Source organism: Pseudorasbora parva, chromosome 5, assembly GCF_024679245.1.
Source record: "Pseudorasbora parva isolate DD20220531a chromosome 5, ASM2467924v1, whole genome shotgun sequence".
NCBI lineage: Eukaryota > Metazoa > Chordata > Actinopteri > Cypriniformes > Gobionidae > Pseudorasbora > Pseudorasbora parva.
In genome coordinates, this window is record NC_090176.1 from 9,293,624 (window position 1) to 9,365,712 (window position 72,089).

At 38.9% G+C, this 72,089-nt stretch overlaps 1 protein-coding gene and 1 long non-coding RNA gene across 3 annotated transcripts in view; both read left to right on the forward strand.

Annotated features, from left to right (window-relative positions):
* Positions 1-7,793: 7,793 nt before the first annotated feature.
* Positions 7,794-42,560, forward strand: hat1 (histone acetyltransferase 1). Of its 2 annotated transcripts, none has more exons than XM_067443192.1 (11): positions 7,794-7,881; positions 8,772-8,843; positions 9,439-9,514; positions 9,675-9,795; positions 17,588-17,767; positions 19,579-19,700; positions 21,701-21,805; positions 22,744-22,850; positions 27,922-28,073; positions 30,867-30,983; positions 42,046-42,560. In XM_067443192.1, the coding sequence occupies exons 1-11, from the start codon at positions 7,875-7,877 to the stop codon at positions 42,211-42,213; spliced, it is 1,227 nt and encodes a 408-aa protein (XP_067299293.1). In that variant the 5' UTR covers positions 7,794-7,874; the 3' UTR covers positions 42,214-42,560. The 2 variants fall into 2 exon arrangements, with proteins under 2 accessions (XP_067299293.1, XP_067299292.1); XM_067443191.1 differs by lacking the exon at positions 7,794-7,881 and adding an exon at positions 8,034-8,183.
* A 5,692-nt stretch (positions 42,561-48,252) lies between these two features.
* The window catches only part of LOC137075036 (uncharacterized), a 29,643-nt gene continuing 5,806 nt past the window's right edge, over positions 48,253-72,089 (forward strand). Inside the window, exons 1-2 of the long non-coding RNA XR_010904978.1 lie at positions 48,253-48,379; positions 50,157-50,335. This is a non-coding gene — a long non-coding RNA (uncharacterized lncRNA). The remainder of the gene's footprint in view (positions 48,380-50,156; positions 50,336-72,089) is intronic.

Genomic DNA, 72,089 nt, shown 5'->3' on the forward strand with positions numbered 1-72,089 from the left:
ATTTAGTGCGCTTCATGTCAAACTTTCTCGCTTGTTGTGACACCTAACCTCTGCAACTCCCACCCATGTGTCTTGGGGTCCTAAGGTTGTACACTTCGTAGTCCAGTCCTTCTGAGTCTTGTAGGCTAGAGCCCTTCTCAGCATTAAAACACGAATAAGACTGAGCATGGCTACGACACATGTTTGTACCCCAGAATTCATTGCGCATTGTTGTATTATTATGTGCTTTATAAATAAATTGGAATTGGATTAGACATTTAAATCTAAATATTGGGTTATACTTACTTGAATAATCTAATGTACAAACCCGATTCCAAAAAAGTTGGGACACTGTACAAATTGCCAATTTGTCACTTGCCTGTCCTGTCTTGTGTGCACATGTGGGTTTTGTTAGCTTCTGTGGCCATGTGCTTCTGTCATTGTTCTTTCCTCCCCCCTTGTTATCTCATTATTGGTTTCATTTGCCCCACCTGTGTTCCCCAATTCCCTGCTTTCTTTGTCCCCTTTTATACGCCTCTTGTGTCTGTTAAGCCTAGTTCACACTGCCCGATTTTTGCCCCGATTTTGAGTCGCCGACAGGTTTTGTGAAATCGCCGACAAATGCCCGAGATCACAGGCAAATCGGTGCTCGTGCACACGAGTGACAATCACACAGTGTGAATGATCAAAGACGCGATCAGAGAGAATCGCAGACGAGTCGCCGACGCCGGTGAGATATTTGGCATGCTAAATATCTGGACCTGTCGGCGATTCAAACTCCTGCTGTGTGAACTGCGTTCTGACTGAAAATTACACCGACAGCCAATGAGAGTGAGATACGGGGCAGCAGGAGGTTCAGGGAGGAGTTATAGAGCAGAATATCTGTATTTTAATAGATATATTTACAATTCTATCAAACAGAAACAAAGGCCAAACATCCACATCCAGCCACAGCAGCAGCACATTACAAAATTGTTTATTTACCTCAAACTGTCTTTGCAGAACACAATCCTGGCTCCCTCTGTCTCTCCAACAATTTCTTCCGCCATAATCTTTTTTTTTTCTTTTTCTCCACAAATCAGCACACATACAATTTGAAGCAAACTTTGTGCAGTTTATCATTTTTAATAACAATTCCAAGTCTCGCGTGAGAACTCCGGTCTGCCGCACGTGTGATCTCGCGTTGTTTACTTGTCACATCGCACGTGTGTTTGGGAAACGTGCGCACCTGAGAGAGAGAGTTGTCTGCGATTATTCCTCTTGTTCAGTCATGCAGTGTGAACTCCTCTGTCGTCAAACCATCGTACATTGTGAACACAGCAGTGACTGAATGATACCCCAGATAGTCATGCAGTGTGAAAAGAGCAGTGACCCGACGAGTTTGAAAATCGTGCAGTCTGAACTAGGCTTTAGTCTTTGTCAGATTGTTCTCATGCCTATGTCTCCAGTTTCCCCGTGGTTCAGGTTAGAATGTTTTTGAGTTTGTTAAATCTGATCTCTGATTAGATGTGTTTTCCCCTCTGGTGGGTTTTTGTTTTGTATTAATGTCATTTTGTAAATAAATCACCGTCTGGCTTGTCTCTCTTAAATAGAGAGAGCTCTGGTGATAACTAAAGACATATTTAATTACCAGTAGTGATTTCTCACTAGAAATGATATCAGAAGTGGAATATGTTGGTAAAAATGTACATTTATACAAAAACCGACCCACAGACGCAACTTCTGGACGCCATCTTTTTTCCCCAGCTCAACTGTCACTGAATGGAAAGCACAGGATTGTGGGATATCAAAGGCAGCGAAGGTTACATGTATCCTGCCTTCAAAAATCGATCAGATGAAGGTCTCTCAGGAGACAGGAAGTGAAGCAAACATTAGATTCGGACGTGGCTCGATGCCTTCCTGCCTTAAAATGTGTCCACAAAAGGCAGCATTTTGCAGGTTTCGGACGCAGCGGTTGCCTTTAGCTTTTGGCTTGCTCAGTTGGGGACACTTAAATTTCAACTATATTACTGATCTGCCCACATTTACACTATATGATAATTTAAATTAGCTGGATAACATCACCATTTTCAACAGAGCAGATTTACAGCCGAATCAAATTCTGTTGCTAGGGTAATCCTCTTTGAAAGTTGTCATGGAGGTTTCAGAAATGATCACAATTCACATCTCACTGCCTGTTTCTCCTAATATCAGGAGCAGAGGGCTTTTCCCTGAGATCCGCCTCACAGATCACAAATCAGTCAACATGTTTTACTCCTCTATGGTTCAGACAGCCCTGTAACTTACCAGAGGTCATGAACGTGCCTTCAGTAAACCACTAATCCAGTACTGTCAGGGAATCAGTCAGGATATTACAGACACAAGCAGTTTGAGTAGATTGTCCGGCAGAGCTCAGAATCACCATGGCAGGGATAATGACACGGAATTTCCCAGGGTCAGTCGGCAGAGCTATTCCATCCTCCACTCTGTAAAGGTCATGTTTTTTATTGAGCTTTCACACCATCTTGCCCGTTTGGGGGAAATTTTCTCTGTGTATCTAATCTATGAGTCAACTGATATAATGGCCCACTTCATAAAGGCCCAATTTAGTGTTTGACAACATATTACATCTTTCCTGATCTCTCTCTCTCTCTCTCTCTCTCTCTCTCTCTCTCTCTCTCTCTCTCTCTCTCTCTCTCTCTCTCTCTCTCTCTCTCTCAGAGGTATTTTATGATCTTTAAGATAGTCTAGGATAAATTTGTTCAGATTATAGACTAACCCAGTTATAAATCGTAGGCTATTTGAGCTTGTTTCATATAAATGCCTAATGGTGACTGCTACTAATCTAAAATATATGTAACGTTTTTCTTTAGTGTTTACTTGTGTTTAGTGTTTTCTTTAGTGTTTACTTACTCTAATTTAATCCTCAAAAACACTCAGATTTGTTTAAATTAGCACTAATCTGACATCAATGCTATAGGCTACTGCAATTTCTTTTCAAGAAATGCTTTATTGGGGTGAACATATTCCGAGTTAAATTAACCCTGCCATAAAGAAACTGTTATAGGTTCTTTATTTTATATATGTTACTTAATGGACTGTTAACATTTCTTGTTAAAGTCCCAAAGAAGTACCTTAAAATCCGCAGCATTATTAAAGGGGTGTTAAAACACGATTTTACACGATTTTCTAACTTTAGCTAGTGTGTAATGCTGTTTGACCATAAACAACATCTGCAAAATTAAAACGTTCAAAGTTTAAAGCAAAGGGAGATATTTGCTTTTAAAGAAATCAATTTCTAAGGACTACAGCAAACGGCTAGCCTAGAAATCTAGACACACCCTAGCGGCAGCAAATCTAATCTGCCCACGAGTGTCGTCTAGCAACTCTCAATACCCTTCTGAGCTGTAATCGCCAAACTCTTGACGGGCAAATCACATCGTGTATAGAGTCAGGGGGCGGGGCCATAATGACGACGGCCGAGTTGCGTTTGCGTGCTTCTAGTAAACATAAAAACTGGTGAACGGTGGTCTTTCGAATCAGCTTTGACCCCGACTCTGGAAGACTTGGAGTTAAGCTTTTCTCTGAGAAAGGAACAAAGAACGGCACTGAAGTCATTCTTAAAAGAGAAGATGTGTTCGGAGTTTAGCTGACCGGATACGGCGAATGTTTAATCTATCAACGAGCTCCGTTTCACCTTCGTTGTTCTGATTGGTTGTAGCGCTATCCTATCGCGTGCAGAGGGAGTTTGAAAGACAACCGTTTATCCCGCCCCTCAGATTGAGCTGTCAATGTTGAGTTTCCAGACCAAACATCTTGATGTGGGTCTGGCTTGTCAGGCTAGTAAACGGCTGGTTGGGAATACAGACTTTTCCTCCAGGGGTGGTGACATCACAAGCCCCAATATTTACATAAACCCCTCCTCCAAGAATATTAAATAAGGGGGTCAGGCCATTTTTTATTGCTGTGGAGAAGAGTAAGCTGGAATGCCGTTGGTCGTGCAATGCCGACAAAACGCTGTTATTTTCATCCGGATTGCAGGTCCACTTTGTTCAGCCTTCCTAGGGTCGGGGAGTAAGGGATTAATGGTTAAAATTTATTTTTAACTCGGCCTCTCATAATTATTACCCAAATCTTGTTCTCTGTGCTGCACATTTTATGGAGGAAAGCTCACAATCGTCACGTGTTCAATGCAGGATTCACACAATGGTTTGTTTCTGAAAGATAAAGCAGTTTCAACCTTAAAAACTAAGCTGTTTACGGGCCACAACCTGTAAGTATGATTTATTTTGTCTATGTGTTTTCCTGTAATAGTTCGTATTGTTAATTGTACGTTGTAGCAAATGACAACGCTGTTTGGCTCTGCAAACCAGTTTTTTAAAAGCTTATTCATACTTAACATTATCCAAAAAATGCCTACTTTTTTAAAATCTCCCAAAAAGCGCCCAAGTCCCGCCCTCGAAAGTTCCTGAACTTTGAAAAAGTACTACCTTGCGAGCAGGGCCGTTTGGAAGGGGAAATATTTAGCCGGAACTTCATTTATACCCTGGTTCCTGCGGTCTAAACACACGAAGTACCACCCAAAGTTCCTGGTTCCTGGGTAAAGTTCCTGTGGTGGAAACGGGGCTTATGTCAAGTCAAGCCAAGTCAACTTTATTATTATAGCGCTTTTACAATGACGATTGTTTCAAAGCAGCTTCACATATTGCAACAAAATGTGATTCGGCCGTACTTTCATTTTATTTTGATATTTAGTTGAAAACTAAGATCGAAATTTTAGTGTCCCCAACTGAGCAAGCCAAGCCAAAGGCGACAGTGGCAAGGAACCAAAACTCCACCAGGGCATGAAGGAGAAAAATAAACCTTGGGAGACACCAGACTCAGTCTGGGTGCCAGTTCTCATCTGGCCTATTAACAAACAGTGTATGATTATTATTCTGGAAACCGTACAGGTCAGAAATCACATTAGATCAGAATATTTGAAAGTTTGAGGTATCAAGCATGAGATGGGTTTACACTACGTGCCACTCACCATGTAGAAAATTGTAAATGTGTGAACAAGTGAGTGATTTCAGCCGCAGCTTCACCGTCTGTTTATAATGTAGGGGGCGGGGCTCCAGATTCTAGAGAGCATTTGATTGGACCCGAAATCTGATGAGACAAGCTGAAGCGCAGAGGGATGTCATCAAAATCACTGATCCATTTTTATGGAAGTGAGAGACTGAAGGTTTTGAACGCTTATATCTTCTAAATGTGAATTTTAGCATTTTTTGAGCACACTAGCTTAACAGTAACCATATTCATGCTAAAAGCCAAAAAACTATTTTTGATTTCATGGGGACCTTAAGATTAATTTGCATAATTGTATTATAGTCTTTTTAAAGCTAAAAAAATATAAAATGGAGGAAGAGTAATTTAGTCAGAATCATAAAGAAACAACATGTAATGTTGCTTATTTAAAACAAAGGAGTCGCTTGATTTCGCTGAGCTTTTATTATGCCGCAGGCGACTGTTTCCTCTTCTTCCGCTCGTGTATGTGGTGCCGTGTTCCAGGCAACCCATAACCCCTGTTTTTCCGACCTTCTAAAGTGCACTGGAACGGCAGTCAAACCCGTGACTTCCCACCTGTGAACTCGGACTAGATCGATGTACTCCCAATTACGTGCTCTGACATCATAGCCCGCGAAACAACAACGACAGACCCTACGGATGCTGTGTTTATGGAAGTTGTACATTAAAAACCAAATAATTTAATAAAATAAGGTATTGCTCTAATGTTATTTATCCACAAATGTTATGCATTATCAGCAGCTTTAATAGCATTAGCTAGTTTACAGTCCATTGGGTGCAAGAATAAATTAATACCAAATACATTTCCAAATATACAAATAATGTAAAATAAAAGGCTTAACAGCTTCTCTTGCCTTATGCACCGTTTTTCTCCTCAGTTTCCCTCAAATAAGCAAGAAGTAAGCACCTTTGGTGATTAAAATTATTGTAAATGAGCATAAGCCCAGAACAGTCCACAATTCCTCACGCTCAGGGCAGTTTGACATGACTTTGCCTGGAACGCTACAAAGTAGTAAATCGTGATTTGAAGTTGTAACTTACGGGCTCAAAACATGGCTGGAACGCAGCGCTGCTTTATCATATTAGAAACATTTAAGTGTGTTGAACGTTATATTATAATGCTACTCTATGCATTTGCTCAGCGGCTGCTATGAGATGCTTGTTCACACTGCAGTGAGATCTCAGATCGATATTAGGCATGGTAAACATGGTACTCGCGGTAAATCAAGAAAACCTGATTTAAACAAATAAGACTAACCGTGTTGAGCTTTACAACAATAATTTGTTTTCTGTCCATGAACGTATTCAAACAGTTACTCGCCTGTCTTATAAAACACATAATATATTAAAGTGTCTTTGGAAATCGAAACTTAAAGGGGGGGTGAAACACTCAGTTTCAGTCAATCTCATGTCAATCTTGAGTACCTATAGAGTAGTATTGCATCCTTCATATCTCCGAAAAGTCTTTAGTTTTATTATATTTATAAAAGAAGTATAGGCTGTACCGAGTCTTTTCGGAAAAAACTGAGCGCCTGGAGGCGTATCGTGTGGGCGGAGCTAAAGAATGACGAGCGTGCAAAGCGGTGACGTCCTCAAGCGTGGAGAAACCCATGTATGCTATCGACCCATCTATGCTATCGATCAGATTCAGCTAATACGTGCTCCAGAATCAGGCTGAAATAAATTGAACAGGAGAAACAGCAACATCAGGACGTCCGTCTCTGTGGTATGGACTGTATTTAGTGACCTGTCAACATTTGTGTGTCTTTACTCGCAGTTTATGAGGACATGATTCGGTTTATGGACTATTGTATGTGACTAAACCTTAGCAGTAGACTTGACAAAAATGTAAAATGTGTACCTTGAATACAATGTAAGTCGCTTTGGATAAAAGCGTCTGCCAAATGCATAAATGTCAAATGTCAATGTCAGTAGCAAGCAAAACGGTTTTGCACATCAGACTAGTGTAACGTTATACAGAGAACAACAATAGAGTAACGTTAACCTTTAGCGCATTTGAATGACGAAGCACACGATCGTGTCGTTTACAGATGTTTACTCACGCGACGAGCCAACAGCACAGACATTTGAAGCAGTTTTACTCACCGGCTGCTTCCAAAGCAGGACCGAACCTTTATCGCTGGGACCACTCTGTCAAAAACACACTTCTTTGGTATGATTTGGTGATGTCCTGTAACAGCAGTGACCGTGAAAATCAGTGATGTTGTGAAGCTTCCCGTCATTTCTGCGTTCAAATCGGTTCAAATGCAGCGCTGCCTTCCCAGAATGCTGTGCTGAAGCGTTGAAGTCACTTGATGTCACCCATAGTAATAAAGTGGAGCGCGGAGCGCGACATAAGTGTTCATGGACGACTGGATCTGCAGCTGAGAGTGTTTATTGGCGTGCATTTCCTCAACTCTCTCTAGTCATGCGCGTGCGCACCCCTTTTTTTTTATTGAACCAAATGACTTTAAATGGCTATAAAACTGGTTACAACATACATTTTAAGATGTTACCTGCATTAATGAAATTGACTGCTACAGGAAGATATTTTATTAGCGCATTTAACACGCAGTTTTATTTTCTAGTCTACAAACATTTTTAAAAAACAATGAACCTGTGGCTGATATATTACCAAGGTAACGTTCAGATCCAAATAAGAACTGTTGTAACCCCTGCTCGCCCTGTCATGCGGTGCTGTTGGAGCCAATTCTGATGATTCTGGTCCTGCTGCGATGAGAAAAACAACGCGTGCGGTTCTCCAATGGCTTTAGCGAGCGGAAGCACGTGGGTAAACAGGAAGTAGTTTTGGCATTTGGCGGGTTGAACGGAGAAGACGCGCAAAAATGGCGGGTGAGTGTGAAAACCTTCTATTATATCGTCCGTGTTTTATTCCTGCTGCTGTCAAGATGCGTGCATGTTTGTGTGATGTTACAGCTCGAGCGGTGCGGTGTGCTGACATTTGCGAGAGCAGATAGAGTAAAGAAACAGAGCTTTAGCTGAGGCTAAATGCTAATCATCACTCAGAACAACAGCACGTTTGTTTATCGTCATCTTCGTTTTTAAATGTCCGATAAACTAACAAACACACGAACTCGCGGATCACGGAGATTAAGATGTGCTCATTAGGATGAACAGATGTAAATTAGCTCAATGTATGTAGTGCCTATGCTATGTGAGCTGTCAGTTAAGTGCATTAGATATGTCTGGATATCTAACGTAAGCTTATGTTATATTTCTTACAGAGAGACAGAAAGACTCGTGTTGAAAGAGATGTATTCATGACTGATAGTTATATAACGTTTCATGCATACTAACGTTATTGGGTCTAAAAAAACGAGTAACGTTAATACTTATATTTAGCATTTTAGGATTTATTTTTTACTTTCATCATTACCAATTATATTATCAGTATAACAAGGCAATAGTTTAAATCATTTAAGTACAAAACTTGATATTGTTCCCCAGCATGATTTAAGATGTTCCAAAGCAATGGAAGAAAGTCTGATTGTCTGGACAAAGAATCTCACATGCTTAATTTGCCAGATTTGTTATATATTTGATTAGTGAATTTTTACATATTTTATTTATCTTTGAGGGTTTAGTTGTCCAACAGCAGCCACATTATTGTATCATATTGCATTGAATTAATTATTTTATGAAATTGAGTTGTTTAGCTGATTACAGAAATGATACTTTAAGCATTATATTGTGATTAATATGTTCCCTGTCTTTTCCTACAGCTGTGAATGAAATGGAGAAGAAACTCGCGGAATATAAATGCGACACTAATGAAGCTATATGTCTGAAATTAGGTAAAGCATTGATCGTCACTATAAAATAAATAACTGAATCTGTTGTTATCGGATCATGTTTTGTGTTCAACATACTTTTGTCTTGCAGTATTATAGAAGTCACAATGAATTTGAAATGTTAAAAATGGAAGCATCTGAAGCATCTTTACTTTTCTGCTTCGGATTTGTTTGGATGATGATCAACAGCTTTTTTAAAGGGACAGTCGTTTACTCACCCTCGAGTTGTTCCAAACCTGTATGAGTTTCTTTCTTCTGCTGAAGATTTTTAGGAGATTATGGTAAACTGATCAGTTTGTGGACCTTATTGATTTCCATAGTTGGAAAATGCTATGGAAGTCAATGGGGACCATCCACTGTTTGGTTACTGACATTCTTCCAAATATCTTTTTTTGTGTTTAATAGAAGAAAGAGACTCAGAGACGGGTTTAGAACAACTCAAGGCCAAGTAAATGATGCCAGATATTTTCCTATGTGAATGTACTGTCCCTTTAAGCACTATTTGAACAAACTTTTATTTGATTTGACTCCATCCTGATATAATGATCATTTTCCATTAAATTCCCAATTGATAAAGTCCGTCTTTTGTGTGATGTAGTGCGGTTCCCAGAGGATGTAGATGATGAAAGCACAACATTTCACCCTGAATTCAGCCATCAGCTGTATGGAGACGAGTATGTATCACCTTCCATTGCATATCATACACTATAATACTTTATTTTTTATTTTTTTATATTTAGTTACTTATATGTAATCTGTGTGTGTGTGTGTGTGTGTTTTCCTGGAACCATTATTCCTGCCTGTTACTCAAATGTTTGCTTTGTTTTTGCACAGTGAAGTGGCGTTTGGTTACAAAGGTCTTCAGATCCAGCTGTACTACAGTGCAGGAAACCTAAACACCCTGTTCAAAGTCAAGTACACTTCCAGGGTCACAGAAAAGTTTGACTGTGTGGAGGTACAGCTTCTCATACCACTCGTTCATTTTATGTTGTATATGTTCATCTCACTCATTGTTAACATGCATACAATCCAATGAAAATGCATCATGTTCTGAACAAAACATTGAGACAGGTGGTATTTTTTCACCTTTGGAGACTTTTCCACCTCGCTTTTAAATCACTTATGCCTGTTTGGCCGTGCACAGTTTTACTTTTGAATTAACAGAAATTCTCTAATTCTATTAGAGATTGACCGATATGGGTTTTTCTATAGCGATGTTTAGAGGTCAGGGTCAACCGAAATGCTGATATGTGCTGCCGGTTTTAAGGGCTGATGTCTTGAAGTTTTCCCCTTCATTTGCATGTTAAAATGTCTCCCTAATAATAATTAGTGGATGCACTACATTTCTAAACTTGACATTTTTATTGAAAACATAATTTATTGATTATAATTTTTTGAACGTTGACGAATCTTAATTTTGGGCAATGCACGCCAGAATAATTAATGATAAACATGGCCATAAATGCCATTCTATTCAATGCATCTATACACTATATCTAATTTGTACAGTAATGTGTTTTTGGAACGCTATGTAAAGTAAAAAAGAAGATAAGATTAGAATAGGTGTGTCCCAAAAGCATAGTATGTTGAAAAGAGTGCCAAAAGTTCCCAGATGGTCTATTTCCAATAGATTTTCAAAGTGTCACAGTGACTGTTAATAGCCAATATTGCCCACAACCCAATGTGCTTTAGAGGAGGATTTGGTTCACAACTACAAACACCAATAAAAAAAAGTGTTAAACTACAAACATGGCGAAAGACATAAAAATGTATTTAATGTTCCATGTTATATTTAATCTTCAACAACAATGTGGACTTTTAAGATCCATTTGGCCATTAGCTTTTAAATGCTTTATGCATTAATATGAGGAGTCTCGACTGGCAGATCAAGCGCAAGACTTGAAAGATAACTCAATATTTGCGTGCTGTGAGAAGTGTGTGCGCTTTGGGACGAGTGCACAGAGACAGATCTTCTCACAGCGTGTGCGAGTTCTCATTCGCGTCTTCTGGCTCTACACCAGGGTGATGACGGCGAAAATGACGGCAGCACTCGCATGCACTGAACAAAAATTTTACTAAGAGAGACTGTTTTGCTCACGTTTTTCTTTTATTATCGCTGTTGTAATGTATCACTGAGGAGACAGCACGGGTGAAACAGCACTGTTATTTCGGACATTAGAAATTCATAATATACTATATAAATTACTTTTATCATTTAAAAAAAAAATTATTTGAAGGACTTCACCATGACACCCCTGTTCTCGTCAGACGGCGCACCGGCTAAGAAAAACTGACATAGAGGGATGACTTAAGCTTCAGTCTGTTCTTCACAAGCTTCACTTGAACAGTGGACTGTCCCCATTCCACAACAATATTTGAAAGCCTTATTTTTTCTGCTTTCTGTGAATTAAATGTCAAGATTCCCGAAGTTGATTATTCAGGCATTTCAGGGTTCTTTTTAACCGGTGAAGTTAAAGAATGTTCCAGTCATTCATGATTTACTGGATGAGGTTTAAGAAAAAGTAGATTTTTTTTTATTTTTTTTTTGTAATATAAATATTTCAGTCTAGTAATAACACTTTTAAAAAGCTACTGCCTCATATATCCAGGTTCTTCTTGACAGTTAAAGAAAAAAGTTAAATGAGTGAATTTAAATAAAAAAACACTCTTAACGGCTGATATTACTCACAACCCATTGCGAGTTGGATGAGGATTCGTTTACAACTACAAACTTGGGAAAAGTGTTAAACTACAAACATGACGGATGTGCGAGTCCGACGGTTAAATAGAGAGGTTTAGATAAAGGGGTTTGAGTGATCAATTATTAGTATTTAACCGGACAAAAATGTATTTATTCATTGTTGTCCACATTATATTTCAGCATTGTGAACTTTTGTAATGGCACGTTTGGCCATTAACTTTTAAATGCATCATTATAACTGCAAACACATGAGGAGAGTCTCTGCATTAAAGACCCACACATGGCAGATCAACAAGCGGCTACATTTCTGACGGGATGCTCGTAACTAAGTGAAAGAGTCCGTTATAGATGATGAAGTAGTATGTCCCAAAGCTTGCATACTCCTCTGCTATACACTCAAAAGTATGTACTTTTTCTTCACAAAAAGAGTACATGCTTTTATGACAGTTTAAGTCCTAAATTGGGACGCAGCACCGGTGTCTGTATTCTACCTCTGAACACACACTCACTAAAGACCTATTCACACACCATCCCAGACTTTCATTTCAGCTAATAAAGCACTTTACACCGAGGAAATTTGTTTAACCGACACACTAACCTAGTTTGTCTACAATAATTGAACAAACTTGGGCATGTGATTGATTCAGGCAGTTGAGGTTGGATAACATCAGACCTGGGCTGTTTTTCAGAATTAGACCTTAGTGCGTGTTTAGTGCCATTTCTGAATATCTTTCACCTTTACGTGTTGTATGTAATTATAGTTGCTAAACATACTTAAGATGTTTATTGTGTAAGGATAGTGGACTTTATTATCTCTTTTCATTCACAGGACTCCACCGTTGCTCATATTGGGTTCCTTTTTTCATCTTTATTCCTCATAGATGATGTCTTTGATTAGAAGGGTTTTTTTTTCAGTGTAATTTGATTCAATGCCGTTGTTGAACCCCATCGTATAAAGAAGACGTATTCTCAAAACGAACCTCGAGTCTCTGAAGAGTCTTGGATCCTCAAGCGCCATTAGTTAATACAGGAACGCCACAATGCCACGCTTTTATTCGTGCGATTGAGCAATTTGCCCGAGAAACTATTTTTACAATTTTCGGTCTGCTCTGTTTTTGTCGTCCTCTCTTCGCTCCCATAATGCAGCTGGACAATAGTGAGTGTTACTGAGCTGCAGGTGCACCGATCCCCTTCTGATATTAGCTGATGTCTGAATGAGCAGGAATTAGCGGCGTGTTGCATTAGCCTTTTGTCGTGTGTTTTGTGGCCGTTGTGAATGAAGAGTCCCGCGACACAAGCGCAGCCCATCACGCGGCCAAAGGGCCCTGCTTAGCAACTTAATACAAAGTGTTCTCATGTCAGGCCCGCTGGAAATGGATACAATGCAAACATGGGTGCACATTCTGCTGGGTAAAAAAATCTCAGAGAGGGTGGAGGAAGGGGGCGATGCTATTGTCCGGCCCGGAGCCTGTGAATAGAGGGGGCAAACTCGTTTGATTGAGTTCGCTCACCAGCCTCAGAACACAGGAACCTATTATACATATCCAGGCTTTTTTTTTTTTGTTAAGTCGAGATCAATTCATTAAATTTTATTGCCCGGTGAGAAGCTGGGACACATTACGGTGGGGGGAACTTCATCTGATATTCATGGTTTAAGATAAGTAGTAAATGTATTCAATTAAGTGGTCTTTCAGAGGAGGCACAAGAAGAAGGGGGGCTGGAAACTCCTCAGCTGACATTGCTAATTGCCTAATGGGTCTCCTTTTTGTGCCACAAAAATATGTATTTTTTTTCCTTTAATTCCTTTTTGCGGTGTGCCAATCACAGCTGAAGTATAGCTTAATGACAGAACAATAGGGAATTACTCTGTTAGGGCTCTTTTGTGATTATATGTAAGGCCGAGCGCCGGGGGAATAGACGCACAACTCATAAATGTGCCACTTCAGTTTATATGATTAAATTCAGCTGCTCTCACTGTATACTAGACACAGCTGAGTTAACCGCTCTCGCTCTGTGGGAGTTTAAAACGTGCTTTAGATTAAGATGAACGTGCGTTACCTCTATAGAGATGCGCATATTCATTCTGGTGTGCTCTGTGCTGATCTTTGCCTTTAAGGGGATAGTTCATCCCGAATATTATCATCATTCACAAACCCTCAAGTTTTTCCAAAGTATAAAAGTGAGATGTTTAACAGAAAGTTCATTATGCTCTCTTCTCCATACAGTGAAAACCGAAAGTGATCAGTAGCTGTCCAGATCCTAAAGGGCAAAAATCACAATTTAAGCATCTGTGCTGCTGTCATGTTGTTCCATATAAGTCTTCTGTAATTATATAATTGCCTTATGTGATGATTTGACTCAATTTATGTCATGATTCTTCAAACAGGTCTGTAAACGCATCATACCCCATATATAGATGCAAACATATACGCATACATGCATACATACATACACGGTAGGGCTGCAAAATTGCTCAAAAATGACTTTCGAATATTCCCTCAAAAAAAAAAAGAATATTTGAACATCTGGTTGCGCATTGTGTCAGTGGCGCGCATTACGTCAATAACAGGACAAATTAATACAAAGAGACATAACCACTTGTATAGGTAGTCTATTTAATTTTAAACATATTTGACAATGTATTACTTACACAAACACAAGTAAATCCACTAATGGCCAAGACCGCAGACCTCACTCTGTCTCGCTTTCTGCGCGTAATGGTTTAAATGAACAAACTCTGAGAGCTGATCAAGAGTTTTGTGCTAGCAATTTAAGGTCGCGACTCTTGTCCCAAATATAGCAGGCTTCATTCAGTGATTAAAACAAATATTATTAATATTAATTGAAGTTGTACAGCATATTAAATGCTCCGAGTGAGCTGTGCTGTGCTAAACATGGAGCTTTTCCTTGACATGAAACGGTAAATAATCACACCAGTGGAAGCAGTGCATTTATCCTTTATTCATGCAATATATATTCAGTCAGTACAGTAGCCTGCACTTTAGTAATGTTTGTGTTTAATGTTAAATAAAATGAGGCATGGTGTCCTAACTGTATCTTGTATAGCTTGCATACAACTTTATCTCGCGGCTCAACAATTTTACCTCCTACTGACCAAAATCCAAAGTGCTTGCAGACATGGCTTTTTAGATTATATAGGGTGCAAGACGGGTCAACTTTCAGCATTGATGCTGTGCCTGACAGTGCGACTCCTGTGACCTGTCCCTAAACCCTCAGGCACCCGTTTGCACCCATGAGCAAAGCAGACAGCCACGCCTCTACTACCGCAGGTGTTTTTTTTCCCGCTGCTTTTTTTTAAAATGCGAATATTCATTTTCACCTTCGAAATTAGTTTTTTAAAAACTATTCGAATTTAGAATATTTGTTGACAGCCCTAATACACGGCCTGGCTTGCAGTGATTATGATGTTTCTAGCATGTTATATTTTTGGCAACAGTTCTTCTGACCCTAATTGATGGAGGTTGTAGCTTTTACTTTCTGCTTTTAATCCATGTAGAAAGACACATCATGGCCATATTCCAGGATGGCAATGTCAAGATTCATCAGCTCAGACGGTGAAAGAATGGTTGGAAGGGAGCATGAAGAATCATTCACACATGAATGGGCACACCTGAGTCCAGACCTTAAATTCATTGAAAGTCTTTGGGATGTGCTGGAGGAGACTTTACAGAGTGCTGGACTCTTACATTGTCAATACAAGATCTTGACCAAAAATTGATGGAAATAAATCTTGTGATTTCCATCAAGATGTGCAGAAAAATTGTGTTCAAGATCAGCATATGATTTCTTGAAGGATCATGTACCAATTTTGGTACCTGGGCAAACACTGTTTTTGTCCCATTTTGTTGGGTCCATCGGTTATCACTTTTACTTTTCCGATTAAATTGCACATTGATATGGCTGTCAATCTAGAAACTTTGCAGTGTACTTGGTAGCATGAAAAATTGGTGTTCATATTGTGAATGGGTAATTAACAGAAAGCCAGAGAAGAGCCTCCCTTTATAATCACGAACACTGTCAATCTCTAAAGCACAAGCTCGCTTAATTCTCCTGACCATTATAAAAAACTATCTTGATTGTACAATGAATCTCTTTTTTTACATCTTGTTTAAACTTTGTTGTTGGTCATAATGGAAGGATTTGAAAAAGTGTGGCTGGCATTGAACAAAATTTTCAGCGTTTTTTAGTGAATTCTTACCGACTTACTGACTAGCACGTCTGATAGGTTACTGCATTCACACGCTCAACAGACATGATCGGGATTGGCTACAATGCTAAACGTGTTTAAAAACAGCCAAAGCTGTAAATAGAATCCTTTGATGCTCAGAGGGGGCTCAAATACAAGCGAGAGTGTTTGAAATCAGCATCGATCCGCAGGTACAGAACCTACAGTACTCTATATTACCGGTACTGCAGATATAGTGTTGTCACGATACCACATTTTTAACTTCGATACGATACCAGACTAAAATACCTCGATACCGATACTAAATCGATACCACTGTAAAAAAACAAACAAAAAACAGATATGACAACAGAACTTATTATTCATTGTTTCATTTTTTTTTTTTTACTAAAAATTCACTTGGCCAACATGTTCCTGCCCTGGTTTTTGACCATTTCCTTCTGTTATTGCTATAATAACTGCATGCCAGTGTCAACATCCTCACAGAGATCATCATAATCAATCATTATCATTCACTAACACTTTCACTTCTGAACAGGTTGGGATGACCAAAATCTTATTTTATGATTTGAGTAATTTAATATTTTTTAAATGTAATCTTATAATTATAATATAGATTTTTTAACTGTATCTGTTTTTAAAAATAAGCACAAAAAATGCAAATTACAAACAATATGACAAAAACAGTGCTTTATTTTTCAGCTTCATTAGGTCTATTTAACAGTAGCAAGTCTAGAAAGAAATTAAATAATCTAATATAAAACTGCTTACTTAGTCTTCACTCTAATTTAACTATACACTGATTCTTAATAAATATATTTTAGTTATTTAGCCGAGCATGTGGTGGTTTTCTATTTTTCATTGTTTGCATAACATTAATCACAGAAGATTAGGTCTGGCTTCAGACCTGCACGACTCTCATTATCAGCTGTAGGCTACACGTTCACTAAAGACATATCCGACTGTGTTTACCTGAATACTCGCCAGACCATGCATTTTTACATATGTTTGATCATTCAAACCCAAATAATAATCTGCGAAATAACTGAATGGCAATCACATGTTTGTTGTCTAAAAGGCGTGTGTGCGCGCTTCAGGTCAGAGTCCAATAGCGCGAGCACGTCCTGCACCGCGCTTTTTCTCCTTATGCGCGCATATTTCTGTTGTTTTCGTTATCATGCGTTGCGCGTATATATTTAACTCTTCTACTTCTAATGTTTATTGAACGGCTAAAGCAGAGCTCTGCACACACGTCCTGACACTTGCTGTCACACATCCATGCACATTAAGAAATGCAGCTCATATTAGCGCTGTCCTCCTTAAAGTACCGGTACTAATAAAAGTCTATATCGTACCGTTTGTAATAGCAGGGTATCGCAATACTTTTCTAGTACCGGTATATCGTGCAACACTATGCAGATATGCTGTTTTTTTGTTGTTGTACAGAATAGTACCGGTAGTACTGTTATGTTTGACAAACCTAATATAAAGATATTTCACACTATTGAATCATTTTTGATTAAATAAATGCAGTCTTGAATAACACAATGGACTTCTTTCAAAAGAAATCTGTTAATTTAAACACAATTGTTTATGTACCTTCTGTTTGTTTTTAAAATCGAGTAAAATTCAGTGTGATTCTCACGGCTCTTTAATAGTGATTTCTTGGAGGTTTAAATATTGACTTTGCTTTGCTTCTATTGTTTGAATTGCAGTATACAATGGTCTCTCTTACATAAATGTTGTTCTCTCATTGCAAATGTTGGTAGTTTTTCATTTGTTGAAATGTTGGTAGTAAGTCATTTAAAGCCTGCTCTCTCTTTCTCTGTTTGTCCTCAGCCAGATGATGTGGAGGGTAAGATCAGAGAGATCATTCCTGCCGGTTTCTGCTGTAACACAGATGACTTCATCTCTCTCTTGGAGAAAGAGGCCAACTTCAAACCCTTTGGCAGCCTGCAACACACCTACAAAGTTCACAATGTGGAGGCAGGAGAGGATCTCACCTACCATATACACAAGGTACAGAGTTTCCCGTTGCACGTTGAGTCGCAGCTTTGATTGCTGGCGACGACATGTTTGAGTTTGAGATTGCTGTAACAGTTTTGGCAGTGGGGATCATGAATAGGGAAATGTCTTGGGCTATGATTTTATAGTAATTTTTTTCTTGCTCACTTTGTTACGTTGACAGAAATGTTTTTGAAGTTGAGAAAATGATTACACTCAAATGTAGGATTATTGTTGTTTGTAGTTGTATTAATATACCATGTCGCCTAGTGATGCACCGAAATAAATTTTCTGGACCGAAACCAAAAATTCAGGATGCACTTGGCTCAAAACCGAGAGGAGGGGAAAAAAATAAAATATATGATTTTTTTTAATGTATATATTAATGCTTTTTTTTGTTGTTGCTTCATTTAAAATATATTTTTTTGTTTAATTATATTAATATTAGACTTAATATCAGAAAACAAAAGAAAGTGTATTTCATAATCAACACTTGAAGTTGTGCAAATATTTTAATTGCTAATAGGGCATTTTTATAGCAACTTTTTAATAGTAGAATTATGTTTCTACTCCAATTTGTTGGTAAAATATAAACAATTAAGCGATGGCTGAAATATATATTTTTTTGTATGACAGATTTAAACATGCTTTAATTCAGACATCACTAAAAATATAATGAAAATGTAAAACCGTGCATATATTTAGCAAGATGTTGCATTGGAGTTATTACTAGCTAACTAATAATGAGTTCATGGACATTGAATAGCTTTCCTGAGGTAAATATAACGTTATGGGGCATATTGTTTACAAGCTGTTTTATTGACGTCTTTCCACAGTTGAAACACTGAGAGATTACATGAGACATTAAACATTTCAGTAAGTCTTTCTATATCCTTCAGCATACCTTCTGATGTTCATTCATGTTTATTTAGTTCTAAAACTAGTAGTAATAATTAACGAGTGTGCTTGATCCGTGCTGCTGCATGAACTGATGTGGCTACAGTGCGTGATCTGTTACAGTCACACAGAGTGCCAAAACGTCTTTTTTTCATTTCGTTTAACAATTTGAAAGTTGAGACTTTCATACTAGTTTCTGTTTGTGCATACTATTTCTCCTATATTTCTGAAGACGCACATGATGCTTCATACAGTGCTGCTTATATTATCAAACAGTAAAAACACCCCTTCCTGCGCCCAAAATAAAGTGTGAAACAAGGAATGTTGAGATGTTGTCCTGCTCCACTTCACAGACGATTTTTACAATGGCACGACAGTCATTTATGACACTTCATTCAACATCAACAACAGCTAGTTAATACATCATGTGTCATTACACCACTTCTGCGTCATTGCGCATGCACAGTACTTTCTAGTTTCGCTTTTCAATCCGATCAAGTGTTTACAGGTCCTCTCGATTGGATTAGAAACCACCTCTTACATTCCAAATTAAATGATTTGATTTGGCCTATTCAATCTAAATGACATGGTTACATGTGACTTTTTTTAATTCTGATTGTACTAGTCTGATTACAGTCGGATTATCAAGTAGGGTCCATGTAAATTAAGATACTGTTTCGGTCAAGGATTTCGGCCCTTCCAAACTATTTTGGGCCGTAACATAAAATTTCGGTGCATCTGTAATGTTTTCTTTGGTTTGCTGCTAATACTTTTGATAATTTATAAATCATCTTGCTACATTTTAGACTAACTTTTTTGATGAGCCATATGCAAAATTAATTCAAATTAATATTTTTCCTATTGCATATTTCATGAACACAATTCCTTGTGAACCGAACATGAATTTGATCTGCTCTTCATGATTTTAGGTGGATATCTCAAGTCCAGGGTTCAGAGAGTACCACGAGCGCTTGCAGACATTTCTCATGTGGTTCATTGAGACAGCCAGTTACATCGATGTGGATGACGATCGCTGGGATTTCTTCCTTGTGTGAGTGTCAAATTCACAGATTCATTCCTCAGTTTAAAAACGCTTGCAAAAATTGCTTTTACTGTAATGATCTTCAGTCTAACAGGCAAGAACGTACTTACATTCGCACACACACATTATGTTGGTAACTCAAAATCAGCTGTGAAGTTCCTAGAACTGTAGAATTGTAATCTTGCCACTAAAAGGATGATTAAGGGTGTGTTCACACTTGGCATGTTTTGTTCAATTAAAACGAACCCTTGGTGCGATTGCTCTCTTAGTGTGGTTCATTTGTCCATCCGAACCCTGGTGTGTAGCATACAAGCAGGCCGAGACCCCTGAAAAGATGAGTCTCGCTCCGTTTCCAAGTGAACTGGAGCGGTTTGACTGAAATACGAATGCAACACGGACCAAAGACATGTTAATATAGCAAAAATAGCAAATGGCGTGAAGTTGCGACCCTAAAAAGGACAGAATCCTCAAGCATTCCTGTTTTTTCTCATCATAATCATTCTCATCATGGGTGAGTTTGCCCATCTCAGTTCAGTACAGGCCTCAGAACCTCGTCTCCTCGCAGCAGATCTTTGTTTGTGTGTGTGTGATGGAGGGAAACAGTTCCTTCCACAGTTTTGACATTTTATGAATTCAAAATACCATCATAATAGCTACGCACATACAATGAGCACCTTTAGCCCAGCACACAGCATCATTTTGGATATTCGGTAAGTTCCGACATGAAAATATGTTAAAAAAAAGCGACCAATCAGATTGTGAACATATACCTATGCCTTTAGGTTCTGTATCTTTAGGATCGGTGTTAACGTTGTGACCGCTAAGTGGACCAGGACTACTTTTTTTTTTTTGGTCGTCCGGACCAAACAAACCATGTAAACCATATTAAAGGTGAACACACCCTTAGACTTTAAAAATCATATAACACACATTTTTGTACAGAATAATTTATATTTAAAAATGATCTGTTTTGAATGTCTTGCCCCATAGGCTTCTATTGTATGTCCATTACTGTAAGTGCAGTGTTTGTTTTTTCAATCATAAGAAAAAAATCTAAATTATTACCTGTGGTAATTGACCGCATGTCACAGATATTGACATTACAACTTGAAATGTCCCAAAAATGAAAAGTCATAATTTACGCTCTACCCCCCCATGTCATATGACTGACTGATTTCTTGGAACATAAGATCATTTGATACATTTTTTGTGTGTGTTTTATTTTATTTTATACAGTACAATAGAAGTCAGAGATAACCAAAATAATTTGGAATAACATGAGGGTGGGCAAAGAACAAATTGAAGTTGTCTGCAAAAACTTGTGTTAGTGTTGATAAGTTCGGCAGGCAAAAAGTAGAAATCAAGTGCTCTCGCAAAGTCAGCAAGTGTCAATAAGAATGTAGTGTCAATTAATCAACAGTAACTTTCTGAACACTAATTTCCTTCATCCTTCTCATGCTCACCCACGCGTCTAAAGCATCCGAGCGGGCCTGGTTACGTCTCTCCTGCCTATTGTGGGGCCTGTGGGGCCAATTATCAGACTGCTTTAATTATATTTTCTCCTGTATTGAAGCAAATTGTTGATCTGGCAAGAGTTTCCTTTGTGTTGTTTGTCTCGTTTCTTTGCTCTTGTGTTTCTTTCTTTCTTGAGTCAGGCCAAGAGGCTGAATTGAATGTTGTTGTCTTTTGAAACGCTGAATGAAGTCTCCAGCGGTAGTGAAGGGGACTCTGCCTGTGTTTTCTTTGCTTTGGCACCTATTAAAACAGACAATGGACAAATGGACTGGAGTGATGTGAAGAGGCTAGATGCCTGCCTCTCTGCTCTAAGTTGCAGTGCACCAATTAAGTGCATAATGCATTCAGTGTCTCCAGCAGGTGCAGCGACAGGCCAGTGGCCCTCCACAGCGTGCTCGCACTGACGACGGGAGGGGGTTCGGTGCATGGGAGCGTGCCTACGATTGACCTGCCTGCCTTTGTCATCTCTCTCTATCTCTCTGTCTTTCTTGCAGATTCGAGAAGTACAATAAGGATGGAGAGACCCTTTACGCGACGGTTGGCTACATGACAGTGTATAATTACTACGTATACCCAGACAAAACCAGACCACGTGTCAGGTAATTACTAAGGAAGCACGTGCCCACTATCTGCTTTATTCTGTGAAAAAAAGAAAAGAAAATTACACATCTCTCTCTCCCTTGTCCCTAAAACTCCCAAATTACCATCTTGCATCTCTTGTGTGCCAGCCCCTCACTGGGTATTATAAGACCAACCAATTCAGCATCACCCACCCAAAAGCGCGTTTTGAAAACGAGTCTAATGTATTGATTGGCAAGACGTGCTAACGTTTCATTACGTTGGCCACTGATGAATGAACAGATATAACCTTTCGGAGACTGATGATATCATTGCTTACTGTATTTGAGAACATTTTCAGCAGCTAAATCGAGGCAGTCTTAAACAGTAATTCCCAACACTTAGGTTGTGACCCAAAATGAGACTGCAGCAGGGGAAAAAACATACAAAATGCAAATAATAAATTGCAGCTAACTATTTAATCCCGCAAAGAAAGCAAACAGTCAAATTAATAGGCTTTTCAACTTCTAAAAGGCTGGATAAAATGCTTCCTGTTTCTTTAGATGTTGATTTCACAATTAACCTTGCCTTGGTAATAGGCAAATATAATGTAATATTTAGCTCCGTGTTAACATCACACTTCTACGGTTGTTTTTCATTGCATATTAATACAACTCATGTTTTTTTAGGACATTTTTGGTACAATTTTGTTGCTGTGTTGTGTCACTATCTTGATGTTGAATGTAAAATGATGGCCCTGAAGTAAAACGCCTGGCCTATAATGTCAATTTCAGTCGATTCTGTAAAGTCTGTAGTATAGTGTGCGTCTGAAGGGTGCTAGAGCTGTGACGGCTCTGTGTTTGCAGAGCAGTTGCTCAAAGGCTCAAGAGCTCTAGCCTTAAATTGGTATTGTGCCTAATCATCGTGCTCTTCTGTGCAGCATCACTGACGCCTTTGTGTTGTGTGTGTGTGTGTGTAGCCAGATGCTGATCTTACCACCGTTCCAGGGAGAAGGCCACGGGGCTCAGCTCTTAGAGACAGTCCACCGATACTACTGCACGTCTGCTAAAGTCCAGGACATCACAGGTATGAGCAGACACCGAGGCCTAGATTAAACATTTATGAGTCATGGTTTGGGCAGTTTAGTTTTTCTTTTCTGTATGCCCTAGTGTTGTTTGCCAGAGAAAGAATCACTATTATTCTTCCTCATATTTAAGAGTTAACACATACACACTGTAGAGATTCAGGAGTGCCCAACTGCATTAGGGTGACCGTTTTTAACGATAACTAGGTTTGACCACGCTGCCCGATTTGATTAATCACCCTATAGTTTTTTAAATGTATACTGATTTAAAACAAAAATATTACATAACATGGTATTGAACTTTATTACAAAAATTTCAAGACAGTACTGAACCATAAAAACATACTTTTTAAATATAAAACATATTAATATATCTTAATCATTTATGTTAATATACATACTTTTTTTTTCCACTGGAGAATAGAGAATAGAAACATCTTTAAAATATATAAATGTATTAGTTAATTTTAAAAATAACAACAAACAATACTTTTACTGACCTTAATTAATATTACAAATGGACTTATTATAAAGTGTTACCATTTCCTATAAATACAAACAGTCTTGTTTAAAGATGGCCATCTTTAAATATCTACACAAATGCCGCAGCATTGAAATTAGACACACATTTGTATACTCTCACACTTTATTTAATTCTATTTTATAACACTTGATAAGTATCTAATTAAAATAACTAAATGTGCATTACAGTGAGGATGAAAAAAGAACTGAAATTTCTGATTTGTTTTGCATTTGTTTGCATGATGATACAGTTCCCTATTTTCACGTCACTAGCTTTATATATTAGGGTTGTGCCGATGGACGATATCATCGTCATGCCACCCCCCCCCCCCCCCCCCCCCCGACGATATCATCGTCCATCGCGATGTTTTACTGTACACATCGTCAGCTGCCGATTTAAGTGACATCGCCCAACCCTATTATATATGCAACTTCGCTGCATAACTAATGCATAAAAGTGTCCAGCTGGATATAAACGAATGCAAATAGATGGTACCAATTGTGACGTTAAACATTTGGGTTGGTCTAGTTTGTGTTTGTCACGTTGTTCTAACCGCTTGGAGTACTAGGGATGCTAGCGTCCTCTTGGCCTTGACGGCACTAATAGAGCATCTAGTCAACAAATGAATTGTTTATAATGATATGAAAACACTTACAATAGTGTACTGTATACATACAGTTTCATTGTCTGTTTTAAATCCGCATCTGAAGTGTCCCGCTCTGTGCAGCATGCATCCTCGCGTGTCAAAACAAACTCCACGAGGCATCAGTGATGGTTTTTATTTGGCCTCTAGAGGCCGCTCTCGTGCTGTAAAAAGACACTGAACCCTTCTCAGCTGCTCCAGCAAACTGGAAAAACTATTGGTATGCACTTTTGTTGATTAATCATCAAAAACAATCAATTGTTCATCCTCTATTTTAAATACTGGAGTGAATCCCCTAAATTGTGGGGTGTTCCCCTAAAACATGCAGTGGTCAGTATCTTATCAAAGTGGCCCAAGGAAGGAACAGTGGTGATAGGCAGCCAAGGCTCATTAATGCCCGTGTGGTCCGATACAAGAGACAAACTACTGGAGCTCAGATTGCTCAAGAAGTTAATGCTGGTTCTGATAGAAAGGTGTCAGAATACACAGAGCATCTCAGTGTGTTGTGTATGGAGCTGCATAGCCGCAGACCAGTCAGGGTGCCCATGCTGATCCCTGTCCACCGCCGAATGCAGTCGATTATAATTTGTCATGTTTTCTTCATTTTGATAAAAATCCTTTGATGAATGTTTGATGTAAAGCCTAGTACCATTAGAGCATGTGTTCAGAAAACTAATGTATGATCACAGCCATTCTTATGATATGCTATGTTTTTGAACGGAAGAGATGGTAAAGTGTTGTGAATTTTCTTTCATACTGCAGTTGTTGCTGTTGAGTTGCTCTGCCTTCAGTTTTGGAGAGGTGAAGGGATGTGATGTTAATTGCCGGCAGTTTGCTGCTGAAATGTGCTGGCCACATGCTGCCACTCACTCACCCCCTCAACAAAGACACAATTATTCAGAGAGAGAGAGAGAGAGAGGACCACACTACCAGATCTCTAACCAGCTCACTATTTTAGTTATGTCTGTTCATTTCAGAAGACGAGATACAAGGGAAGTGTAGGATAGCATAATATTAAATATTGAACACACTGAATTATATTAAAGGGGGGGTGAAACACTCAGTTTCAGTCAATCTCATGTCAATCTTGAGTACCTATAGAGTAGTATTGCATCCTTCATATCTCCGAAAAGTCTTTAGTTTTATCATATTTATAAAAGAAATATAGGCTGTACCGAGTCTTTCCGGAAAAAAACAAACGCCTGGAGGCGTATCGTGTGGGCGGAGCTAAAGAATGACGAATGCGCACAAAGCGGTGACGTCCTCAAGCGTGGAGAGAAACTCATGCTATCTCAGCTAATACAGATAATGATCCACAATCAAATCTGAGGCAGAAATAAATTGAACAGGAGAAACGGCAACATCAGGACGTCCGTCTCTGTGGTATGTACTGTATTTAGGGGCCTTTGTGTGTCTTTACGCGCAGTTTATGAGGACATGATTCGGTTTATGGACTATTGTATGTGACTAGACCTTAGCAGTAGCAAGCAAAACGGTTCAAATGCAGCGCTGCCTTCCCTGGAATGCTGTGCTGAAGCGTTGAAGTCTGAAGCACAGAAGTCTTCACGGAGGACTGGATCTGCAGCTGAGAGAGTGTTTACGGCGTGCATTTCCTCTCTCGCTCTAGTCACGTGCGCGCGCACCCTACCGGGAGAAGAGCCCGTACGGCCCATACAAGGACCTTCCGTTCTATTAACGTCAAGCCGACCCATACTCGAAAAAAACTCTCAGAAACTTGTGAGAAACCGGAAGGAGTATTTTTAACACAGAAATACTCCATCAAACATCCAACATTAGTTTTTGAAACTTTGTCTATGTTTAGGATGGGAATCCAAGTCTTTAACAGTGTAAAAAGCTCAGTATGCATGAAACAGCATTTCACCCCCTCTTTAAACCATTCATATCAGTCATACTAATACAGAAAATACATACTGTACACAATAATAAAACAGTAACATTTATGCTCATTTTTATGACGCGCAAACAAATTTTATCAGCAGTTTGAATCGATTAATTGAAAGTCAACTAGTTCAATGAAATGAGTCAAACTTAGCAACTCTAATACTATTTTTGCTCCTAAAATTGTATATGTTAAGACATTTTTAACCTTCCTGTATTTGTAGGGTTGGGCATCGAGAACCGGTTCTAACTTGGAACCGTTTAAAAAATAACGGTTCCATTGGAATCGTTTAGAAAATTTATTTTCGGTTCCGATCTTCGGTTCCAAGCGCGCAAGTTTTGGTTTCCATGGCCACCTGATTTCCGGTGCTTGCGCGCCCGCTTGTTCTTATAGTCATGGAAGCCCGGTAAGCGGCTCTGAAGTATGGATTTATTTCACTTTTAAAAGCCTGGGTCGGCACAGTGCAACTAGTGTTGTCAAAAATATCGATACTGAAATATCTGAAAAGATACGATAGCCTGCTCAGCCTACACAATCGATCCCAGCTGCTCTCCTCTCCTCTCCTCTCTGACCGACAGCGAGTTGACACGCAGCCGCATATTCTCACTCAGCCCGGTTAACCCTCTGAACACGACGGACGCGCGTTCTGCTGGACTTTTCCTAACGACAGCGTGTTAGTGTTAGTGTGTGTGATCGGTCTGAATTTCGCGCGGGATTGCACATAATTCTACGAATCCCCGCAGATTTCAAGCTCACATCTGAAGCGCACGCACACACATAGCCTACCGTAATAAAGCCGCCCCTGACATACAAGTGCAAATATTCGCTTCTTTTTACAGCTTATTATTGGTCAAATACACTCAAACAAATTCTCAGTGCACATTTTGAACAGTATGTAAACATAGTCTTAAACAATTCAGGAAGAAATGAAGAATGAGTAACAGGAGCAGTGTTCAGGATCAATGAGTGAGGCAGTTCTTAAAGGGACCGCAGTCATTTGTTATTCAAAGTCAAACTACAAAAAGACAAACGATCACACTGCTCTTGACTGATCAACGCGTGTAACTTTAATGGTTTTATATGAAACTATTTAATTTTTTGCAAAAACATTATCCAATATTATTTTAAATTTATTTAGCCACTTTGCGTTTTTTTATTCAGTTTCTTACCTGAATGTTAGACCTACCTGAAAAAATAAAGCAGTCTATTTCATTTATATATTTTATTCTATTGTATTTATTTGTGCTATTTTTTGTAATATGTATCTTTGTTTATTCAATTTACCATTCAAAATCAAGCTTACTTGTGCTGTGTGTAAACTATTGCAACACAATTACCCCGTTGTAAAAAATACATTGAGTTAACAAATATTTGTGAGATAATTTTAATAGTAATTGATCAATGTTTATATATGGGAAAAAGCTTAAAAGCTTTATCATATAAAGTGATCTCTTCAGAAGAAATGTTTGATTGCCTAGACTTTCAAAAGACAGACAAAAAAAATTATATAAAAAATATCTAATTGACAGTATATGCAGCGTTTTTACCCCGTTGTATTGAAAATAGCATTGAATATCGATGTGACATGTTTTGACTCCACCCCTCAAAGAATCGGAATCGAGAATCGAAAAGAACCGGAATCGAAAGTAAGAATCGGAATCGGAATCAGAATCGTTCAAATCAAAACGATGCCCAACCCTATGTATTTGTGAGTCAGTCAGAGGAACTTAAGTCTAATGCTGTGGTCATTAAAATATATATTGCCCAGTCCTAATCTACGTTGTATAACTGTATTTTCTCTCCCACCTCTTTTGAAATCAGTAAAAGTCTTTGTTTCCCCTGATTACCGGAGTAAACATGCCTTTAGCTTAATTTTCTCAATGATGTATTCAACATGTAATGAGTGTTTTCTTGAAGGTTGAGTTGTTTGTCTGGCGTCACTGTATTTGACCAAATTAAAACTTTCAAGACTCATGGGCTGACATTTCATAACTGTCTGCTCTGCAGCGGAAGATCCATCTGAAAGCTACGTGAAGCTGAGAGATTTTGTGCTGGTGAAGCTGTGCTTGACTCTGCCGTCCTTCTCCAATGAGAAACTCGCTCAGGGCTTCAGTGAAGAAATGGCGTCTGAGGCCAGAGAAAAACTCAAGATCAACAAGGTAACATCCCTGTCAGGGATTATTCATTTTTCCTATTTATTGATACCAATAGTCAAGAAAACACTTGAGAAGAGGTGGGAATAAGATTGAAAAGTCCTAAGCTGGATTCAAACCTGCTTCACGCACACAGGCACAACATTTAAATATATTTGAAAAGTTTCAATTGATCCGTTTTTATTTTTTAAGTTAATCAAATTAGTGGTTTGGGATCATCACAGAAAATGTGGCATTTTATCTACTTAAAAGAGCAGTCTTAAATGAAGTTAAATAATGTCTTTAATGAACTTAGAGTTGTGAGAAAATGAGATGCGCGTGACAGATCTGCGGTAGGTCTTACAGTGACAGCAGCCTATTAAACAGCTGCTGTCATTAATGTTAATCAAAGAACAAAGTTAACAGAAAATGTTAGCTTCATAATGATGAATATATATTTAATTTATGCAGTGCAGACTATTTGATAACTTTATTAAAGTGCTTTTATATTTCCTACCAGTTAGACAGGTAAATGTGACATTTATTATAATGAGTTTGTGAAGTTTACTTAAATGTAAAGTTTTTTAAAGCCTAATGTTGAAATTGATAGCTTTTTATTATACTGTAATGTTGAATGTCTACCATTACTTTAAAATATATATATATATTTCATCGAGACATAAGTAGCAGTATTAGTATGAGATACTGGCCTTCATTCATAAAAACCATTACAACAAATATTGTAAATAGACTCTCTTTAAGTTGTTTCTACATTAATTTGGAGAGTAACTATAATTGCGAATAATTATTGAAAAAATTAGCAATTTTTTTAATTAAAATTTTTCTCCCTAAATCCACTTGCCAGCAGAAGCTGTATTGTTGAAGAAAAACTCCCACTCCCAAAATAAGTCATTTCAGAACAAACTTTGCGCTGCTGTATATTGTTTTAGCAGTGTTACCAAACCTATTTTTTCCTTCTTTTGGAGCCCTTTCTTTAAAACTTTCCTGGTGCTGTATACTGTAGTTAATAAGGCCAAGCAATTATTCATTAATTCTACGGAGAGTTTGTGCATTTATATACAGAGATGATGGCTTTGTCCTGATGGGTTTTTAATTTGTAATGCCTAAATGTAGTTTCCCACCTAAAGGTAGGAGTGAACATCCGTTTCCTCTGAGGGCTGCGGGGCCATTAGCAGGTAGAGAGTGGGAGTGGGCCTAACAGTGACCCCTGTGGGACTCCTCTCTCTCTCGCCACTCCGGTCACTCTTTAACTGCTCCAATTATGACCCAGCATCTCCTTTTATGCCCCACAATTCCCTCTGTTCGTGTTGTTTGTGAGTGATTATCTCAGGGTGGTGCCTGTGGCATGGCCAGGCAAAATGCTTGGCTCTCCATACTACCCTAGTGGGAACTGCGTGAGGTATGGTGGACCTCTCGGAGTCATGGTTACAGATTCTCTGCTCTGAGTAGCACGGGAATCCCAGAGCAAGATGCTTTTAACCCAGGGAAGTGGACACCATTAAAGATTCAGTCCGTAATTGCTGCGTCTGGTACATTTTGTACAATGTATTTTGAGCCTCTGCTCTTCACTGTTTCTTCAACTGCATTATTCTTCATTCACATTTAGCATTTGGACATTTGACATTACATCGTGTTGTAATGTGTCATGCAATGGGAGCGTCCTTATGTTTAATGGATTAGAAACAAATTATCGAATCGTCGATTATCTTTGCCCTCGTAAAAAACAAAAACGACTTATGGAAGTTTGCCACTTGGGTTCCATTTTTCTAAAATGCATGACACTCTTCCTTTGATTCAGGTTTTTCTTTTGCATTTGTGTATGTCACAAGTTAGGCTATGTGGATGGCATCTGTGGCACACTGACAGTTTTGACGCATTTCTTTTATAGCTGTGCTAGATATTCTCTCTCGTATCACAATATAATAATTTCGAATCAAATCTGTATTTCATCCTCATCTTTTATTTATTAATTGGTGAAATCAATGTGCATAGTCACTTGGTCATTATCAAAATAAACCACTTTAGGGTGATTCACGACTCCTTCAACTTTGTTTCCTAATCACCTTATCTGTGCTTACTGAACTCTACCCACAGGAATTACATTGGTGTGGCATAATTAAACTTACAACTGCAATGGCTTCAGTATGGCATAACTAAACTTTCAAAGTAGTTTCACCTCTAAAAGTACTATATCGACAGCATTTACAACTTAAAGAAATCAATTTTACTCAAGAATTCATGTAAGATCTTTGAAGAAAATCTGAACCTCAAATATTCTGCTTTTAAATGCCCAGGACTTCAGTTGAAATTAGGGATGCACAATATATCGGCCACCAAATCTCTATCTGCCGCCTTATGGTCATTTAATGACATAAATAGTGGATTATTTCCTTCAGCTGAGACACTTAAGTTGCGTACTGTTCGCCATGATGGTTTTGAATTGGTTGAAATGTGATTGGAATCATTTAAAAAAAGTGCAAAATGTGCACTGTGTGTCTGCACAGGCTACATAAAATTATAAGAGGAACACCATAATTGTGTGCTTGGGACATGGCTCTTAATGGTGAGACTTGTTTTATAATCAGGCCCGCAAAAATTATAAAAAAATTTGGATTTAGATACATTGGCTAATATATCGGTTATCAAATTTCAAATAAAATGATCGATATCGGCCAAAATGTCTATGTCTTGTTGAAATTATTGCCACAGATGCTGTCCCCAAACTTTATGTTGAAAATAAGCAAGAATACTGTGTTAAATTAAACAAACCTTTAAAGTCTGCCTTTTGTCTACTTTCAGAAACATGCACGACGTGTTTACGAAATCCTGCGCCTCAGAAACACAGACATGAGCGATGAAGCGAAAGCCAGAGAATTTCGCTTGGAGGTGAAAAAAAGACTCTATGGACCCTACAGAGTAAGTGTGTTTGTGTGTGTTTTATCTGCTCATGTCGGCTGTAGGTCCCTCTGTCTCCGTCTACGCTGATGGAGTGCATTTAAGTAGCAGAATGACTGCAATCTGACTTAGTACACGGAGTACATTACCCATTATGCGTAACTTCTACAACTCCCATGCAATGATTAGACAGTCATAAAGTGCAGAGAATGGAGCCTCAACTTCATGTACTGAATGTGGATTTCAAGAAACAACAAAACAATTGAAGTCCTGCCAAAACAAACCCCAACCCCTGCCAAGATTGGCCTGCTTGTGTAACGTTTTCCAAACCGCACAGCTCAAACTACAACATGTGAAATGAAGCATTTCTTGACTTCAAAGAGAGCTGCACATTTCTAGCCCTGTTTATATTAGTGTGCTGTGTAAAAATGAACAGAAACAAAACTCTTTCAGTGCTGCTGTTCTGATATTCTGCAGTCTTTGTCTGGCTTAATTTATTCATTGAGTGGTGTGAATAGTTTGCGCCGTTTCCTGTGTGATCCTCTCACGCGGTGTTAAGAGCGAGAGGGACCCGAGGCCTCAGTCTGGGTTTGTTTGAGGGCATAATGGCTCACACCGGGCGGCAGCCGCAGTCTCCACATCCACACCACGAGCTCCATTCACAACAAGTGTCATTATTACAGATTTGCATCTGATTTAAGCGGAGCCATTTAGCAGGGAGAATGCAGCACCCAGTCACCTGCACACGGACTCTCTCTCTAATCCGCTCTCGCTGCATGAAGACACGCTGCAGTTGTGTGTCTCGGGATTGGAGCTGTGTAATATCACTCAATTCTGTTGACCCTAATAGTTATCTTTCTGCAAGCTTGTGTATGTTATAGTTATAGTTTGGAGCAATTTGACGCAGTAATTTAATGTCTTAAGTAGTTATCTTTAAGCCCACACAACCTCTGTGTAATTGTATCGTATCTTCTGCACTGATTATGGGAGAAAATAATAGATGCGTTATCAAATTGGCCAAAATATTTAAAGAAATGCATTAGCGTTCAAATAAATGCTGGTCTTTTGAACTTATTTAATGCCACAATATGCAATTTTTCACCTCTTTCTGCAATTCTTCCGCTTGTGTATGTGAGGTAACGCAGTGCGGTTTTATCATATTAGATATATGTGAGTGTGTTGAAAGTTATGTTGTAATTCTACCTCTGTGCATTCACTCTGAGGCTGCTATGAGACACTTACACACTGCAGTGAGCTAGATCGATATTAGGCATGGTAAATCATGGTTGAAAACCAGATTTAAAGGGAATATTGCAGGTTAGAGACTCTAGTAAGTCAATGTATAGAAAAATAATGTGGGAACTAGATTTTCTTTTAAATATACTTATAAATACGCTAATAAGGCTTCTGGAGTCGTTTTTGTGAGAATTTTACTTCCACATCAAAAAACGGCAAAACCGGAAGTGACATGACATGAGAGGGAGTGCGGTGAATTTCAATGATAGGAAAACAATCGATCGCAATGACAGTTCGGACGCTGAGGAAATTATAAATGTTTATTAATAGTCATATGGCAGACCACAGCCATACAATTATGACACACAATTAGAGACAGGCCAGGATTAGACAGAACAACGGTCAGAGAAGACAAATTGAGTTTTTGTGTGAGGAGAAACTGGCCAACAGGGCAGGTGTCTCGGTGAGAGACCAGTATTAGTTAATGATATAACATATACGCTAGCGATATGAACAGAGCTCAGATTACAATACTGTACAGATTATCATCATGTATCAGGCAATAGCAAAGCTAATGTTGGTCATCTAGGAGTATTGATTCTTACCAGTAACATAAACTAATAAGCACACTAAACGTTTTATGATAGTTTGGTAGTCAGCTAATTTTTAATAAACAAGACTTATGGGGCATTCCCACCAGACGTGAATGAAGCGAATAAATCACACGATTCACGCATTATCAGCACATAATTCCAATCCAAACTTTTGTGAAAAGTGTGAGACTGTATACATTTGTGTAAATGTACATATTTGTATTCATCAATTTTGAAATTAATTTGGGTAAAAGCAACGGCAAAGAAGCATTGCGTATGACTTACATGTTTATTATCATCCTTTATGTGAGTATTGCAAATGCAATGTTGAACTCCATCGTATCGCCGGGATGATAATCCTCCGGTCTAAAGTGAACGCCACACACACCACCGCGTGTTTAGAAGCAGATGCAGAAGTGAAGTCCTGTCTCCTCACTGGCACAAAACACCACCATGCAGGTTTTTCAAACTTTTTTTTTTTTTTTTAGAAAACCTGAGGACTCAATGTCCTGACAGGCTGGACACAATAATTTACCATGATAATAATAAATTGAAAAAGAAATTTTCAAAAAAAGAAAAAAAGGGAATGCGACGGCTAATCGCTAAAGAGAAACAGCACACGACTGCCTCTCGTGGCGTAATATGACGCAATGTTGGGAAAGAAACGTTTTTTACAAACAGCCAACGAAACGGCCACTTTATCTGCTAAATTTGTGCTCTTGTGTCTTTAAAACATTTTAAATCATGCATTACTTTTTCAAATGTTTTTTTCATACAAGGTTATAGATTCATTTGGTAAAATAAGCTCTTTACATAACAATGATTAGTTTTCTGTCAATGAATGTATCCAAACAGTTGCTCAGGTGTCTAATAAAACACATCATATATTAAAGTGTCATAGGTGAGTCCATGGTTTTCCGTGGAAATCGTGGGTAAATGATGGCGACGCTAGGACAGGGTTCGTATCCTGGTTAAAATAGCTTATTTCTTTGGATCTTAGCATTCTTGTAAACATTTAGAATAATGTAAGTACATAAGTAAACAAAATATATCACACTGTTCTAGTGGTTTTTGGATATTTTAATCCAAAAATCTTATATATATTTTTAACATTTTACTATTTTAACAATTTAGTAGTTTAAAAAGAGAATAACTTTTTTAAATATTTCTTATTTTGTGCCAAGTTAATATTAATTTCTTCTGTGGAACACAAAACAAATCAAACATTATGCAATCATGAATAAGATTTGAGGAGCAGTATTTTCAGTGAGTATAAGTTAACCTTTTGTCCTGATTCTCATGCTAAACTATGTTTCCAGGAGTCTTGGAGTATAGTATTCTTTTATGGCAGAGTGTCTTGTTGACAGAGGCTGTTTACACTAACTCCGCCCACTGGCATCTGATTGGGCCAGTCAAAATTACAGAAGATAAAGGATTTTTAACAGTAGCAATAGTGTAGGGGTAAGGAACATGGAAGAAAGTTTTGACACAAATTGACCCAAGTTTGAATCTGCCTTTTGCCGAACTCGCTCTACTCCCTTTTCCCACCGCATATCAGATCTGAAAGGCATTTACTTTAAATAAAAATGGATATAATGTGTCTAACGTGTGTTTAATAAGTGTTTATTGTTAACGGATAGGTGTGAAGAGGTTTTATTGTCCCAATAAGGCAGCATCCATTTAAAGCCGCACTTGGCTACTTTTGCTCTCGGGGTCCCCCTACAGTTTGGAAAAAATAATGTCCTCAACTACTGTCGTAAGATCTGTCGTCTTACAACAGGGGATGCCATCGCGCGTGCATTTGTTGACATGACAACCCTGATAGCCCTGAACTAGTGATGCGTGGGTCGTCTCATAACCCGCGGACCCCGTATGTCTATTTAAAGGGGGGGTGAAACACTCAGTTTCAGTCAATCTCATGTTAATCTTGAGTACCTATAGAGTAGTATTGCATCCTTCATATCTCCGAAAAGTCTTTAGTTTTATCATATTTATAAAAGAAATATAGGCTGTTCCGAGTCTTTCCGGAAAAAACCGAGCGCCTGGAGGCGTATCGTGTGGGCGGAGCTAAAGAATGACAAGCGCGCAAATCGGTGACGTCCTCAAGCGTGGAGAAACCCCATGGCTATCTCAGCTAATACAGATAATGATCCACAATCAAATCTGAGGCTGAAATAAATTGAACAGGAGAAACGCCAACATCAGGATGTCCGTCTCTGTGGTATGTACTGTATTTAGGGGCCTTTGTGTGCAGTTTATGAGGACATGATTCGGTTTATGGACTATTGTATGTGACTAGACCTTAGAGGTAGCAAGCAAAACGGTTTTGCACGTCAGAGTCAGAATAGTGTAACGTTATACAGAACAACAATGGAGTAACCGTTAGCGCATTTGAATGACGAAGCACGCGATCGTATCGTTTACTGATGTTTACTCACGCGACGTGCCAACAGCAGAGACATTTGAAGTTGATTTACTCACCGGCATCTTCCAAAGCAGGACCGCTCTGTCAAAAACACACTTCTTTGGTATGATTTGGTGAAGTCCTGTGACAGCAGTGACCGTGGAAATCCACTTTGCGACGCGACTGAAGCGATGCCTTGAAGCTTCCCGTCATTTCTGCGTTCAAATCGGTTCAAATGCAGCGCTGCCTTCCCGGAATGCTGTGCTGAAGCGTTGAAGTCGCTCGACGTCACCCATAGGAATAAAGTGGAGCGCGGCGCGTCATAAGTGTTCACGGATGACTGGATCTGCACCTGAGAGACTGTTTACAGCGTGCATTTCCTCTCTCGCTCTAGTCACGCGCGCGCGCGCGCACCCTTCCGGGAGAAGAGCCCATACGGCCCATACAAGGACCTTCCGCTCTATTTAACGTCAAGTAGACCCATACTCGAAAAAAACTCGCCGAAACTTGTGAGAAACCGGAAGGAGTATTTTTAACACAGAAATACTCCATCAAACGTCCAACATTAGTTTTTGAAACTTTGTCTATGTTTAGGATGGGAATCCAAGTCTTTAAAGGTGTAAAAAGCTCAGTATGCATGAAACAGCATTTCACCCCCCCTTTAATGGTCGCGGGTGCGCGGCGGGTTGTAAAAATATATACAGTGGTGCGGTGCGGGCCAAATAACTTCATAAAAGCGTCCCGCGTGTCGGTGCAGCACTAACAGTTCCCCTGAACACTGCAAGAGGAGTTCAGAGTTCTTCTGGCGTCGCGTGTGAAATGTCTTCTTCATCCCAGGTAACGTTACAGTCAGTGGCATATGTTTCAGCATGTCATATGAATATAATTTCATGGGTTTTATTTTATTCAAACACTAAATAATCACGATGCTCACGTTTACAAGCCAGCGTCATTATAGTAGTCTATTGGTTACCGTTTTACAGAATCTATATGATACTTCAGTTCAATGTTTGAGTGGTAGCTCACCGTAACAAGCATGACAGCATCGGTCGGGCACGCCTCCTTCAGCTCACGCCGACGAGCAAACGCTGGTCACATGTTGATCCTCGTCCTGCCTTTAATCCCATCACTTTTTCGTTTCCTCTTATTGCTTTCCTCCAACAAAACCTTTTCTTTCTTATTTGTCTGTGCTGCTTCGGACATGACTATATTATCCGACGAACAAAGTTGGGCTCGCACGTCCGAATTTAAGGAAGTGTGGGTGTTGGTGGAAGCGACGTATATGCCGTAAAGCAGTCGAATTTTGTAGTTCTTTTTGTTCTCGGGTTACTACCCGAAGTTTAAAAGTACGATTAAAAACGATACAGACCCCATCAGGCTATGGCAGACGTGTCATTCAACCTATTGTAAGTCGATTTATCATCACAAGAGTCTTAAAAAATATATTATGAAGGTTGAAAAGTTACCTAGTGCTGCTTTAATAACTTTAATAAATATAATAATTTACACTGTTACTGTTGCATACCGTCCGTTTAATGTACAACAACACTGAGGTGTGAATGGTATCTGCCACTCTTTATAAGTATAAGTAGCATCTAACTACTATTTACACTACTATTTTTACATGGTGTAAATTTAATCTATTGCTATTTTTACTTAAAAATAGCAGCTGCCTTTTTTATTTCTCCTTTTTGGGCTTCATTGTATGAAATAGAGCGACGTGAACATTCGGAATGGTTTTGTTCCACAGTAGAATGTCAGACGGTTTGGAACTTCCAATTCTCAGGAGATTTCTGCAAAATTCTCTGCCCAAAGATTCCGTGCAATGGTCTTTATCTTTTCATCGTGCTTAAATTGTAACTCAATTAGCTGTTTCTCTTCGCTGCATGTGCCTTGATTCTTGGAGGTTCTGGCGATATTAGTTGATGTGTTGCAGATAATGTGAGTTGATTTGATATCTGCTTTGGTGCTGAAGCGCCAGCAGTGCTAATGTGTTGGATCAGAACCGTTCTCATCAGGACACTGTCCAGGACAGAAAACTCTGACAGCAGTAAAGAGACTGTGCCAAAGAAAGAGTGAAAAATATGAGGCTGGGAAGGAAATCAGGATCTGCAGACCATATGCCTCTCTCTCTTCTGGAGGTCTCTTTAGTTTGAATGTGTTGCAGATTTTCCTGTCCTCGACACATTTTGTCTGTGCGTTTATGCAGGTAGGGATTTATGGTGTAACCCACTAATAATGAACCTTGCCAAACATTTCAGTACACACTTACCTGATTTTTTAAAAACAAAATAAATTGTCCACTGCACTATTTTAAACATATCTAATCCAATATTTTGCCTGTTTACATCAAGCATGCCACACGTGTCCTGAAAGGGGAAGCCAAAGCACCTTGATCGCCCTCAGGTGGCCCGATAAATCTGATGTAAACCAAGGGCTATGAGTTTTTTTTTATTCTGATCCTTTTAACAGGGGCATGTTTGTTTAAAACAGTACAGAACAAAGATTTAAAATATGCCCATGCCTCTTCTACTTCAGGAATAGGCTCAATTCTGTGCCAATCCATATCAGACAGGTCGTTCAAGAGGCTTCATTAAATTTTTTCAAAAAACGTTTAAAAGAAAACAAACACTGAGTAATTTCTTACGGTGGTGCCCTTACGAACACAAACTTTATTACAGTGATCACTAAGGCTTTGACAAAGCACTCCAGAGATTTATACCTCTCTGGCGTATTAGTAAGAATAATGTCAATTAATGAAGCAGATTCCATAGTCTTAGTGTTATGTCTTGTAGGGGCCTGCTCAATCTGGGACAAATTTAGTGCATCCAGTTGCAATTGTAAAGATGATGGGGGATCCAACATATCCCAATTCAAGTCACCCAACAAAATAAATTCAGAAGAGATGTAGAGAGCAATTGTTTCACTTAAAACAGTCAAAGCAGATGCCGGAGCAGAGGGCAGTCTATAACAACCAGCTACAGTAATGCGTTTTTATTTATTTTTTATATAAAACCATTTTTAAAAGTATTGAATCAAACTGTTTAGCAACAGATTTGTATGTAATTACTGAGCATTGTAAATTATCCTTACAATAGATAGCAACTCCCCCACCTTTTGAAGTTCTATCTTGACGATAAATATAGTATCCTGAAATGGAGACAGCAGAATTAGAAATGGACTTCTTAAGCCATGATTCAGAGATGAAAATAATATCAGGATTTGCAGTATGAACATATGCAGTAAGCTCAGCAACTTTAGGAAGAATACTACGTATGTTCAGATGCATTAGTCCAAGACCTTTATGATTACAAAAACAATCAAAAGTTAAAAAATTAGTAGGTTTGTTTGTCAAAATATCCAAAAATGAACAATCAAATGGCCCGGGATTTGGTTGAATATTCCCAGACTTCAACAGCAAAAGAATAATAAAACATCTCTGTCTAAACAATTTCATGGTAAAATCCTAACAGTCTTACTATTAATGGCTGGAGATGGTAAGACAATGGCTTCCCCATGATAAGCAGCTGGTTGAGCATGTACTACTGCCTGATGTAAATGTAGTAGGCAGAACTGCAGTTGGTGCTTTACAATTAACTTCAACAAAACTGCACAAATAGAACAAACAAAGTGCAGTAAATATAAGTCAATAAGCAATCCGATAAAAAAACAGTTCTGAAACCGTGACATGATCCAGTCCGTATTTACCAACCGCCGATTTAGAAGACAGTAAGTGGTCCGTCAGCAGCAGCTCCGGATCTGTAGAGTCCAGTCCGAGTTTGCAATCCACTGAGTCAGCTGAGATGACGTTGAATTAGATTGCGTGTAAACAGAGCTGATGTAGTCATTTACTACGCTTTACTACATTACTACAGATACGCTTTATCGTATCTGTATCCAGACACAGCAGCGGATACTGGAAAGAACAGAGCTCCAGCAGACGTCAGGACAACTCGTTGTCAAAAGCACTCAACCAGTGCCTGCAGTCAATGAATGATCGCAAAACACACAGGCAGGCGAAAAAAATTTATTCCAAAGACTAATAAAGTGATGAAGTATAGCAGCACAGCAACAAAGCAACACAGAGAAGAGACATATAACGTGTAACCAACTTGCTGCCATCTTGGATTCACACACCATGTATTTGAATTACACTTCAAATATTTGTTTTCCAAAGATGGCTTCTGTTGTTTTAGTTTTTATCAGGCTGATATTAGTTTAAGTGTTCGTATTTTGGTTTTAGTTAGTTATTTGATGCTTTAAAAATGGATGATTTTGTCATGATTGACGGCTGAGATTGACGGCTTCTCTGAGGCACCAACATACTTTTTCTGGGAACTTCAGGAGGAGATTGGAGCTTTAACTTTAATTTCTGCATTAGCCATAACTGTTTATTTCACAAAAGGTTCAGGGCTTGTGATTGATTAGGCGGGAGTGTAGGCGGAACCATGATACCGTGGCTCCACTTTGAACTCATCACTGCGTAGGCTGGAGACCCAAGATGTCAGCGCCATATTTGGACATTGGCGGCTTCACTTACCTCAATGGAAGAAAGTTAAGTTGCGTCATCCATCTATTACAGTCTATGGTTTACATTCACTTTAGATGTTAATATCTCATCAACTCATGCGTTTGTCTCATAAACATAGAAGTAGCTCCAGCTACAATGTTCTTCCGCAATACACATGGGGTTCGGTTTATTAACCACTAGAGCGCAAAAAGTTGCGGACTGCAGCTTTAAGCTTGAAGTTAAGTATTGGTTTGGTACTGAAGAACCAAGGGCTGGAATCATGAAAATATTCTTAATAAGTTACGAAGTTGAAGATATTTTTCTCACAATATTTTTCAATTTTTTTCTTAAGAAGGCCTATCTGTATGGACCTTGCTTTGTGCACTGATGCGCAGTTATGTTGGAACAGGAAGGGGCCATCCCCAAGCTGCTCCCACAAAGTTGGGAGCATGAAATTGTCCAAAATGTCTTGGTATACTGAAGCATTAAGAGTTCATTTCATAATTTTTATATGTGAGAGTTAACAGCAGTGACAAACTCACACCTGTACATTTTCTGGACCGCTGTTGTGTAAACGGCACCGGCCTGGACAACTACTGTAGTTGTCTGTAAAATAGAAAGACATGGATATAAATCAAGCTGTTTTTGCACTAGCTATGTTTCCATCAAAAGCTGCCAATTCAACGTATGTGCAAAATTTGAATATTGCATAAAACATTGGTGAATAAAGCACCATTTCCATCCCATATGTTCAAGAGAACAACATTTTTCTGGGGAAATTGGTGCAAAATATGATCTATGATCAAACTAACATTTGAGGGATGAAACTGATTCACTGGTTATTCCAGTTATCCAATAATATCCACTGTAGAGGTAGAGTTTTTTTTTTTTTTAAACGCTTTGAGGGATTAATTTGGTAAATGTGTTCCATCGTAGTAGATGCGCATGTCTTATCGGATAAAAAAATTGAGCGCATATTGAGTTTTTATGCACTTTTTTTATTTTATCTGAATATTGGTGTTTCCATCCAGCGTTTTTATATTTTTATTGTGATATCCCAAAATTTGCATAAAAATAGGTGGAAATAAACATGGCTACTGTCTTCCTCTTGGGAGTTTTGTGGTCTGCGTGCAACTCAAATGCTCTGCAAATACCTGCTCAAGCATTTAAGCTGCTGTCATTTCATTTGACGGATGAACTTGCTTTTGTCATTTCAAATGTAAAAAGAATTTACAGTAATCTTTGATATTACCTTAATCACTGTCACTATGGTTATACTTGTGGTTATAAGTCATGAATAATCATGACCGATCATTGTTTACATTGTCGATCTTTGGTGTCACTTATGCACATCCTAGTTCAATAGTAATATGCTGTTATATAGCTAGTTTTAAGTTGCAATGCTTAATATTTGCAACAACCCAATTGATTCAAGTTGGAGGCTAACTAACCTTTAAGAGGTTTTTTACAAGTGTTCTTGGGAATACCAAATAAGAGAGAATTAAGGATATCATTATTAAGATTGTTTCGTGACACGTTTGACATTTCTCACAGAGACATGTGACATCTACACACTGTCTGCACCGCTTTAGTGCTTACTAAAGGAATTACACAATAGAGCTGTTCAGTTGTGATATTAACCCGGAAGGCTAATTCACCATGGCTTCTCTCTGGAATTTCCCATAGGTTTTCAATAGTGCTTTTTTTATTCATGAGTGAAATAAGGTCTGTGGTAACATTACCGTTTTGATGTTTTGTGTAACAAATTACACACATTCATACCTCAAATTGTAATGTCGGATTTGTCCATCACATAAACCAGATCCTTGTGAAAGTTGTGCTTCTGTTAGCTACTTATGAATTTATGGTGAAATCAACTGACAAATGGCTCGCTTATAGATGTTACTGTGAATGAAGCTGTGATCAGAGGAAGTATTTTAACAAGAGAAAAAGTCAATGAAGAAAAAATAAAATATCCAGGTTCCTAAAATCCTCTTGGTGTGACTGGTAAGCGAATATTTTGTATGCGAATGCTAAATCTATGTATGTTGTCCCTGTGTGCTTTCTTCTGAATTCATATTTTGTGAGTCTTGATTCAGTTCCAAAGCCTCTCAACAACCTTACAGACTCAATTTTGGTTCACGGCTCTTATTTCTCCCCTCTTTTTCTCCCTTTGTTTTTATACATGAAGTTTAGCTGTGATGTAATCACATTTGCCCTGAGGTTTCTGTTCAATGACAGTTTTTGGATGGGATCGGGTGAGCTGGTTTGCATCTTATTTTCTCCTGTGCTGTACTGACACCTGTGTATTTTCTCCCAACACTTTTGCCATGTGTGTAGAAAAACCAGCGTGAGCTGACTAAGATGCGGAAATGTTTGAGGCCAGAGGAGTTGGCGTCCCACATCAGCCAGATGGACACAAGTCTGCAGCACGAGGAACTGGAGAAAAGCTACCAGGACGTGCTGGCTGATTATCGGCGAGTCCTGGAGCGGCTCGCTCAGGCATGAGCACTGGGAGACTTCTGCATCGTCCTGGAAAGACTGGCCAAGACACACAGTTCTATTGCATTGTACCCAGTGTTAATGAGGGAATTAAACATGAAACATCTGCATTTGTTACTTGTGTGATAGACAGATGGCCAGTTGTTCACATGATGAGAGATGAGTGCATTGGTCTACTGTGGAGAAGAAAAGATTTTTGAGTTGTTTTTTCCATCAGATATTTTCCTTAATGTAAAAAATGTAGATTTTGAAGCACTTCCTTAAAGAACAAATAAAATGTTTTGTATATTGCTTAAATGTATGACTTGCCATCTCTTTGGTGATGTGTCTAAAATAAAAAGATCTCCATTTTACTTAACAATGTTTGATATAGTATGTTAAACTTGCGTAATATGGTATGTATTTGAAGTACGCTACTCTTCAAAAGCTAAAAAATAATAAATGTATTTAGCAAGAATGGCTGAAAAAAGTGACTATAAAGGATTGAATTGTTAAAAAAAAAAAAAACAGAGCTTTCTATTTATGTTGGTGATTTGTTGCAAAAACAAGTTTTGTTATGCAGGTTAAAACTCTTGACATCCTGATAGCATTCAATAATAGAAGTGGTCTAAATGTATTTAATTGTAAATTGTATGTGTAAGGCGTAGGACCATAAAATGTCCATCCAGTCATTGCCTGCCTGTCACCACATGTATTTCCGCGCAGACATCACACGTCATTAACGTTTCATGTTATGAATTAGACGTCAGTCACCGAGAGTCCCAAACACACAGCAGCTACTTTTACAGTTCCTTCTGAACCGAATCAACCAGCTGGAGCTGCGTTAATACCATAACTACTGTCATTTGGAAGAGATGGAAACCTGTGACGTTACACTCGAAGCCATACGGGACTCGAATGTATGCGTTTCATTGTCAACACCATCAACGCTGAGATGAATCTGCAGCAGTCAGGTGGTACAGGTCAGAGCTCTTAAGTTGTTTATGTTCATTATTGTAATGTTATGTACTTTGAGACATGAGGTAGACGCTTTGTAGACTGCTGTGTGTGTTCATGTGTTTTGAAGGAGGCGTGGCTTTGGAGTCGCTCTGAAGGGAGAGTGGGATCTCATGCTTTTAAAGCTAGCTCGCTATTGCTACACTGTATAAAAAGTCCATAAAAATAGGGCACAATATACTGTATAAATATGAAGGAATTGCATTAGTTTGTGTTTTAAGGGTTAACGGAAATTTCCGTAAAATTGCTGGATAATGTACTGGCTGGAAATTACCAGTACATTTTCCGTTTTTATATTTTACAGTGTAAAAAATTATTAAATTAAATTAAAAAAAGAATTCCCCTCCGGAAATTGCCTACCCTACCTTTGATTGCAGAATACTGAAGAAAAAAAGTATCTCAGAAAACAGCACAACTGTTTTCAAATGATAATAAATGTTTCTTGAGCAGCGAATCATCATATTAGAATGATTTCTGAAGGATGCCAATGAAGACTGGCATAATGATGCTGAAAATCCAGATTTGATCACACAAATAAATTAGACATTTAAAGGTGCACTATGTAGTATTTTTGCAGTAAAATATCCAAAAACCACTAGGCCGGTGTTATATATTTTGTTCAGTTGAGTACCTACAATATCCCAGATGTTTCCAACTATTTGTAAATTGTGAGAAAATTGCTATTTTAACTAAGGACCGGGAGCCGCATTACCTCATAACCGGAAGAGCGGATCAGTGCAGGCGCCCGGCGACTGTGTCCCGTCCCGTCATAATAAAAGTCCCAGTGTCCGCAAGCCGTGTGTTTGTAAAACAATTGCTCCAGCAGCCGTGCTCAGCTCCACAACACTCGGTCCTGCTCTGATTTACAACAGTAATGTTAATAACCGCATCCATGAACATGATTTCTTCCTGAGTCCTATTTTCCACCGGCTGTGATGTGAAGACCACATCCCAAGATGCTGCGCTCAAACCTGGCGTCATCAAACTACACATTTGTTTTGAATAGGTGCCCTCTAGCGGACGGACAGTTGCATAGTCCACCTTTAATTTACACTTAATAAATTACACTACATTGAAAAAAGGTATTTTACATTGTAATATTTCATAATATTACTGTTTTACTGTATTTTTGATCAAATAAACAGCTTTAGTGAGCATTAAAGACTTTTAAAAACTGTAACGGTAATGTACTTTTATATTTGAGGAGTTGACATTAAATAAAATGGTTTAGTTTAGTTTTTGTTTTTTGTTTTTTCTACCAGCAATCTTGGAAAGTCTGATGAATCACATTAGATTAACTGTAAACCTCATGGTAAACCAAATGATGATTTCCTGGGTCGAGCTAAACATGAGTGTCTCTGCAACTCCACAGTTCCCATTCACTGACATTCAAGCTGAGATCTGAAGATTAGCTGGTGATACACTAAAAAAAAGTTTTAGTTGGCGTTACTGCACAATTATACAGAATTTAAACCTCTGATCATTCACTCATTTCAAGTCAAATCAATTTGCAAGCAGAAATGTGCTGTAAAATCATCTGCCTCCCTTTTGCAGCTAATGCATCTTCTGATTGCATTTAGCATTGAGTGCTTCGCTAATGACCGTTACGCTGAAACCCTTCCTGTCGCCACGCGGACCACTCATGCTGATTCCACAGATGAATTACCATCTCTTCCCTTTTACTCAACGCATGCAGTTAAAAAATTAAGGTCTGTAGGTTAATTTTCATTTGTCATCCTCTTCAAATGTGAGAAGTTGAGCCCAGAACTCTTGACCATGTCAGATATTAATTGTATCCTCTCATGTTCCTCTGGCTCCTGAGTTCATATCAAGGCCTCTCGTCTAAATCCAAATCGAGAAGAATAATTAATGTGTCTCGAGTGCTAAAGAGGATTTACACTGAAGATCTTGACAGTAGATATTTATGGTGGAACTCATAATGACGCTTTGGGATTTTGTGAAAGATTCAACCCAAATAACTATCGAGGAGCTTGAGTTCCAAGTCTTCTGAAGATATTTGTTTTGGGATTTTCAGCTAGTGACCAGATTAAACAACAAATAAAAATGATATAACTGACCAGAATATTTGGCAGGGTATCCTGGAAAAAACATGGACAATTGATGACTTAGCCACACGAAGCCAGAGCTCTCCCAATCCGATCTTTTTTTCCCCTTGTTTCAAGAAATATCTGCGTCCACACAAAATAACCGAAACCAACTCAAAACGATGTAGTATACATGCCAGGCCAGTGTGTGGCGCTGTAATTCTGCCACAGAAATACACTAAAAACGGAGAAGAAGAGTTATGGCTAGAGGGGGTATAGCAGTGGTCGGAGGTGAGGCAAAATCTCACAATAAAATAACAATAAATACATTTGCTACTTAACAGATTTTATTAATGCCTACACCTACCCCAACCCAAAACATACCCGTACAATAATGCAGATATGGTAATTAAATGACGCGATATGATGTGCGCAAGCCCAGTGCCTGTAGTTGTATCCCGTAACTCTTTCACCGTTCTGGACGAAGTGTGATGACAACACTGTTTCAGAAAATATACGGATTCGCTGTACAAACGAAAACGGAAGATTGTCATTTTCAGATTTATCCCCTTTGGGACCCTGTTTCAGAAAATATCGGATTCATGCTTCCAAAACCCTGGATTCGTGTGGACGAAATGCTGATACGGTACAAAATTTATACGTATAGAGTCTGGGACCGTCATGTAAGGAACGCAATGCATTTTGGGACTTTAGCTCACGGCAGCTGCTGTCGATACTGTGTTGTATAGAAAAATTGACGCTTTTAGTTCTAAAAGTACAGTCCCTGACAAAAGTCTTGTCGTTGTGTACAAATTGACCTAAAGTGCCGCTGAAATATATTTCTAATCAAGATATTTTTACAAGAAATGGCTCATTTTAATCCCACCAGCTTTTGTGATAATGTTTCAGTGAAAAACTAAACTTTCAAAAAGTATTCTAATATTTACAGCTTGGTAAAGCCCATTGAGTCAATTTTTGCAAAGACATAAGTGTTGTCACCTTGTCATATGAGCTTCACCTGTGACTAATAATGGATCAATTAGGTCTCAAGTGTGTATAAAAAGAACCCCAGTACGCTAGACCTTCACATCAACTGCAACTAGACCTCTGCAAACATGCCTAAGATTCACCCTAGACTAAAGTTTTGATTATCAAGAGGCTGAAGACCAGATCCACTGCTGATGTGGCAGACACCTTCAATGTGTCTCAGCGTCAAGTACAGAGGATGAAAAAAAGATTTGAAGAGACTGGAGACGTTTTTGACAAGCCCAGGTCAGGCAGACCCCACAAGACAACTGCTCGAGAGGACCGTTTGTTGGCTCGAAAATCCAAGGCCAGCCCATTTTCCACTGCAGCAGAGCTCCACGAGACCTGGTCACCTGAAGTCCCTATGTCAACCAGAACAGTTTGTCGGATTCTGTCTCGAAATGGCCTCCATGGTCGAATCAGTGCCCGGAAGCCAGCACTAAACAAAAGACAATTGAAAAACCGTGTGGCATTTGCCAAGACCCACAGCCTGCTAAAAGGATGGACGCTGGAAAAGTGGCAGAAGGTTGATTTTCAGATGAATCTTCTGTTGAATTACACCACAGTCGCCGCAAATATTGCAGGAGACCTACTGGTGCCCGAATGGATCCGAGATTCACCCAGAAAACAGTGAAGTTTGGTGGCGGAAAAATCATGGTCTGGGGTTACATCCAGTATGGGGGTGTGCGAGAGATCTGCAGGGTGGAAGGCAACATCAATAGTCTAAAATACCAAGAAATCTTAGCTACCTCTTATATTCCCAACCATAAAAGAGGCCAAATTCTGCAGCAAGACGGTGCTCCATCGCATACTTCCATCTCCACATCAAAGTTCCTCAAGGCGAAGAAGATCAAGATGCTCCTGGATTGGCCAGCCCAGTCACCAGACATGAACATCATTGAGCATATGTGGGGTAGGATGAAAGAGGACGCATGGAAGACGAAACCAAAGAATATTGATGAACTCTGGGAGGCATGCAAGACTGCTGTCTTAGCTATTCCTGATGACTTCATCAATAAATTGTATGAATCCTTGCCAAACCGCATGGATGCAGTCCTTCAAGCTCATGGAAGTCATACAAGATATTAAATTTGTATCACAGCACCACAACTTAATTTGCTGACATATTTTTGTATTTGCAGTAAAAAAAAATTCTATTTCTGTATAGGCGACAAAACTTTTGTCTTGCCAAAATTTGACCTTTCTGTCTTGATTAAATGATAAATATTTTTTCTATGAAAATTATTTATTTCAGTGCATTAAACATCATTTGGGAGGGTTTTAGCTTTTCATACGAGCTATTTCTAACACCAATTAATTAAGTAAATAAAATTCAGGTTAATATCAGGTATTTCTGGAAAATAGATAAGCGACAAGACTTTTGTCAGGGACTGTAGGAAAAAGTTCACTGCACCGTAACTGCAGTTAAATGAAACTAAGCCTCTGCCGTCTGATATAAAAATACATTTATGTAACGTGTAAACATTGCTGAATAAAAATGTACCAGTGGATTACACTGGATTACAGGGAGCGGCAAATGGGTTAAAAACAACTCAATTGGCAACACAGCGCTGGGTAAATATTGGACAGAACACATGTTGGGTTAAATTAACCCAGTGGCATTTTAACCCAGCAGGCTGGGCTGTTAATAAAACCCCAAAATGTAGTCAATTTTTTACCATTAATGGATTTGCTATTCTAGGTTATCATTGCTGGATTGTTCTTAAAAAAAATCTCCTGTGCATTAGCCAACTAGACAATTATGAAATGAACAAATGAAGAATGCATGTTTAGACTGTTAAAACAATCATTTTTATTGCTTGACAAATGGTACAACACATAAATTTGTTAAAATTGGCAACAATGACAACTCCAAACCTAATATATTGTCAATTTATTCACGTTTAAATCGAACTTTTATTTTGACGGGTTGCCGTGACTTTTGTGTCTGACGTGCCCCCGCCATTCAAACAGAGACGCAAAACATGGAAGAGTAATATTTAAATAGTATTTAATATACACAGACACTGGTATATATTCAGCTACCGTCTGAAGCCCTGCGTGACGCGACTGAACGCAGCTGCGGGACCGAATATAGTCTACCTGTGAGTCGATGCAATGCAGATACCATCGTCACATTTTTAACATTTCAGTATGTACTTGGTACCGAAGTACCGGTACTTGTGACATCCCTACATACAACCATGTTTAATTTTCATAAGGGGATCATGGTTCTGTGTAATCACAAACTGTATTAATCTATCGTCTCACATGCCTAACTTATACCTGAGCTAACACGAGTCAGAAACGTTACATTGCATCGGATTCTGAGGTAAAACTTTTGTCAACTTAACGTCAAGTAAGCTTAAGAATTGTTGCCGCGAAGAAGAAAAAAAAACTATAATTATGCTAATTAAAATGATTATTAATGAAAATATATGAACTTATCTTAAAACATCTGCAACCAGTGGCTTTGCCTTTTGCATTGTCCTTTCAAAATGACAGTTTGGGAGCGAATTTAAACGAATCAAGGCGGGAAGCACGTGAAACAACCAAGCGCTGGGTAGAATCAACCAAGCATTGCGACCCAGCAGGTTTAACCCAACAACTGGAAATTTGAAACTACCCAATGGTGTTTAAAATGTGATAAACCAACAAAAATTTCCCAACCCTTTACTTACACTTTCGAAATGATCACATGAACCACTGACGACAACTAAATAAGTGCTCTGTACATAATGTAATACTTAATTTAGAAATGATAAATTGATCATTTATAAAGTATGAAAATACAATTGTTACACACATTAATTACAAATCAAGAATAAAGCATTTATATCTGTATTTATAAACTGCATTTTAATGTCTATTAAGGCTTTATAAATGATGAACTATTTACTAATACTTTATTAATACTTCATAGCGTGAGTTATTATAAAGTGTTACCGATTTATGTACATTTAAAAAAATAAAAGATCAGAAGGATTAACAACACAGATTTATTTTCACAGCTTTCTTCTGCCATATTTCCCAAGGGTGTGAATAAATTTGAGTACGTCAGATAATTGGAGAAGGCAATATTGCCTATTACTTTGGGCCGATCATCAGTGATCCTAGTCTTTAATCCTGCAGTAGTAAAATAAAAAATGTCCTGGAAAATGATTGCTAAAAAAAGAGTAGGAACCCTGATTTGGGATTAATTTGCAACACATAAAGGTCATAGTCGATCGTGTAGTGAAATTCAAATTCAAAAGGCAAATTCGCATGACCAACTTGACCACCAGCGTAATCCATGCGGGAAACCTTTTTAACCTTCACAATCTCCTGATTCATAGTGAAATGACTGGGTTTCGTCCCGGAAATTTCGTCAAGAAACAGTAAATGTGGCTCCATTGTTTAGACTGATCGGCCTGGTTTCACAGACAGGGCTTAGATTAAGCCAGGATTAGGCCCTAGTTCAATTAGGCCATTTAAGTAGCTCTTATAAATGTGCCTTAAAAAGAAAAGAAAAGAATCTTCACTTGTGTGCATATTGAGACGAAACAATGACACTGACATATTTTGGTCTGGGACCAGGCTTAAGCATCGCTTGTGCAAACCAGGTAAGACCCTCTTAAAGTCCAAGCTGATCTAAGCAGGTTTTTCTGTAGGAATGTATCACGGATCCATCTTTGTTGTTTAGTCTGCTTGTCATATTTCAAGTGTGCTCAAAAAAACACATCACTAGAGCTGTTAGATTAGAACACAGTCCATAGCGCTCACAGGTGAAATGTCTTAAAGCAGCTGACGGTCTATGTATGTGTGTTTTGGGGGAAAATAACTGTATTCTTGGAGGCATCACTCTGAGAGCTGTGTAAACCGTAATATGCGCTTGTATTGCAGGGTTTCCCCGACTGCAGTCACTCAAACCGCTGAGCCCCTGAGAACCGAACACAGACATCAGAGTTAACGCTGCGCACTACAGACAGAGCCTTTTGTGTTTTACAGTAGAGGATCCATCATCATCACCGTCAGAATGGCTGTCAGTCAGTGATCGGAGTTCAGCGGCGGGTGTAGAAAAGGTTAGATTACAGGAATCTTACTGTCCGCACCTCTTTTTCGATATTAGCAGGGTCTAGGTTTCGTGATCCCTGCTTTCCTAAACTGAGACGGATATAAATGCTTTTATAAGTTTGATTGCAAACATTCAGAAAAGGATCCATGCTGTGTTTGCAGATGTGTCTTGAGCTCTTTTTTTTTACCATAAGGTTTTTATTGGATTTTAAGTTCCATGACAGTTAACATCCCTGTAAAAGTTCCATTGCAGAAAAGGTTTCTTATAGTGTAAAATGTTTTAAAACATGGTTCTCTTAAGAACGGTTTACTGAAAGGTTATTTGGGGAAAAAAGGGTTCTTCTATGGCATTTCTGCAACAACAACAAAAATTATATATATATATTTTTAAATAAATATTCTTTATTTTTAAGAACGTGAGCTAGATGTCTGATAAGAGAAGTGAGAAGTGAGAAGTTTTCTGTCCCTCCATTGAAAATCCATTTTCCTAAAACCTTATAAAGCATCTCAATCCAAGTTTTCTAAAGAGACATGATTGCTTTATATATTGAGCGAGGCTTTTCTTCACACATTGATCAACCTATCAAATATGGTAAACAGAGTTGAAATCATACTTGCTTGAGAATAAACCTCATTGGTTCTTTTGCGTCAAGCAAGCACTTTTGAGCTTTGTTTGATGTTTGTGCATTGATCAATGTTTATGTGATGAATAGCCTAAATGAACATCCCTCTCCACAAGACTTTTATTAAACCACTCGATTTATATTGACTGCTTTTACGATGTCTTCATGAACTTTTTAAAGTGTGAAAGTTATGGGTGAATGGACTTTTATAAGAAGATATAGGCTACATCTCTCATGTTTCTTTAAAAATATACTTCTTACTTTTTATGATGGAACAACATGAAGGTGAGCAAATTTGGACTGAATTTTTTTTGGGGGGGTCAACTAGTGTAAAACCAACAAAGATGCACTTACAATGGTCAGCACTTCAGAAATATTTAAAATATGCAGTCATTACATTGTATGTGCTAGCATGAGATGCTGTGACAAAGCCTTGTCATTTAAACCTAGTTACTTTCATTTAGTGTCATAACACCAGAAGGAGACATGGAAAGGATGGGACTTAACTGTCCTTACAGTGCTGTTTATATGGAGTGACCTCCACCAATTACAGTGGTAACACAAAACCAGGGGTTATTTCACCTAGACAAATACTGCTTTCAAATGATTTTGACAGCTTAAACGGTTTTAGTGAAGAATTCATGTGTTTTAAGAAAAAATCCCTTTAAACAATCTGGAACATTTGGCTGTTAGGCTTTCGTTGTAAAAGTAGTACAATGTTTCCATTTCGTTTATACAAACTGTGTGAATATATATGCGGAATATTCCTGTAGGAAGGTGTAGGTGAGGTAGATTTCAGGATACTGTATATGTTGAGTATATTCCAGTGACAGCAGTGTTTCCCTCTGTAATTATGATGGACTAGAAGTTTCAATCTGGGTTTTTGGATCTCCTGTTACGCTTGTTGGCACGTTAACTCCGCGCCTCTCGTTACCTGGTGGCGCCTCCGAATCCCTGGCCTGAGACAGCGAGGAGCGGTTGGAACTCATCCCAGTCGTCCGCAGTAGCCTTACAAACCTGATACCTCTCCTTCGGAATCCCAGCGTCTCAGTCCCAGAATTCCCAGGGGGCGGGAGAGACAGACATGGTGTATCCCCCCTTCCTTATCGTGTTCCCAGACCATTGTCTCCCTGTGCGCCTTCTCATGCCTGAGGGACAGCAGTTCTCCTCAAACTCACTTTTCAAGACCGCTCTTTTTCTGCCTTAATTGAGACCTTCTTTAGATACCCTTTGACATGCTGACAAGCCAAACCCAAACACGGTTAAAGAAACCAGGTTTGACATCTTTTAATTGAGTGTGCCAACAGAAGACTGATTACAGTGGGGGGGATCAGGTGGGCAGGTTAGGCTGTAAACCTGAGCACTCTGATGTGTTTGTGTGTGTGTAACAGAGCAAGGATCTCTAGGGGCTAAAGTGTCACGCTGTGTAAACACACACAGACTCACACACACACCTCACTCTACCTCGAACAGGTGTTTCTCCTGCTTGAGATTTCCTTTAGAACCTGATGGATTTTATTATACCTGGAATTTCAAAGTCAGTCCATCGAGATCAAAAAGGTCTTTATTGAAGTATTTAAAAATATTTAAATTATATAAACCTAATTATATTAACAATTATATTAACGGCTTTATTACTATGCTCATACTTGCAAATTTGAACAAAACCCTAAGAAATAAGTATCTTTGCTTGGCGGACGATAAATTGGGTGAGAGAAATCTGATTGAGTTAAATTGAAGGAGAGGCCTGAGTGATATCTAGTGGGACTTGTTGGTAAGCTCCTTTGACTTGGAAGAGGAAGCAACTCCCTAGAACACTCGAGCAACTGCATTGCAATGGACGACAAAACACTTAAAGCTCAAACGTGCTGCTTAACAAGAGAATGAACCTCATTGGTTCTTGCTGAAGCTCAAACATGCTGCGTAACACGAGAATGAACCTCATTGGTTCTTGCTGAAGCTCAAACATGATGCGTAACACGAGAATGAACCTCTTTGGTTCTTGCTGAAGCTCAAACGTGCTGAGTAACACGAGAATGAACCTCTTTGGTTCTTGCTGAAGCTCAAACGTGCTGAGTAACACGAGAATGAACCTCTTTGGTTCTTGCTGAAGCTCAAACGTGCTGAGTAACACGAGAATGAACCTCTTTGGTTCTTGCTGAAGCTCAAACGTGCTGAGTAACACGAGAATGAACCTCATTGGTTCTTGAGGAAGCTCAAACGTGCTGAGTAACACGAGAATTAACCTCATTGTTTCTTGCTAAAGCGCAAACATGATGCGTAACACGAGAATGAACCTCATTGGTTCTTGCTGAAGCTCAAACGTGCTGAGTAACACAAGAATGAACCTCATTGGTTCTTGCTGAAGCTCAAACGTGCTGAGTAACACGAGAATGAACCTCATTGGTTCTTGAGGAAAGTCAAACGTGCTGCGTAACACGAGAATGAACCTCATTGGTTCCAGAGGTGGAAACAGTAACAAAATATTCTACTCAAGTAAAAGTACTGTTACTTCAATGAAATTTTACTTAAGTACAAGTAAAATTACTGGTCTAAAAATTTACTCAAGTAAAAGTAAAAAGTAGCTCATTTAAAATGTACTCAGAGTAAAAGTTACTTAGTTACTTTTTTAACAGTGGGGGTGGGGGACTCTCCCCTGTAGGGTTGTGATAGAATGAGATTTTCACGATATGACAACTATCTCAGAAAACATCAATTAAACATTTACTGTACCTATTATTAAATGATGGTTATTATCACTTGTTAAAATGATGTTAAATGAATGAAGAAGATTGGTCTTTTTTTATTTGGTTGAACAAATGCTTTATTATAACAAACTTAAAACCATTTGTTTATTTTGTTTATCAAAATTTCAATAAAACATGTCTAATAAACTAAATTCAATAAATTATTATGAATTAGATTAACAACTTATTTTTATCATTAATTCGTAAAAATGTTTAAGAATAATAGAGTCCATATGTAGTAGACGGAGCAGCTCATTCACAGAGAGAGAACAAGCAGATCATATATTCATATAGCATTCAATGTGTAACGAGTAGAAATATAGTGTGGCCCCTTTAAGAGCTGCGCACGCTCCCTGAAAATGAGTTCTGCATCTTGTGTATGTGCGCACTAAGTTTTGAGCTCCCATGTGTGGGGATTATTCTCTGTTTTTCTGTTGCTAACAGTCAGTTATTTTGTTTTATTGAGTAATGCTGTGGACGGAAATGGAGTTTGTGATGAGAGTTCAGCGGGAAATAAAGCGCGATCTGTTTGACGTCAATCGCCTCCGCTCTGTGTTTGCATCCACTCCAGATATATAGTGAGCTATCCGCATTTTTCACCCGGACACAAGCGTTACAAATGTTGTGCTTTAATGTTCACAGACCATGTCGCGATTTGATTTATTTCTAAGGCCTACAGCTCTACATTCGAGTTTTTCGTTCATCCACCAGTTTGCGTGTATTACACCAAATCTACGTTATAATGTAAAGTTAAGGTTCATGACTGGATTCCGGGATTCCCTCTGCGTCACAGAAATCAATAGGCCTAAGTTATAAACATACCTTTATTTGCACAGAGGGATGTGTGCCCGAACATGTTCTATGTGTTTCTTCATTTGCATCCACATTTTGTGCAAATTTGATATCCTCCAGGACAACACCACATTATTTTTTTCTATATCCAAAGTATTTCCATACTAGCCAGGAGTTCACGACGGCGTTTTGCTTTCACCTGGGTCTGCGTCACTGACGTCTTGTTCGTCTCCATCTGATATTTGCGCGCATGTTCTCTCCCGCGCCCCGCGCCCTCTATTCAATATTAGTCATTTCCGGATCGCGGTCTTTTTCCTCCTCTCTTTGCATTAATGATTTATTTTTACTCAGTAACGGATGTGGTTTAAAATGTAGCGAAGTACAATACTTTAATCAAAATGTACTTAAGTAAAAGTAAAATTACAGATTTTTAAAACTACTTAAAAAAGTAGAAGTACACAGAAAAACTACTCAATTACAGTAACGCGAGTAAATGTAATTCGTTACTTTCCACCTCTGATTGGTTCTTACTGAAGCCCAAACGTGCTGAGTAACACGAGAATGAACCTCATTGGTTCTTGCTGAAGCTCAAACGTGCTGAGTAACACGAGAATGAACCTCATTGGTTCTTGCTGAAGCTCAAACGTGCTGCGTAACACGAGAATGAACCTCATTGGTTCTTGCTGAAGCTCAAACGTGCTGCGTAACACGAGAATGAACCTCATTGGTTCTTGCTGAAGCTCAAACGTGCTGCGTAACACGAGAATGAACCTCATTGGTTCTTGCAGAAGCTTAAACGTGCTGCGTAACACGAGAATGAACATCATTGGTTCTTGAGGAAGCTCAAATTCTCATGTTTTGAGTTAGTTTGTTCCTGTTTAGAGTTTTGTTTTATTTTACAATATTGTTTTATACTCAGAACACACAAATACACAGTAAAACATTTATTTTATTTTTCCCACAAAAACAATATTTACAGTGTACAACCTAACCAACACAAAGTTGCACATACAGTGGTCTACAAACCCGGTTCCAAAAAAGTTCAAATTGTACAAATTGTGAATAAAAAAGGAATACAATAATTTACAAATCTCATAAAGTTATATTTTATTGACAATTGAACATAGATAAAATATCAAATGTTGAAAGTGAGACATTTTGAAATACCATGCAAAATATTGGCTCATTTTGGATTTCATGAGAGCTACACATTCCAAAAAGGTTGGGACAGGTAGCAATAAGAGGCCGCAAAAGTTAACTTTACATATGAGGAACAGCTGGAGGACCAATTTGGAACTTATTAGGTCAATTGGTAACATGATTGGGTATAAAAAGAGCCTCTCAGAGTGGCAGTGTCTCTCAGAAGTCAAGATGGGCAGAGGATCACCAATTCTCCCAATTCTGCGGCGGGAAAATAGTAGAGTAATTTCAGAAAGGAGTTTCTCAGAGAAAAACTGCAAAGAGGTTGAAGTTATTATCATCTACAGTGCATAATATCATTCAAAGATTCAGAGAATCTGGAACAATCCCTGTGCGTAAGGGTCAAGGCCGGAAAACCATACTGGATGCCCGTGATCTTCGGGCCCTTAGACGGCACTGCATCATATACAGGAATGATACTCTAATGGAAATCACATGGGCCTAGGAATACTTCCAGAAAACAACTGAAATACAACACAATCCACCGTGCCATTCGCCTTTGCTAAAACTCTATAGGTCAAAAAAGAAGCCATATCAAAACATGATCCAGCAGTGCAGGCGTTTTCTCTGGGCCAAGGCTCCTTTAAAATGGACTGTGGCAAAGTGGAAAACTGTTCTGTGGTCAGAGGAATCAAAGTTTAAGTTCTTTTTGTAAAACTGGGATGCCATTTCACCCGGACTAAAGAGGACAAGGAAAACCCAAGTTGTTATCAGCGCTCAGTTCAGAAGCCTGCATCTCTGATGGTATGGGGTTGCATGGTATGGTATTTAAGTGTGTGTGGCATGGGCAGCTTACACATCTGGAAAGGCACCATCGATGCTGAAAGGTATATCCAAGTTCTAGAACATATGCTCCCCCATACCGATGTCGTCTCTTTCAGGGAAGATCTTGCATTTGGCGCATCATAAAAAGGAAGATGTGACAAAAGCCCTATTCGGACGGGATTAGATTAACATGGGGACATGGGGGTAAAGTAATTTTGCCTCAGGACGTCTGTTATATTATTGGCCAATTTGCACGGGATAAGACATCTCAGTAAAACTAGCAGAATAGGGAGGAGTAACTCGCTTTGCGCACCACGATAACTTCCTTGACGTCATGTGTGTATGACGTTACTGTTATCACGTGAGCAAACACACAACATGACACAACATGACCAGTCTGACCTTTGTCTCCAATATATATGTGTTTTAATAAACAGTTAGGTCCAGTCTAACGATGTGTTGGTAATAGACACTTTCCTAGAGCTAAAATAAGTGTTGTGCCTATAATAAGTGCTTTGATCTTCTTTTTGCTTTAAATGATATGCGGAAAATACTGGACGTTTGCCACAGATTTGTCCCAACACCTACAACGCAACCGAATGCTTCAAGTGTCTCCAAGCTCGCAAAATGCTCTTTTTTTAACTTTTAAACAGGAAATGACGGAATTTTACCATACATTTTTACAGCGGGTCTATTCGAATGTAAATGTATTTTCGATGCTTCGAGATTCTAAGTAACCAACCGATGTCACATATGAACTACTTTGATGATGTTTTTATTACCTTTCTGTAAAGGGACAGTATACCGTACATACATTCAATGGAGGAACAGGAAGCTTTCTGACTAAATATAAAATATCTTAAACTGTGTTCCGAAGATGAACGGAGGTCTTACGGGTTTCGAACAACATTAGGGTAAGTAATTATTGACAGAATTTTTGGGTGGACTAAAAACTTGGGTGGCTTTGGGTGAAGCTCGCAAGCGATTTAAACTACACTCACTTCTTCTGGAGGTGCAGCAGGAACACAAAGAGCTGGTACCGATCCTTTTTTCAGGAGCAGCTTCTTAGCAAAACCTACTTTATACTGACCATCGTTTATAAAGCAGTCTGGTGAGAAATGATTAACGAAAACATGAAAGCACTGACGTTGATCGGGGGTAATATTCCCTTCGAAAACAAAACTCAGCCACTGGGTCTTCAGCGGTTCGGATTTAGGAACATCAAAATGACTGCTAGGGATGGGTATCGTTAAGGTTTTAACGGTATTACTACTCTTATCGATACTGCTTATCGGTCCGGTACTTTAACGGTATTCTTATCGGTACTTTTTGAGATTATATATATATATATATATATATATATATATATATATATATATATATATATATATATATATATATATATATATATATATATATAGTCTAGTAATCAAATGTAAAATAACACTGCATGGTTTATCATAAATAGCCTAAATTAATGCTTATTAAAGCTGAATTTATTCATTCAAGAGCTGTGAGTGATTTGCTCTTTGCATTTGGTTGTTTAATTCGCAGTAATTCGTCAGCATGTTTATTTACACTGCTGCCTCTTTAAGACAGATGTGCAGATCTATGTGACTGATAATAGGCAGATGCACTACATTTTCTCCCGACTATATCCATAATAACTACGTCCATTTTAGACACAAACTGTGTTGTGTTTAAGAGACTCTCCAAGCCGGTCATTTTGAGATAGATGTTTGTGTACATTTGATCGTTTAGACGCGAGTGTGAAACCGAAAGTGTGATTTGCTCGTCTCGTTGCGGGCTGTTTCAGAGTGCGCGCGCTGACTTGGGAACAATCTCTTGCGGACACTTTTGTGGTTTTAATCGCTCTTTTTATTATTAAACGCACCCCACAACCAACAGTAGCTAGACTGAATTTTACAACAATCACTGATCGTGCTGATTCTGTCATTACGTTTGAGTTTAAGGGAGAAATGGCAGTGCTGCAAAGGGAATTAAGTTGCGCTAGACATAAATATTATTATTATAATCTTTGGAAGCCAAAATCTAAAATAAAATCAGACTATCACAGATCTAAAGTGTAACCATGGCTATGTTTGAATGTTCAGTTCTGTCCTCGGCTGTCGTTTGTGTCTCTCTCTCTCGCTCGCTCTCGCTCTCTCTCTCTCAGGTGTATTTTCAAAAGTACCGACAGCAGAACCGATAACGTCAGAGCTTATCGATACAACGGTCTTTCAAAATTTAGCCCCGGGGCCCGTTTAGTACCGGTTTTCGGTACCCATCCCTAATGACTGCTGTGTTCATTATTACGCTAGAGGTAAGCAATTAATTGACTGATAGACAACTACTCTGTAAGTGTTTGTAACTTTTCTCATTTGATTGTTTGTTCATTTGTTGTTGGATAATTGTGTCTGTGTAGTGCAGTGGTGTGTATTATTAGTTTTGGTGTATTCTCACGGTGTGTGTGGGAGTTAGCATTTGTTGAGTTAGCATTTGTTTGGTCATTGCCACGTTGGGAGTGAGTTTGTTGGGGGCGTTCCCAGCTGCTTTCAATAACGATACTCAGGTGAGTATATATAGCGTGATAGTCCGCGGCAGCGGAAGCGGCAGTGTGAAGCCCTCCTTGTGTGAAGACCAACGAGTGTAAAGACCTCAACTCTTCCCTGTGCAAGACCAACGAGTGTAAAGACTTCAACTCTTCCCAGTGCAACTCCGCCCGAGCAAGGACCCCGGCAAGGCACTTGAGTATCATCTTCCTTTTCATTATTTGTGTTCGGTTCTTTTCTAATTCCTATCTGGCTTTTTCTCTGATCTGTATTCACCATGTGCTTTCAAATCTCAACTATTACTACTAGCACTCGTAAATCACGCTCTATACGCACGAGACGCCGCAATCCTAATAATTTGCGCTATATCCTAACATCCTCTGCTACTTTACTCTCTATTCCAATTGGTCTCTGGAATTGCCAGTCTGCTGTAAACAAAGCAGACTTTATTTCATCCATTGGGACTCATTCTCAGCTCAGCCTCATGGCCCTAACTGAGACCTGGATCAAACCAGAGGACACTGCCACTCCTGCAGCCCTCTCAACCAATTTAACTTTTTCACACACTCCTCGGCCTATTGGGAGGGGTGGGGGTACTGGTTTGCTTATCTCAAATGAATGAAATTTGATCCATTATCATCTCTACCGGCCATTTCATTTGAATCGCACTCAATCACGATTACTCACCCTGTTAAAATCCATGTGTTAGTGGTCTATCGTCCTCCAGGTCACCTCAGTAACTTTGTGGAGGACTTGGATGTGTTACTTTCTAGCTTCCCTGAGGATGGCACTCCACTGATTCTGCTTGGTGACTTCAACATCCATCTTGATATACACCTAGCCGCAGACTTCAGCACTCTACTGACTTCATTTGACCTTAAGTTAGTATCTACTACGGCTACTCACAGATCAGGTAACCAATTAGACCTTGTCTACACACGCAACTGCTCCACGGACAACACTTTAGTTACTCCATTACACACCTCAGACCACTTTCTCATCACTCTTAACCTCATACTGACTCCTGATACAATACGTACTCCTACACAGATTACCTTTCTGTGAACATCGCTCTGGACTCAGGGGGGCAGAGAGGAAACTGCACTGGTTGCCAATGGCTGCTCGCATCAAATTCAAGGCACTAGTTATCGCCTACAAAACAACCACTGGCTCTGCACCAATATACCTAAACTCACTTGTTCAGACTTACACACCCTCCAGAAGCTTGCGTTCTGCGAGTGAGCGGCGCCTCGTGGTTCCATCCCAAAGAGGCATGAAATCGCTCTCACAGACATTTTCCTGGACTGTTTCCACCTGGTGGAATGACCTGCCAATCTCAATTCGTGCTGCCGAGTCTGTAGCCATTTTTAAAAAACATCTTAAGACACATCTTTTCCAATTGCACTTGACCAATACAGAATAGCACTTACTGATCACCACAGCAACGACCAAAAAGCGCACACTCCTGGATCATATCTACGTCTCTCATCCGGATTTGTGCCTTCAGGCAGGTATGTTACATAGTTATCATAACTATCAAAATCCAGTGTTCTGTATTTTGCGTACGTGAGTTTTTGTTGTAGATGGCTATTGCTGCGCGTTTAGCTAGAATGCCATACAAAACCAACCCATTGGGCCACTGAATCTGCATTAACGACAACAGTTGGGGCAACAGCCTTAGTCCTAATGGGTTATCATAGCTATCAAAATCCAGTGTTTTGTATTTTGCGTACGTGAGTTTTTGTTGTAGATGTCTATAAAAAAAAAATTAATAATTATGTATTGTGCTAATTAATTGAGATTTCTTACAGCTCTTACAGGTTGTTGGCCTTGTCTGTTTCGTTGCTTCTATTGCTCTCCCCTTTTTTGTAAGTCGCTTTGGATAAAAGCGTCTGCTAAATGATTAAATGAAATGAAATGAAATTACACCCAAGAACAGAACACCACAATCGCTTGGACACCATTCTGCTCCAGCATGTCAACAATGGCGGACTATGATGAGCTCGCTCAGGGCGGGTCTGAGGTAAAACGCTGCTGTCAATCAACAGTCGTGGGAGGGGCGTGTGTGACTTCACACCGTCGAACGGCTCGATTTGAGACAGAAGAAAACATATAAGGAGATACAAAAAAACTTAGATGGATTTTTATCATTATAGGATGGTTGTGTACAGGCACTGCAAACACACATTTCCATACAATCAACTTGTAAAAGTGCATGTACCCCTTTAAGGTTAGATGCTTCTACAATCACTGTAATTCACTCTGTTTATTACTTTAAAAATAATATTTTTTATGAAAGGGACCCAATTTATATTATGTGGCCTTAACTACTACGTACTTACATCTTAAATTAATAAATTGATACAATGCACTTATTGTGTACATACATGTTTTGATATTGTACTTACATTTTTTTAAATACCTGCATTTAAATACATCTGTAATTAATTAAATTTGTAATTACACTGCTGACCCTTTCCTTACAACTAAGGCCTGTTCACACTGGGATGATTTTTGTGCGCGCTTATCGCCGATGTTTAACGCCTCGTGACTAAACAAAAAGTGCCAATGTGAATGTGCACACTGACGTGCAAAATGGCAGGCGTAAAAGCATAATTAAAAAAAAAATGGTTTGGGTTTGTTTTTTGTTTTGACACGGCACGTTAAAAACTGGCCGACCAATGAGATTGACGCTTTGTTCATGTGCCTGGAGCTGCTGAAGTTATAGTAAAACACGACTTGGTGGCGCTCGAGCACAAACAGTCTTGCCGAGCACACATTGATACGACAGTAGACAAAGAAGACGATGAGCTGCTAATGCTGCTTGTCAGTTAGCAAAAAGTATGTGAATGGTTATGGCAAGCACGTAAATACTGTCTCTCTTCTTCTTCTGTGTGACAAGCGAGTGTCAGAAGCGAAAAGTGGCGCAGCACCACCTTGTGTGCCGGGAGCGCCATCTACTGAATTTGCACGTTCACTCACAATCGGCAGTGAAAATCGATTGGGTGTGAGCACACAGACGCACCAAAAAAACATCTCGAAAAATGCTAGCGATAAGTGCGCTTGATAATCGTCCCGGTGTGTACAGGCCTTAACCCTACACTTTAAATTACTCATACCACCACACCTGTCCCTATTACCCGTATCCCACCTCAATATAAGCAAAAGTGCTTTACAATACAATATAAACACAATAAATATTTTTTGATTTAAGTGCATAGTAGTTAAGGCCACCTAATATAAAAAGGGGTTTTGATTCCTTTGGTTTTTTAGCCCAATATGTATTGCAACAGACTGGTACAGCAGTACGACTGTAAGAAAGCACTTGTTCGCTGTGCATCTGGTTATAATGATTGACGTTGATTGAACAGTTCCAGTCCTCTGCTTGTTATTTTTTGTCACTCGTGATGTATGTAGGTAGAGCTGAGACCATAAACAGTCCATCCTGGATGGTGGCTCGATAACGCTCAGGTCTGCTGCCCTAAAGCCCCTTCCTGCCAGTGCGGCGTAGCAAAACATTTAAACTTTTTTGTCGCCCTCGTCTGATGAGCTCATTTGTTACATCGTTCCCCCCTCGCTCCTTCGCTTGTTTAACGTTTTGTTTTTTAAATTGATTCTAACAGATGCTAATGGGCAGATGTCATTAGGCTGAACGAGCCGTGCTGAGTGACCTTCGCTCATGGCGACTGAGGGCTTTTGTTTCTCCTTCACAGAAAGTGAACATGTCACACTTTCTTGGTTCAGACAGTCAGAAAGTGGAAGAGAGAACGATTTCTATTTGAGCTCCTCAGGAGGGGGCTGTCTCGCTACACACAGCACAATTCAAACAGCCGCACAATGCCCATGTGCTGAAACAAAACCAGTTTCCTTTTAACACCAATTAAGTCAGGAGGGCGATTTTTCAAACTATAAATTCATAGCTAAGATTCACTCACCATGCAGCAAATCTAGATTTGCATAATTTTTTAAACAAGTGACTGTCTTTCTGAAAAGAAAAAAGAAACATTTGAAGGAAACTGGAGCTGCTCTGAGGCGCAAATGAATAAATCAGGTCTCGCTGCAGTCCAGAGAGGAGACATTAATCTCTTGAATCTAATGATCGGCGGGTGCGGAGGACGTCTGGCGTATTGCAATTAAAAGAGAGCTGGAGTCTGTGCGGTAAGATCAGGGGCTAGTTGCATAAACTTGGCCACTATGTTCAGACTGTGTCATAGAACTAGTTTGATCAACTAGCAGTTAGTTAAGAGGTAACCAACCCACCTTTTTATGTAACTAAAAGAGCTTCCTGTATGAGTTTAAAAAGTTAGCACCAGTCTTGAAGACTAACAGATGACTAACTTGACTATTCTTAGCAGTTTATGCAATTGGCCCCAGGAGTGTGACCACACACACACACACACACACACACACACACACACACAGACAGATGAGGGGTGGGACAGAAGCGGTATGGCCAAATGAAGATGGAAAGAGAGAGAGAGAGAGAGAGAGAGAGATAGCATCAGATCAGGCAGACAGGAAGTCTGTGATGTTCTGAGGTGATGGATCTGTTCTGAGTCGGACTCTTCCGCTAATTCTGTTTAAACTGCAACACATGACTGAAATTCTCTCATGCAGTTCTGTGTGTACCAGCGAGCCCTAATTTAACCAATCATGTTATTATTCACCGACCGTGGTTGTAAAATAGGCTATTGAAGTGTTGGGGAGACCACGGCTAGCTATGACACCTTCTTTATCGTCCTGGGACACAGGAATAGACTTGATTCTAGTGGACATTATATTTTAGTGATTTTTTTCTGACACCATACATGTCAGAGATTTTTTCAGAGATACCAAATGTTTGGAAGTTTCACATTGAAAACTGCCTCTCTTTGGTCTTTAAAAGGGACTGACATTCGTTTAGTGATCAAATTGAACACTCTCATGGAAATTAATGATAATATTTTTTAATTATTTAATCTGAATGATGTTCAACATCTCAGGAAAATGTTATGGGGTTTAAAATCAAAATATAACTTTCTATTATGACACAGGGCATTGATTTCATACACGTCAACTGTAGAGGACAGGATTAAAATATGTTTATTAGGCATTTTGGGAGACACAAGTGAATAGAGGAATAAGTTATCTTTCAATATTCCTATGAACTATGAAAATCTTGCCAATTATTACTCCCATTATTACACTTCTTTTTTCATTACATGTTGCCCCAAGAACACAATAATATGCAAATTAGATACAGTGTATAGATAGATTGTATTGGGAAAACTCTAGCCTGGATGCCAGCCGAATTTAGCCCGTCCGCAACATTTGAGTTCGGGAAGTTCGGTCTGGACTTGATCCGTTGTGGAGCAACTATGCCCAAACCAGAACTGTTCGGACCAATTCAATTCTCAGGGCGGGCTTTACACAATGATGGACAGATGATCAACAGTAACGTAATCATCCACGTCACCAAAGAGCGCATGGGTAGAATTGTTCGTAAATGCATTCACCTTTCCTATTTCTCTCAAAAACGATGATCGTGTTGGTTAGTACTCCATGTATCCTTAAATTCTTTTTACAACACCGGCAAAGATTGTTTACACCACTGATTTCTATATAGATTATATTACACTCTATTACGCCCGTTTCACACATACTCCGTCTGCAGTGCGTGTGCGGTGCGTGTTGCGTTGCGTGTGCGTTGCAGGAGCCCCACACCCTGTAGTCCTTTCACATATGCTGTGTTTGCAGGCCGCAACTGATCCGCTTTTACATATCACAAACACAGCATTTATTAATGATTTTTTATTTAAAATCCAGAAGTTGTTACTGATCATGGCTCATCAGAATTGCAATTCTCTTTGTTTAATCTTTCTGAGTAGACAGGTTAACGTAGGCTACAAGCCTACATTTAAACAACATTTTTTCAATTCATTAATTCATATTTATATATAAATATACTTTAGATTTAGCTCACACAAAAGGCAAAACATTTAAACATAGGTTATAGCCTAAAATCATAAACATTTTAAATTAGAAACTTAGAATAGTCTATTCAAAAACAGCCGACTCTCGTCTTTTCTTTCGTTTTTACACCCTTTTAAAAGAAATCCTGCAGGTCAAAAATAACTTTGCATTTCACCTCCAAGAAGTACGAGTGCTCTCCATTATGGCACATTTTTTTTACCTAAATGCCAGGTAAGGTGTCGTTTTGTTGCTTTACTTGAGAAAAAAAGCCATGTGTTGACTTTGAAACAAGAGTATATTTTAAATGATATGCATCCGTGTTGAAATTACTAGATTTTCGCGTCAGTACATGATTATTTTAATGCGAAAAATGTTCTATCACTTTAATGCAGCAACGCAACGCAGCAAAAAATAGACTCGGTACGAAAACGATCCGTGCACTGCTGCAGATGCAACGCTCCTGGAACGGACTGACGGACCGCATCCGCGTGCAGTGTGAAAGCTGTCATCCGTTAACATGGGTACGGAAAAAAATACGCAACGCACACGCACTGCAGACGGAGTATGTGTGAAACGGGCGTTACACTCATTTTTTTCTTCTACAACTGTCGCTCAACATACGTCACTTACTCCGTTGCTCTGATTGGTTGTAGGTCTATCCAATTGATGTCTTTCCTGGTTCGGTTGAAACATGCCCCATAATCACAGCCCAATGGAGCAGTATCAGACTCATATTCTGACTAGAATCATACATAAGAGTATGACAACATAAGGCTTGGAAAACTCACCATTTTTCACAAAGCAAAAGTGTGTATCAAATCATTCTGTTATATCTTTCATTTCATTTTTTATCTTTTTTTATCTTTATATAAAGTTTGGTATAAAAAAAACTGAAAATCGATTGGTGATTTTAAAATCCCATTGTTTTTGCCAATTCATGTCTATTCATATTCCTTTTTTTTATTATTGAGTCTTGGTGTCCTCTACAGAGGACATAGCATAACATATGAATATTTTTTTTTTTTAAAGTGTTATTTTTAATTAAAAAAAATGCTTTAAACAATGTAATGACATAAAAATAAAAAAAATAAAACTTTGCTTCTGGTTCTCAGAAGGATATGAGCACATCTTGGCCCATTAGCGGGGCATGTTGTCACACGATATTTGCCATTAAATAGCCCATTTAGGCTTTTCAACAACTATGTACAATAATAACTATAAATAAAACTATTCATAAAATGGTTAAAGTTATCATACAGCAAAATAAAACCATATTTTTCTTAGTCACCACAAAATCAAAATTAAAAAAATGTTTTAACAGAATATTGCAGCATTTATTAATTTATCTTTTTTTTCAGTTTTTTTTTTTTCATGTGCCTTTGTAATCAAAATTCCTCTCCCTTCTTCTACTGGCAGTAGAGAGGGACAACCTGCTCTGCACGATCCCAGACGAGGAATAGGGTCTTATCTAGCCAAACATTGGTCATTTTCAAGGAAAAATAAACATTTATATACTTTTTAACCTAAACTGCCCATCTTGCGTCTCTGCGATGTACCACAGATTGCTTAATCACGTTGGAAAAGTCGTGCAAGACATAGGCAGAAGTATGTAGGCTCTATCCGCAAGTTTAGGCAAACAACTTGTTGCCTAGCTGCCTGAAAGGCAATGATTTTGGAAAACATTTGTCAAAAACGAACATTTACACACAAACCGCAACTTTTAGATGCCGTTATGAAACGCACATGGGAAATCAAAGACAGCGAAGGATACATCTATGCTGCCTTCAAAAATCAATCAGATGAAGGGAGCCCATGAGACAGGAAGTGAAGCTAACATTGGATTCGAACATGTCTTGATGCCTTCCTACCTTGAAATGTGTCCTCCGAAGGCAACATATTTCAGTTTTTGGACGCAGCTGTTTTTTTGTTGCTGTTATTTTAGGTTTCAGAAGGGTGCTCATGAGTGCCCCCTTTGCGGTCAATGTGTCCTTGATGGTCAATTTTGCTGAGCCCACACTGTGAGACTTTTCTCGACAGCCAAAGCGGACTTGTAGGAAGAACACTAGGGCTTAAAGGAGCACTCTGCCGTTTTTAGAAATAGGGCTTATTTAACTTCTTTCCTACATTTAGATATGTGGGCAAATGCATTTTTGTCTCAGTACATGCATTGTTTTAGTTTAACAGGGTCGTCGCTAACTTAGCTTAGCATAATTAATGGAATCCTATGTTGCCAGCTAGCATGTCACGAGTAAAAATGGCCTTCAGGAAACAACGGCCCATGTGAGATTCCAGGTCACAGTTGATCACTTAGCACAGCGTTTGTGGCTCGACTCGTCTAAACTTTTTTAAACTAGCATTATAAGCTAATCTGTTTTTAGAGATAAAACTCTTTACATTCGATTTTCATGAAAACGCATCCCCGAGAACGATCTACTCGGTAACCATCTGTTAATTACCCCTAGGTTAATTTCTCACTGGAGTTGTCCTTGAAAGCGTGCGTGAATTACCTCAGTCTGTGCGTCTCTCAACAGTGTTTGGCAGTGGTGTCTCTGCTAATATCGAAACTGTAAGTTTATCTGCTTCAAGAACAGCAGTTATTACCTTGCTAGTGAGAAATGTCATTTAGCGTTTAAGTTGCTTTGTCAACCAATCAGATTCAAGCATTTAACAGCCCCCATATGCCTGTGTTTGAGATCACATTTAATATATTCATATAATTCATATTTTATTTAGCTGGAGAAGATAGTGAAGGAAGGGCACCATGTAATACATGCACCATTTTATTTTTGAAACATGGCACTGATAAGGATTGAACCTGAAAATGTCTTGCTACACATCACACCTTTTGCACTCAATTTGGTTAAATACATTTATGTGAGCTTTTTGGCATATATTTTAATGTGTGTGTGATCTTCATCCCAGGATGCACCTCATGAAGCTGATTGAGTTAAGCCCCTTTCACACTGCACGTCGGACCCGCAATATTCCCGGAACATTGCCGGGTCGCCTTCTGTGTGAAAGCAACCACGTCCCGGAATTGATTACCGAATTGAACCCGGGTCGGGGACCTAGTAACATTGTGGGATGTTATAGTAATATTATAGTAACATCCTAGTAATATTACGGTATTTCGCTGGCTGTGTGAATGGACCAAATCTAGCGGCCCGGGAACAACTGCCGGGTCGCATTATCCGTGTATTTGCCGGAATCGCAGTGTGAAAGGGACTTAAGTGTGCAGAGCAGAGATCTTTACCAAGTCCAAGATAGTTTTGATTTGTTAAACTTTGTTTGTTCACTATATAATTTACATACTTCTATTTTTGTTGTTTCATAGTTTTGATGACTATTAGTTCATCATAATGTGGAAAATAGTAATAATAAATAACAGGTGTGTCCAAACCTTTGACTGGTAGTTGTATTTATAATACAAATACAAAATCACATTGGTGTTTGGTTTACAGTTATTTTTTGGTCTGGATTTTCATTACTTTGAGTAACAGTGTGTATATTTTATACTGTCACCATGTTTGTGAAAACCAATAATCACATCATGTAGCAATTTCTAGCGTTTCCTTTTTTTTAATGAATTAATTTGTAAGCTAATTATAGGTTTTGAAGCATTGTTTATTGGGTATTTTCAGTTCTTCACAGAGAAGTTTTGGGGTTTTAGGCAGCGTGATCTTACTAAGGGAATAGGAATGTTGCCAATGCCGCGAGGAGACAAGCTGAAGTTTCCCAGATGCAGAGAGCTAATTAGCCTTGAGTATTCCCATGATGCCGAGTGTGTGAGAAAGTAGACTAGTACAAAACTAGTACACTCCTGCACCTCAACCTTTAGGACATGCCTTACAGGCCCACTGGTGTTTACATAATGCAAACACTCCCAGTGCAAACACCTCTATGCTATTTGCTTTACAACCCATCAGGGAGTTATTTCAGAAAGTGAGAAACTGTCATCCTATAATAGGGTTATTCCAGAAAGATGGTTTTGATGGTTTGTGAAATGAATGCCATGGGAACCTGTTCTCTATGTGAGTGTCTGTCTATTCTGTGGGAGTTTCATGTTGGAGTGGGGGTTTTTTTTATTTTTTTTTATTGACATTTGTCAGACTTTTTACAGTTACATTTAAATCTCTCTCTGTCCACTTCGGTCTTTTTCCGGCATCCTTCCTCTGCAAACCCGTAGCCATTTGCCTTTCTTTTTCTTTTCTTTTTTTTGAGGGCCTGTACTGTAATTACACGTCTGTACGCTCTGGCATACACGCTCTCACCCACACACCTCTGCCAATCTCCCTGCTGGGCTTTTGTGTTCTACACAAATCCTACAGTACGAACAGAACTTTATTTACAGGCCACGGAAGACTAGTCTAGTCCCTTTGAATCCCTTTGAATCCTGCTCCTGCTGTTTAGAGCGGCATCCTGAATCCGTACTCTACTCAACACAAAGACATACCGTATGCGCATTTGTATGCATGAAAAACATGAACAGCCTTGAATACTTCCATTTTCAACGTGACGATTGAATCGAAAGCAACATCAACAGTGATTTTAAAGATATGTTGAATACTATATAGTACTAGTCTATAATATACAAATGCATATTCAGATGACCTACAATCTAAAAATGTGACAACTAGAGCGCACTGTGTAATACACAGTATCCCAGTGCTTTTTTCCCCACATGTGAGTGATATCAGCTGTGATTTTTATTTTATTTATTTATTTTACATTTTATATTTCTGTATGCTAGCAATCAGGTTTGGGGTCAGTACATTTTATTTTTGTTTTTATTTTTTTGAGAAATTAATGCTTTTATTGAACAAGCAGGCATTAACTTGATCAAAGTGGAAGAAAAACTGCACAACTGTTTTCAACATTGATAATAATCATAAATGTTTCTTGAGCAATAACTCATCAGAATGATTTCTGAAGGATCATGTGACACTGGAGTAATGATGCTGAAAATTCAGCTTTGATCGCAAGAATAACTTGTATTTTATATATTCAGATAGAAAACAGATGAAATGTTAAAAATGTGACGATGGTATCTGTATAGCATCGACTCACATGTAGGCTATATTCGGTCCCGCAGCTGCGTTCAGTCGCGTCACGCAGGGCTCCAGACTGTAGCCGAATATATACGAGTGTCTATGTGTTACTATTTTAAATATTAACGTTACTCTTCCATGTTTTCCGTGTGAATGACGGGGGCGCGCGTCAGATCATGAACACAGTAGAGACTCAAAGTCACGGCAACCCGTCAAAATAAAAGTTCGATTTAAACGTGAATAAATTGACAGAATATATTAGGTTTGTAGTTGTCATTGTTGCCAATATTAACACATTTGTTTGTTATACCATTTGTCAAGCAATAAAAATGATTGTTTTAACAGTCTAAACATGCATTCTTCATTTGTTCTTTCATGAGTGTCTAGTTTTACAGTAGGCTAATGCACAGGAGATTTTTTAAGAACAACCCAGCCAGAATAACCCAGAATAGCAAATCCATTAATGGTAAAAAATTGACAACATTTTGGGTTTTTTCAACAGCCCAGCCTGCTGGTTTAAAATGCCACTGGGTTAATTTAACCCAGCATGTGTTCTGTCCAATATTTACCCAGCGCTGGGTTGCCAATTGGGTTGTTTTTAACCCAGCCATTTTTAGAGTGCATGGTAAGAACACACGGTAGCACTTTATTTTACAGTGTCCTTGTTACATATGTTACATGTATTTAATAACAGTAAATTATGCATAATTACATGCAACTAAGCCTCAAACAAATCCTAATCCAACCCTATAGTAAGTACATGTAGTTAATTAATATTACTTAAACATAAGTAGATTGTAACAATGATACCTTTAAATAAAGTGTAACCTTATAGGTTGTTAATTAATTTTACTCAGTGCTTAAATGTATAATTACATTGAAACAAGGAAACCTTAACCAGCAGTAGTTTTAATATTTCAAAATAACACTTTTTAATGTATTTCTAATCAAATAAATGAAGCCTTAGGGTGAGACTTCTTTCATAAATATTATATAAACAATATTGAACATGCAAAAACAATGAGATCATGTGACATCAGTAGCAAATTACTGATTGAAATTCAGATTGATGAGGCATCTTCAGAGTAACATCTCTTCAACTAAAGATCTCCAAAATTACATCATCAGCATGAATACAAGTTGTGTTTGGAGGGTTATTGCCGTGGGAACCATGTATCTTTGGTCTCCTAGCAACAATCCCATCAGTTTAGCACTAGAGAAATGTGATATGTGCTCTTATTGGTGTATTAAGGCATTGTTTGGAGGAAGCTCCTTTTGAAATATTTTATCAAAGTGATGAGATAATTCAGAGACTGTTTCATGCATTTTAATGGGATTTTCTATATTAAAGCTGATGCACCTTGCCTAAAAATGACTATAATGAGCGCCTCTCATCGTAGAAGGTGTCAATGTTGAGACCCTTTGGGCTGTTTGTTCGGTTTATTTAAAACAGGAAGGACAACACAGTACAGGAAGTGATCTGATCCCCTCTGTTCCGGTGGCTTGTGTTCATACTGTGACTGTGGTACCCCCCCCCCCCCCCCCCCCCCCCCTCTCCCTCTCTCTCTCTCTCTCTGGGCTCTGGCTTCTGTCCAGACCTCAGCGCTCTGAGGGCAGGTCAGGGCAGGGTTGACCTGTTCTCTGTACGAATGTTGTTATTATTGGTGCGCTGTGCCCTCGGGGCAGCCTGTCGTTTAGTGAAGGAAACGCAGAGGGCCGCTAGATCTCGTTGCTGGTGAGCAGCTGTGCTGGTCCGGTGGTCTCTCCTTTCTACACCCCTCTCGAGGGAAAGACCTGCTCCAAACGAATCAGAGGGGAAGCGCTCTAATCCTTAAAACATCTCGTTCTGCTTTGTGCTCAAAGAAATTCGCCACATGTTGCTCTTTTGACTAGCAACTAAGAATAACCGTACATTTTAACGCCGCCCAATGGCAACAGAGACATTTGTTTGGTTTTGTCAGATCAGTTCCTGTCAGCATCTCTTCACCCTGTTTACACCTGGTCTTCAGATGCGCTTTGGTCGATCTGATCACACGAGGAAGAGGTTTACACCTGCTGTTTTAATCTGCCTCTTTTGTCCACT

Excerpts from the sequence above, each read along its gene's own strand:
- hat1 (XM_067443191.1), top strand. The coding sequence starts at position 8,159 with ATGAACAGATGTAAATTAGCTCAAT. Across the intron at positions 9,796-17,587 it reads AAAAGTTTGACTGTGTGGAG|CCAGATGATGTGGAGGGTAA; the intron begins GTACAGCTTCTC and ends GTTTGTCCTCAG. Across the intron at positions 30,984-42,045 it reads GACTCTATGGACCCTACAGA|AAAAACCAGCGTGAGCTGAC; the intron begins GTAAGTGTGTTT and ends CCATGTGTGTAG.